Source organism: Gadus macrocephalus, chromosome 11 (assembly GCF_031168955.1).
Source record: "Gadus macrocephalus chromosome 11, ASM3116895v1".
Lineage (NCBI taxonomy): Eukaryota > Metazoa > Chordata > Actinopteri > Gadiformes > Gadidae > Gadus > Gadus macrocephalus.
Genome location: NC_082392.1, coordinates 21,358,851 through 21,430,939, shown reverse-complemented (window position 1 = coordinate 21,430,939; position 72,089 = coordinate 21,358,851). Strand labels below are relative to the sequence as shown.

The window sequence follows — 72,089 nt, the reverse complement described above, 5'->3', positions numbered from 1 at the left end:
AATTTGAATACAAAATGGCCATGTCATCCATGTCAGCATATCCAACATTTAGAGGTTTTTAGTTTGCATTGTTTAGAGTACTTACAATACAATGATATGTTTCATTATTATTTATTTCAGTATTTGTCCTTATTTAAATTATATGTTAGAATAGCCGGTACATCCAATCGTTTTCCATGACATTCATGTGTAAAATACCATTCTTCTCAAAAGCACTATTTAGTGCTATATACTTTGTGCATTCTTTCGCACAACACAACAAAATGTTAGAGCAGAATATTCTGGATTGTCTAATGGATGTAAAAGCCAACTAGATGATCCCTTTCATCAAATGTTTCCATTGGAATTATAATGAATAGATCAATTGTATTTTCAGGGCCTTATTCATTACTTATTCAGCGTTAATGAGGGAAATCACACAAGAAGGGTGGTTCAATAATTTAAAGATGGACAAGGCTCTAATTACTTGACCATAAGCTTATTGAAAACACATGTTGTCATAACGGCATGTTATGAAGAGGGTTAAAATTCTGTATACATTAACAATTGGATAACTTTGATAATTCCACTGTTAAAAGGAGATATGATATAAAAGGATTTAACTAAATATGTTCCCAGCAGCAGACACAGTTCGGTTACAGACACCACAATGAAGTCTGATACCTGTGTATGTCACCTGAGTAAACAGCCATCTGTCTACCTGTTTCAACCAGTGATCAGCAATTGCTTCTGTTCTAACAGATGCTCCCTCGTCTCTAAGAACTTAAAAATAGTCACAACTGCTGATACTTTGGACCACAGAAACCGGTCTTTCAAAAAGAATGGAGAACTTTTGGATGTACCAGATGGACAAGCAAAATGAGCAGCAGCTTACAAAAGAGCCAATTAATTTGGAACAGCACTGGCAAGATGAGGTTTGGACAATAATAATTTAATCAGTCAGTCTATATCATTATTTGAATTTGTGTCAACATCAAGAGGAATTATCCTTTGGGGTATTTGGCAATTTTGAAAGTTTTTTATGTGTTCAAATTATAATGTTGAGAGGAGAGAACATTATAATAGAAACAGATTGGAGTGCAGGGGTGAAGGATTCAAAGGAATTAATGGAAGATTGTGACTTTCGACTGGCTAAGAAAATGGAGTCTTAATGAGTACTATTTAAGAGCTGTATCGAGAGAGTCTTTTGCTGAAATGCCATAGCAATCTGTCGGGTATTCATGAGTGAAATGTTCTTGGAAATGTCTGTCCTGGTTGAATGTTTCCTGGGCTCTATCAGGTAATTTAGATTTTCAGACAGCTCCCTGCTTATTCCTGACCAATCAGGTGATCTCCTCCCTAATGGCTTTGAGGTATCGGTCTTGCCTGTCAATCACAAGTGCATAGAATGCAAAACTCCAAAGGCAAACGTAGGGAGAGAGTGACGCTCACATCACCTTTAAGTGAAATTAATGTATATATACATTTGTTTAAAGTCTTCAGTTTCAAGGGTTTGTCTGGTGATAATGATTACCATAACATTGGAAGCACCACTGCAGTGGAGAACACAGCGTATCGGTCACCTGGGACTCATTTTCCAGGGAAGCGTCGTGTATCATGTGGCATGCCTGGCAACATGAGCTCACTCGCTCACATTTCTATTACACCATGCGACTGCAGCTCCATGAATGTGATGTAACAGCATGTAGGAGTCAATCTTGTGATCCTCCATATCACTTTTTCTTCTCAACCTTTTGCATGAGTAAAAAATCTCTATTAGTAGACATAGATATGCAGATATACAGATATATCTATTGTCCTTTATTACTAGACTATTAAAAGAGATTTATGTATTGTCCTCTATAAGTGGACTATAAAATGAGATGTATCTATGGTCCTTTACTAGTAGACGATTAAATGAGATGTATATATTGTCCTCTAATAGTATACTTTAAAATATTTATATATTGTCCTATATTATTAGACTATAAAAAAATATGTATCTATTTTCGTCTATTAGTGGATTATTAAATATATGTTAATATTTTCTGATACTAGTAGACATAAAAAGGGACGTATCTTATATTTATTCAGTCTTTTCACTCACCATACAGCCTCCAGGATCTATCTCAGCCTCACCCTCCGAGGCTGAGTGCTCCAGTAAGCAACTCCTGCAGGACCCCGGCTTTGAGTCTCCTCCTAATGAGGTGTGTGTGTGTGTGTGTCCATGGTGCCTGTGCATGGACTGCCTTCATTGGATTTTTACAGAATTTACATAGACTATTGAGAGGATCATGTGCACTTACCAGTATTGCCCTTCTGCTCTTCTATTTAGACTAGGAGAAGCCTTGCATCATTTCCAAAATTTGTGGAAGGTGAGTGCTTTATCATCATTGGTTCTCAAACTGGCGCTATTTGCTGGTACGCAGAGGAATTTCCCCCCAAAAAAACTGGTGTCAAGTTTATATCATGCCATGTTATATAGGCCTGTGTAAGGAACAAACCACAGAGGGCTGTCCCCCTAAATAGTATGTCTTGTCTTTTTTGCAACTACCCAAACCATGCTTAATTTCAGTGTCATGATTTTTCCCTCCTCCGTGTCATAACACCGTGTAGTTCCAGGTCCGTGTGATCCAGACGACTTGATGAGCGGGGTTGTCTTTGCTGCAAACTACCTGGGATGCACGCAGCTACTCTCAGAGAAGACACCGTCCAAGAATATGCGGATGACGCAGGCCCAGGAAGCTGTCAGGCGTGTTAAGGTGAAAGTACCAATTCATATATATACATTTATATATATGATGATGATGGTAATTGTAGTATAAGTGAATTTCACATTTAGTATGGTTTAGTTTGAGGCGCGCCAAAACTGATTGGGGTGTCGATTGGTTTATTCCATCATCATGCCAAATTTCATCAAGTCATCTTGATTGAAAAACCTATCAATCCTCTGCATTCAATCAATTACACACTCTGCATTCAATCAATTAGTGTATGTTTGCGTGTCTGTGTTTGTGTGTCTGTGTTTGTGTGTGTGTGTGTGTGTGTGTGTGTGTGTGTGTGTGTGTGTGTGTGTGTGTGTGTGTGTGTGTGTGTGTGTGTGTGTGTGCGCGCGCGCGCGTGTGTGTGTGTGTGTGTGTGTGCGTGTGGCAGGCCCCTGAGAGTAGTTCTGAGGAAATGTCCGAGGTAGATCTCTTCATCTCTACGCAGAGGATCAAAGTGCTCAGTGCGGACACACAGGTACACTTTTTTAAATTTGTATCATGAGGTATTCAACGAGTATCTCTAGATACCTTTTGTTATTGTTGTGCAATGCGTGAGGTACCTTATGGGACTGGTTGCAATCCTAGTGATATTTGTAGGGGTCCTACGAAAACGCAGGAACCCTATTGTATTCGTAAGTATTATTATTATTTTTAGCCTCACTGTTTGGTTCCAAAAGTTATAAAAAAGGCTTGTAGATCTCGTAGAATTAGTAAGGGAATCAAAAGATGGGATAGAATAACACGAAGGTGGCACTATAACAAGGCCTGGAAGTTCAACAGTCTGCCATTACCATTAGGACGGTTCAATGTGCACATATGCATGAAACTTGTTATACATGCACCATTTGTCACAACCCATACGCTCAGACCATTTGGACTTAATGCAATGGCTACAACTTGACCAAACACCCACACCGAAAGTGGTAAAAGCTGCAAACTTGTCACACATGTACTGTGAGAGTATACGGTGTTAAATTCATAGCAATAAGGCCATAGCCGGGATATGCATCTTAAAGAAACATATGAATATCTCCAATGTAAACAGCTATAACATTGAGTCAAACACGTCGGCTCAGCTGTCGAATATAGATATTAAGATTAGGTTCCATAGTATACCTATGCCAAATTTTAAGTCTATATCTGAAAATTGGATGCATTTATTTTAACTTGCCTTTCTGAACTGCTGCCTTTCTCCAGGGCAGGCTGATCCTTAAAGCGGTACACACGTCATTTCGCAAACGTCTTGATTTTTGTGTCTTGTGTTTTGACAATGGGTTTTGACAAAGTATGCTTTAGAAACATGGTTGGTGATTGTTTCAGTTTTAAAGCAAACCAATGCCAAATTACCACACCGACCAAGCTCACCATACCCCCACGTACGGAAGACATCTATTTTTCAAAATTTACTCTAATCTGCCCTTGGTGGTCTACATTTCCATGTAGTGTAGTGGTATTGTTTCAGACTCATGACCATGGGTTGCTTGTTTAAATCCAATCTCAACCAACCATTCTGTGACATGGCATATCAAATAATGTTTACCATCATGAATTAATTAGGCCACCACCATACTCTTCATACAGTAGGACATGGTTGCTTTCAACTATCTTTATTATTATTTTATTTTAAATGCAGACAATATAATTTTTTCTGGACCGATAAGAATTTAAATAGTTAGTTGCATGAACTGAGCGGTTCAGTTTGCTAATGCCTATTGATTGACTGGTGACTGCATCGCACTCCATTCTACTATTTTAGATTATTGTAAATAATACAGTGTAAATTCCAATAATACAGTCAATTCCAAATAAGTGTGGATATCAATTCAAACATATACAGAACTAATCCAATTGTAGAATATACAGCAATCAACAACTGAAGCAAATTGTGTCAAATAAAATGAACTGCTCGCATATTCATTTATTTTAGTTGTGATAATTAAGGCAGGTGTTAAAAATGGTGTCATCAGGCCCTAAAATGTTGGAGGGTTGAAGTACATTTATGTAAGGATTAAACCATGACGGGGTATCCTGTTATTGGACAATAATGTATGATGGGCTGGGGAGTGGCCGTGGCATGGCCTAGTTGCTTACCACCATTTCACTGCTTCAACCACTGTCAATGATTACATATTAGTTACTTTCATCCATAATATTATTAGTTCTACCAACTTAATCAGCTGAAATTACAATATTCAAGCACTTTGAGCATATGGTTTATGCGTTGTCAGGGAAACATCTGGTTGACAAATGTGAAAATAAGATTTGTCAAAATATAAATCAGGAATTAGATCGTTTATTTGAAACATGGCAATTGTAAGCAAAAAAACTAAATATAAATACATACATGTAAACATTTTAAATGACAATGCAATTGTTGCTAATAATTATTCCTTAATAATTATTTCCTAATAATAATACAATATGGATACATAACTTATTTTTGTTATATTTTGGAAATATGATCCTACCATTTCAGTAAAAAGGCATAATAAACTACCAAAACAAGGTTTTCAATCTAGACTACTGTGTACTAGCCAACATGTGGTTCTTTGTCTGCCTGCCAGGAGGTCATGATTGACCACCCCCTACAATCCATTACCTACATCACTGACATCGGGGACATTGTGGTTTTAATGGCGCGCCGTCGTGTGTCCAGACCAGACAATGTGGAGACCTCAGCCAGTGACCAAAGCAACAGTTTCCAATACAAGTTGATCTGCCATGTGTTTGAATCTGAGGACGTGAGTTTAACTTCCTATTCCTTCAAAAAATAATGCATATTTTCTAATATCCTCATTAAAGGGGGCTGTCAAGCTTTACTATTCTTTACTATAAGTATTACATAATATCAATATATTAGTCGAGAGAAATGCTTCAAATGTGTGTTCATAGTGTGTTCAAGATTCATAGTCTGGAACAGAAACTATGCCGTAAAGAATACGTAGAATAGTTGGATGGAGAATGCAATTCCAGAATTTATGATGCAAATAGCCTGTTTTTTACGTGACGTACGTGATTTTCCAAACACAACATGATTCAAGAAGTTATGAGGCAGTTCATTCAAGTCAAGTAAATTTTATTTGTAGTAAGTCTCAAAGGCCATATCCAGAGGGCAAGAAAAAACCTTGAGAAGATTAGCTTAGTTTGCAATGGCTGCCATACTTGACATACAAAGTAGTATCACAAGCAAACATTCTAAGTACAATCCTTATTATCCATGGTGATGAGGTTCTGGCTGGGGAGTAAGCTGATGGCCGTTTGGTAGGGGGGAGGGGGGGGGGGGGGGGGGGGGGGAATGATGGTCATATGGTGCAGGGTGCAAAGGAAACATTTAGGGGACCTCTAATCTAGTACCTGTATTGGCAGCTAGAGTTTGCTAGTGCTGGCAGAGCTGTAAGGAGAGCTGACATACACTCCTAGGAGCCACATGAGAGATTGAAGAGGTTGGTTTTTTAGCAGAGTCAGCATCACTGATTACATTTATCCCTTGTATCAGAAAGTAGACTGTGCTGGCACCCCTTTAAGGTGATTCATGCTATTGTAGTGTCTGAAGGTGGACGAGACAGCCAAGTAACCGAATCCAGAAATCCAGCCCTGGATCAATGTTATGTCGACCAATTAGGACACAGTGTTATTCATTACAATCTCCTGCCGCGGTTAAGCTTCCGAGGGGATATATTTTCATTAGCACTTGGTAGGGATTGGTTGAAATACTTTTGATCTGTCTTGAGAGACTAATGTCATTATGCATAAAGTAGATTATGAGGATGATGCTAATTGCCACTTAATTATCAGGCCCAGTTCATAGCCCAGGCCATTGGACAGGCCTTTAGTGTGGCCTACCAGGAATTCTTGAGGGCTAATGGCATCAACCCAGAGGATCTGAGTCAGAAGGAATACAGTAAGCTGCTTAAGACCAAGGACATGTACAACGATGACCTCATTCACTTCTCCAAGTCTGAGAACTGCAAAGATGTAAGTGTCTGAACTTCCTGCCTGGTGTAGCTTTGTATACCCTGTGTACCTGTTTGTATGTGTTAACATTTATATATAACAGACAGCAATAATTATCGGACTATGAATATAGTTTTCCACTATGGATGCAATAACAGGATTGTGTGCTGAGAAAGTTTAATAAACTATAAAAAGTAATGACCAATACATCGTACAACAAAAACAGAGACCATGGTGATGAGGACAAAGATAACCCATTGCTATTGGCTAACTGATATATTCGCAGGCCAGAGTTGTTGAATTTTTCTTTTTTATTATCAGGACAATTTCTGTTTTTGCATGCAAAAATACCTACTTGCACCCTACACAATACAGGCCAGTACATGCCACTGCAGTCTTAGGAAAAGGAGGGGTGAGGGGCGGTATTCAGTTGGGGGCAATATGCATCCTCACCACTAATTAATTTGAATTCATTAATTATTTCACTTTTACAGTATTGCATGTAGGTAAAGGTATTCTGACCATTCTTACTCTCTGTTCTCCGCAGGTATGTATAGAGAAAGCTAAGGGGGAGATACTGGGCGTGGTCATTGTAGAGAGTGGCTGGGGCTCCATCCTGCCCACCGTCATCATTGCTAACCTGTTGCATGCTGGGCCAGCAGAGAAGTCTGGTGCCATCAACATTGGAGACCAGCTTATGTCTGTCAATTCAACCAGTCTAGTGGGACTGCCCCTAGCCACCTGCCAGAGCATCATTAAGGTAGATAGATAGTATCATTAAGGTATAGAGTAAAGCATCATTAAGGTATAGAATACAGCATCATTAAGGTATAGAATAGAGCATCATTAAGGTATAGAGTTCAGCATCATTAAGGTATATAGTTCAGCATCATTAAGGTATAGAATAGAGCATCATTAAGGTATAGAATAGAGCATCATTAAGGTATAGAATAGAGCATCATTAAGGTATAGAGTTCAGCATCATTAAGGTATAGAGTACAGCATCATTGAAGTATAGAGTACAGCATCATTAAGGTATAGAATAGAGCATCATTAAGGTATAGAGTACAGCATCATTAAGGTATTAAATAGAGCATCATTAAGGTATAGAGTACAGCATCTTTAAGGTATAGAATAGAGCATCATTTAGGTATAGAGTTCAGCATCATTTAGGTATAGAGTTCAGCATCATTAAGGTATAGAATAGAGCATCATTAAGGTATAGAGTACAGCATCATTACGGTATAGAGTACAGCATCATTACGGTATAGAACAGAGCATCATTAAGGTATAGAGTACAGCATCTTTAAGGTATAGAGTACAGCATCATTGAAGTATAGAGTACAGCATCATTAAGGTATAGAATAGAGCATCATTAAGGTATAGACTTCAGCATCATTAAAGTATAGAGTACAGCATCATTAAGGTACAGAATAGAGCATCATTAAGATATAGAGTACAGCCTCATTAAGATATAGAATAGAGCATCATTAAGGTATAGAGTACAGCATCATTAAGGTATAGAATACAGAAACCTGAAACAAGGTATACCTCCACCCCTTGTAGTTCTTGGCCTCCATCCCAGGCTTCCCCATGAGTTCTGCATTAACCATCTCTATCATCAAGTATGACTTCTGGATCAGAGATTAAATTAGAACAGTAATACATGAATATCTACATTGGTTCAATAGCTACATTTTAGGTTGAGGGAGGAGGTGGAGACTGAAGGGTTGATTTGACCCATAACGGCCAATACCAGGTGACGTGTTCATGCATTTAACTAGGGATGGATCGGTCGCGAACGATATAACCCTTATATTGATTGAGTCTAAAACGTTCTCAAAGATTCAGCCAATGAGAGTACTACAGCTGGTAGCAATCGCGTTGCCATGGCACATGGATAAACAAATGACAAGGCACCGCCACACAAGTTAACTAACGATCGCTGTAGGCTTCAATATCATGCACTTTATACGTTTTCTTTTTATTTTGTTCTACAACGCAACTGCATGCTTTAATAAAGTATTGTTTTTACCTACCATGGAAATGGTCGAACTGTGTCGTATAGGCCAATGCTACAGAAATTAGTTTTTTTTTTATTTCCGAGCGCACCGCATCTGTTTTATTCCCACCCGTTTCCACCGCGCGGTGCGGTTCGATTCGGTGCGGCTTGGCGCAGCTCAATTACGGCTGGCGTTTCGACCGCTGACAGTACCCTTATGGTAGGGCAGGCTGTGAAGAAGCCTTAATTTGCGGGCGCACCCAATACTTATACCCAACTGACTTAACGAACAAATCAAACAAACGAAAGAAACAAACGAATCATGATAGTGAACAGAACTGAAAGAACTGATTCCTGGAAATTAATCGTTCTGCCCATCCTTTTAAGGATGGGCATCCTTGAGGGCTTTTAAATCTATATTTTACATTGTATCCTACGTGTTAAATTCTCTGACTTGGACAACGGGTCAAAAACATTAATTTGGACAAGGATCAATCAATACTATTACTATGGAACCCGCTACATCACTTTTCATCAAAATAAGTTATTGGTTTTCCCTTGAGGGTTAATGTTTTTTAATAAAAATAAAACATCTCTTCATATTTGAACTATTTGACCAATTAGTTGTTTGCACTGCAGGGCTTAAAGAACGAGACCCGGGTGAAGATGAGCATCGTGAGCTGTCCCCCAGTGACCACCGTCCTCATCAGACGACCAGACCAGCGCTACCAGCTGGGATTTAGTGTCCAGAATGGCATTGTATGTAATATTGAAGCCAGTTCATTTAGCTTGTAATTCCACCTCATTTGATGTTGGTATAAGACTACCCCTAAGGTTGATTATACATTTTTGAAGGTTTGTATATCATTACATAGAGACTGGTATTATTGATAGTATGATTGGTATTATTATTTCACATTTCAGATGACGCCATAAAGAGGTAGTTCATCAGGTAGAGTGCGTACCATTAAAGTGTAATTCCGGCGAAAATTGAACCCAGGGTCTTTGTTTTGGCATGAAAACCAATCAAATAAGCCCTCCAGATACCTTTTTCATTGAAAATCAAGTATAAGAGTTTGCCCGGCGCAATGTTTGGCGTTCATGTTATTGGCTTGGGGCATTGAGTTACGCTTCCAAATCTGCATTTTTTAACCACTAATATTGTTAAAAATAGCACCAAACCTCTGCAGTAGCATGACTAGGGTCCCTACACATAAAATGAAGCACAAACAACTTAGTTGGCAATCCCAGAGTTTATTTAAAAATACATTTTAAGAAGCATTACCGGTAGGTTCGTGTTTACAGGAAGTCCACACAAGTCGATTGCCTAATGCGCCGGAGTTCAGTTCAAGGAGGAAAGTTATGGAATTTATAATTTATGTAATTTATATTTATAAATAATATATAGCAAGTGTTGACACGTAAATGAAAGGACTTGCATATTTAAGTTACAGTTACAAAATATTTGTTTGCTACAATCAAGCATGGCACGTTGTTGACAGAAGACGCACTGCACACGTGATTGACGCATAGAGTGACCGAATGCGCCGGAGTTCAGTTCAAGGAGGAAAGTAACCCTAGTCTTGATCGCCGCGACCCTGGTTGACTTCCTGCCCCTGGTCTCTTGCTGCATCTGTCATAACCGAACCAGACAGGAGAAGAATCAGAGGTATCAGTTAGCTGGTGTAACTCCTGAACACTGAACCTCTTGCTGCAGATCTGCAGTCTGATGCGGGGTGGCATCGCTGAGCGAGGGGGTGTGAGGGTCGGCCACCGCATCATTGATATAAACGGCCAGAGTGTGGTCACCACCTCCCAGAAGAAGATGATACACATTCTGTCCACCGCAGTGGGAGAGGTGACGAGTTTCACACGCATTAGTGTTGAGTCCATCTTTAATGCAAAAGGACTCACCTGGCAGCAGTTGGCAAAACACACACTTCTCATGCAAAAATGTATATAGATATGATTATATATATTATTACTAATATACTTTAATTAATCTTTCTGATTTATCTATTTATTTATTTCTGCCTTTTATTTATTGCAAATACACTTTAAATACACACTTATTTTAAATACACTATTATACTTTTAAACATTGGTTGTAGGGTTTCTAACTTGTTTTAGAACAGAAGAGAAACAGTTTATTCATTTAAAGCAGAATGGTCTGTATAATCAACAAAAACAAAATTGCATCTACATCACATGATCATGTTATCCATCACAACTAATGGGGATGGTTGCAATTTAAATGGATGAATATCAACTGCCCAGGACTTCAATCATCTTTTTATCATTTCTTTAGATCCACATGAAGACTATGCCTGCAGCTGTGTATCGCCTGCTGACTGCCCAGGAACAACCTTTCTACATTTGACTGTTAGGCACTACTTTAGGTTTTAGGCAGGTATATTGTTTGATTTTGCGTTTCACTCAACCCACCATCAGACCTCCTAAACACATCACAACAAACGTGAAAGTTGAGAAAGTCGCAGAAAACATCCTAAAATTATTCCATGGATGGACCTGTACTAGTTATTTTAGTTTAAGTGATAAGCTATGTAACGAGGCGAAGGCTGCAGCCTTGTTTGAGCTCTACCCATAATAATATTGCACATTTACATATTCAAATATATTTGTTGTTAGCCCAATCAGAAAGTGTGCTGTGGAATGATCGTGTTATTTGGTGTGTACATTGTAACATGCGTGTGTTCACTCTGGTTTCAACCTGGTCCTATGCAAGGCCTGAGCCTTGAGTGTAGAAATGTGCCTATTATGCTGAACAAATATTATTTTCCAAAGCTTACCACACCTGATTGTACCTTTAAGTCAGAGATAGGAAGACACATTGGAGGCCATTTTAAGTTTGAAGCAGAGATGGAAGATTGAATAATTTAAGGGAGGCAGATGTGTCGTAATATAAGGAAGGCCACAATTTAGGCAAACATTGCTGTATCCATATATAGTTATCCATGCATTAAATAACCCTTATGTTACATTTCTCTGCACGTTTTTGTTTTTGTTCAAATTATTGTAAGTTAGTAAATGTCTAAAGAATAAAAGCAACCCATCCATGACTCGATCGACCCATGAATTATGCTTTCCAATTCAATTTGGTCTGTGGCATCTAACGGCTGGGAAATACAAAGACGTCAAAACTAATATCTATAAAATTGGAAAACTATGTTTCATGTTTAGCGCACAAATCCTCAGGTTGAGTGGATAGTAGGCAGGCATTTTACATGTTTGTAGGCGCACTGAACAACCCTGATGTGGAGGTCCTTGGACATAAGACCGGGAACACATGCACATTAAAGGGGTCATATTTGTTTATTTTCTGGTTAATTAGGGGTCCGAGGAGCGAAGCTGCTTGGTCCCCTATTGTTTCTGTAACGTTTTTTTTTTTCTCAAATTCTGTAAAAGTCTTACTGCAGCCCATACCATAAGTCGAAAACTCTTGACATTTTCAGGTACGGTTACTAATAACCTCCACTACCTATAAACCCAAATTCGTGTTACTGCACCCAAAGGTGGCGCTATTGTAAAAAATGATGAATTAGGCTTGTTTCTCCTCACCAGATTGACCTGGACTCATAATTCTTTCAGAACATTATTCTCTAGAATCAGATGTATTTATAAAACCCTGCTAAGCTAAACATGCTAAAAAAATTCACAGGCTACAAAAATAATCAAAAAATTCACCAAAATCGCCACATAAAATCTTTAGACCAAGCCCAACAAAAATCATCGAACAGAATTTGTTTTATTTAGTTCCATTTGAGAAATATTGGCCAATAAATTTGGAGCAGTTAGCCCATTTTTCTTATGTGATCAATTTGTTATTGCGTAAAAAAGCATACGACTATTAGTAGTTGGATACCAATACCCCCCACTACCCCTAAACCCAAATTGTGGTACTGCACCCAAAGTTGGCGCTATTTAAAATAATTATGAACTAGACTTATTTCTCCTTACTAGATTGACCTGGACTCAAAATTCTTTCATCATATTAATTAAATCACCCTTATGTTACATTTCTCTGCACTCTGTTTCTCTGTTACATTTTCTAGGCCCAAAATATTTAACTGATATGCTTCCACTACATAAGCCTTCTAGACCACTAAGATCCTCTGAGACCAATCTGTTAATTATCCCCAGAGTAAACACGAAACATGGGAAAGCAGGATTTAGTTACTATGCAAAAAATACTGGAATAAACTCCCAGAGGATTTAAGACTTGCCCCAACTCTGAGCACCTTTAAAACAAGACTGAAGACTTTTATGTTTGCTTTAGCTTTCTGCTAAATCTTAAATACATTGCAATTTCTAAAAAGCTTTTTTAACTTTGCCTTTATTTTCTATTTTAATACTAAAATGCCTTTTTAACTTTCTATTTTACCCATTTCTTTGCATATGTTTTCCTTTACTTATCTATTATTTATTTTATTGTATGACAATGTTTATATGTGAAGCACTTGGAGTCTTTTGAGTTTGAATCCTGATTAGAGCTTTATGAACAAGGCGACACCCAATTAAGAAACACAACATTGAACAGCACCTGAAATTCATCAGGCAATCAACATTCCGGCTCATTTCGTTTCCAAGAATCTTAAAGGGGAACTTCTTCGTTCTTCTTCATTAACCATTTTTCCTTCATAATTAACTCTATCATATTTATATTTCTTCCGTTAGTGTTCTTGACTACAAATGTTTAATTTCCCCAGAATTTCAAAGATTTTTCAGGTATATGCATTGAAGAAAGCCCTTAATTCACTTGAGAAATGTGTGCTTTGAGTTTTCTGGATGTTGTGTGGTTATCAATAGACATTTTGACCATTTGAATGAGGCTGCAGTTCAGGTTTATAAGTGGAACATCTTTCCTTAAATATGAAAATTATATGTTATGTTTATATATCTTCCATTAGTTTGTTCTTGACTTTTAATTTTGCTCGGACCCCGTTAATCACCGCTTGCGGTTATATTTACTATATTGGTCTTCCTTGCTCTTTCCGCAAGGAATTGTGGGATGGCATTATCTCCTTTCTTTTCATAAAGGATGGTCTGTTGTAACCTATGCTAAAGGAGACAAGTAAGAAAGCAATGACGCACCTTTCCTTAGCATTAAGAAAATTCTAACAGGTTTTATCATGGCTGCCGCTCAAAAAAGACCAAAAAAAACATTTTGCAATGTAATGTAAACATAACCGGGACACTGTTACAGGTGGAATTCCCCTTCATATGTAGGGGGATTGGAATGGCTAGTTAGGCACTTCAGAAATCAAATAGCACATTTTGTATTTGCGCCAGATGGTTTATTACATAGTACCATCTGGGATGTTAGGAGTCCAGTCAGAGCTGCATTGATTGATACACTTTAATACAGTTCATCAATACCATAACCAGGAATCATATTGAGCTTAAAATGATATATAGGGACTCTTCAATCTTTAAAATACTACTACTACAAAATGCAGAAAAACAATGACGATAGAATAAATGTTGTAATTCAAACACAGTTTGTCTGTCAGGGAATCTAGATGGAAAAAGATGGCCTGCACAAAGGAGGCGTTACAAGACCTGAAGGTACCCCTGGCCAGCAAGGTCAGGTCAGAGAGCAGGGGGATTGTGGACAGAGTTTGGGGTCCTAGAGGAAGGGGGTTGTGGACAGAGTTAGGGGTCCGAGAGCAAGGGGGTTGTGGACAGAGTTAGGGGTCCGAGAGGAAGGGGGTTGTGGACAGAGTTAGGGGTCAGAGTGGAAGGGGTTGTGGACAGAGTTAGGGGTCCGAGAGGAAGGGGGTTGTGGACAGAGTTAGGGGTCCGAGAGGAAGCGGGTTGTGGAAAGAGTTAGGGGGCTCGGCTGAGGCATAGATCTGTGGCTTCGGACATCTGAAGCTCCCGAGCGAAAGAGGTATACTTGAAATGTGTTTAAACTGAGAAAATATGTAATTTACACTCTTTGTTTAAGACTACACAGGCAGACACTTCCTGTTACATTTCCTTCAAAAGTTAAATACATGCCTGCTAAAGAGAAACTCCAGGAAAAACGAATAAACTGATTATTGACTTATCTCTTTTGATAAATCCCTTTTATTAATTTGATAAATATCTCTACAGTGCGGTGAAGATACAATTTGTGTGGCAGGGGCTCAAGCTAAAAAGGGGCATTCCCCTGACCAACACACATACACACACACACACACACACACACACACACACACACACACACACACACACACACACACACACACACACACACACACACACACACACACACACACAGACGCTATTCTGAGAGGCAGATGACTAAACAATTTCATTCCATCATATCTGATCATGACTTTAATGGGAAATAGCATTTTCAAGATTTTTCAATATGTTTTATTATTCATTATAAATTTCAACCTTACTATAGGATAAGGAAAGGTAAATTAAGTTACATGAATTGAGAATATATTGGGAATAGATGAGATTAGATAGGTTAGATAGTGCACTGGATTAATATTTCTGTGATGAAAATATTTTGTTCAGCATCAAAATGCTGGGGTATATTGTGCGATCAATGTTCATATTGTAATTCTCCCCAGAGGCCTTCATTGGACAGCGATATATAGACCAAGAGTATATGAATAATAGGAAAGGGGAAAATAAAACCTGCAGCAAGCTCATGTTTCAGATGAAATTGTTTTCCTTAAACAATTAAAATATCATATTTCACCATTTACAATATCACAAATATCATAGAAACATGAAGCGCTGGAAAACTGAAAATAAATATGCGTTTAAAAAATGTACAGCACAAACTTGATAAGTTTGGTAGTAATATTTAGTGATAATTTTTTTATGGTATCCTGTACATTAAAGATCCCATGGCATTATAATTACACTTTCTGAGGTTTTCTAACATTAATATGAGTTCCCCTAGCCTGCCTTTGCACCCCCAGTAGCTAGAAATTTCGTTGGTCGTAAAACCAGCACCAGGCATTCTGCTCCGCCTTTGGGAAAACAAAGCTCAGACACGCCGTTTTGGAATTTTCCCCCATAACACGTCGGTTCTTTGACGTCTCTGGTATTTCCACAATGAGACTGTAGTTGGAGTTACTCAGTCATCGTTGATCCCCACTGCCCGCCGCCCGCTGCCGCAAGGCACCAGCACCACAAAGCACCACCGCCCGGCAGCCGGCAGCACGTGGTTCAGTCTACTTCAGATTGATGTGGAAGTGGAAGAACCAGAGACGTCGGAGAACCCGACGCAGTCGTTTGTGATTCATAACATCATCTGGAGACGCACAGAGCTTTTGGCCTTGATAATATTTATTATATGATATAGATATCTACGAATAATATGATATTACTTAGATATAGAGCTCAAGGACTGCCGCCGGAGCACCCGGAGTGTTCTAGAATATTTACAGAACACGACCAAAGGCTGTGTGCGCCTCGCCATTGCGATACATCCATTGTAAACAGAGCGCATGGTACCGTGCCGCAAGTTGCTCAGGGCCACACTCCCACCACTCCCACCCTCCTCCCCCGCCTCTCTCCACATCATTTGCATTAAAGCTACAGACACCGAAACGGCGCGTTTGGGGAAAGCTCAATGTGCGACTGGCTCGTAGTGGCTGTAATTCTGCACCACGGCTGAATTTTGGGAAAGTCTTCAAAAGGGGCCCACTAATATCTATATTAAAGTAGCATGCCACGGGACCTTTAAAATTGTTGTGTTTTGTATAATATTTATATAGTAATATACTAATAAGGATGTTTCTCTAAAATGTAATGGTTACATGTATCTCTGTGGCTCGGTTTATGCTAACACTAAAGTTCCGTGAAATGAAAATGATGGGGAGAATTTACAGCATTATAATTTTGCTTGACAGATTTAGTCAGCCAAAAATTGTCTTGGTCTTCCATGTCCATTTGGGGAAAGTGATGGATCTCCGGATGAGACAACTTCCGGGGTGAGGATGACAGTCGCTCAGGCTCAGAGGGGGACCTGGGGGAATACACAGAAAACTGAAACACCCCACTCTGCAACTTTTAAAAACTAAGGCTGCAAACGTGAGCAACCATGGTCACTAGTGTACAGACGGATATTTGACCAACTGAATCACTGCAGTCTACATGGTATCCTCCGATGGAAGGGTTTCCGAACCATCCCATTTAGGGGTAGTTCGGAAGCCGCCATTATCGAGACAACATTAAGAATAGCTTTATTATACGTTCAGTTTTCTTTCCAACAAGACAACTCCAACTCATCCAGAATGCTGCTGCTATAGTTTTTACAAAGACTGAGAAATCTGATCACAGTAAGATCACTGCACTGGCCTCCTCGTTGCCAGGGAACTAAGGTCAAAATATCCCTAATAGTTTCGGAAGCACTAAACTGTAAAGGACCAAAATACATCTCTGATTTGCTTGTGTGTTATGAGCCAACTGGACCATTCAGTTCATCTAGGACTGGCCTGCTCACTGTTCCCATGGTTTCAACAAAGCATGTTGAATGAGCTTCTATGCACCATAGATCTGGAACAAACTAACTGATTATCTGAGGTCTACGGTTACCTCAACACTTTATTCTTATCAAGGCTCAACACTTTCTGGCTACAGCTTTCAATAAAATGTGTCCATCTGTGCTGCAATTATTCTTAATATATATTTTAATTATTGTAATTTTTTGGGGATTTCTTCCTTTATAAAGCACTTTACACCTTGTTTACACCTTGTGTAAACTAAATCAACCTACCATGCCTATTCAGCTATATGGATATCTCTATCTATAGATATATAGATATCTATATATATAGATCTGTTGACTGGTCAAACGGGGGCAGCCCTCTAGTGTCATAGTGATGCCCTCAGTGCACACCGACTCCCTCCCTGTGACGGACTCTGTTCACCCCCTCTAGTGTCATAGTCAGGCCCTCAGTGCACACGACTCCCTGTAACAGACTCTGTTCACCCCCTCTAGTGTCATAGTCAGGCCCTCAGTGCACTCCGACTCCCTGTAACAGACTCTGTTCACCCCTCTGTCAGGGAGGAGCAGGATGTCTTTCTCAGGGCCGTCATGCACTACTCTTACATCACTGAAAGGCAGCGTTGCCGGTCGTACCTCGAACCATCCCACACCGGGAACTAATCTAGAGTCCTTCCCTCAGAGTATCTCCTGCCATGCGGAAGGATACCAGGTGGACTGGAGTGACATAACGGAAAAACAAAACAAAACATTCAATCACTCACTGGTCAATTTTTGCAAGAGCTGTCCTACAGCAGTTGGCCTACCATATAGGCTGTTGTGGGTTCAACTCCAGCTTAGGGGTCTTCAGAGGCACAGAGTAAATGTCTTTGGGATTCTGAGCCATCTCCTGTGGCAGATAGGAAAAGTAACAAGCAGTTTTGTTTAGCAGTAATAAATCAGTTACCTGGCATACCTGATGACAACTCCTTTAAGATGTAATATCTGTTTGCTCGAGAAACATGCCGAATGCTTGAAATTGTTAATCAATACAACAATCACAACTAATTGATCATGTAGACAGTAAATAGCCTACTTCCACCCTAAGTTAACAGTTAACAGTTTCTATACACAATAGCTGTAGTGATATTACCATTATGATCGACAAGTGGTGGTTGGTCATCAATTTCCTTCTGCCAAACTAAAAGGTGTAGCCATTTTAATAATACTAACACCCTCTATATTCTCTAAACTGTACATCTACTGCTCCCTCCCTCACAAACTGTTTTGGCACCACAGTGGTTGAACCAGCTCCCTGCCGATATCAGGACCGCAGAGTCGCTCACCATGCAGCTTTCGCAAAAGACTTAAGACTCACCTGTTCAGAATTCACCTAGACTCGGCATAGCCACCCCCTCCCACCCCTCTTACTTATTGTATGTTGTACATCCTGGCACTTAATGTACACACTTATTGTATGTCGTACTTAGTTGAAGTACTTAGTTGTGTAGCATCTTATCCTAGCTATCTTTGTTGAATACGGGGAATGGGTTAAATGGGTTAACCCAGCGATTGTTAATGCTTTGCACTTGGTTCTATGCACATTCTTACTGGACATACAGCGATATATTGTTTCACCTTCTTCTGACAAATGTACTTATTGTAAGTCGTTTTGGATAAATCGTCTGCTAATGGCCGTAAATGTAAATGTAACTGACTCTGGCTTTACGGGCCTCCTGTAGCTCGTGTATCCTCTGGGTGCGGGCGAGGAGATCCATCCTCTCAAAAGCCTGGATCTTCCCCAGGAAGGTCTGCGTCACGGGCTCCTCCATGAGGCACCGCGTCTCGTCACCCTGCCCCTCCTCCTGCTGCTGAAGGTCCGTGTCGGTGCCTGTGTTCTCAATAGTGATGGAGGGGTGTCTTGGGACATCCTGCTGAATGGAAGAGCGTCTGGCCACGGCCGAGGGTGCTACGCCCACGACAGACTTTCCTAGTGAGTTGAACGGAGAAGACTTCAGGTAGGAGAAGGGAGCCAGGGGGGCAGAGGAGTGAAAGTCAGGGGTGCTGCTTCCGTTGCTGGAGATATACTTGTACGGGGAACTGTCGGAAGGATGGATATTTTGAAGTATGCAATGATGAGGGTGGCTAGGAAGTAATGCAAGTTCAGCCTCTTCTCCTAGAGCCAACTTCACCTGAAAACGGATAGAAAGGGAGTTAGTCTTATTTGAATACTCAGTCTTTATTATTTTATCTATTTATTAGGGATAATTGCCACTTCAAAATAATAGCTTTCTTTATCAATGTCACAAATATTAACCTAACCTCCGTGAAAAATTGTTATTGTCAAATGTATACAAATGTTGAATGTTTATTTACATTTGTAACAAATAATCTAAAGCACCCTAGAGAGGCATGATCAGTTGAAACATGGCTGTGTGGGACAGAAAATTATTGCATGTGTGAGCAAAATGTGTATATATCTCTGTGATTTCTGTATCTATTTACCTGTGTGGTATTTGGTTGTGCGACAGGTGTGTGGCTGGGAATTTCCAGAATGGCTAGTTTACTTGGAGAACTTTCGAAGTCTGGACTGCAACCGTAGAAGACCTGCGCAAAAGTATTTACTTACATCGATTCATATTTCAGCTCCTTCAGAATAGTTGCAGGTCTTCTGAATATATATATCCACAATCGTGGCAGAAACTATGCATACAACAACTGCTGTTTAACACCATAAGAGGAAAAGCTCAGTACAGATCTGAGAAGGGGCATGATAGAAGTCAGAAAATTGTTATACCCAAAGTGATCACGTTACAGCAATCAACTGTGCTTTTGGCAAAAAATTGCATTCATTTACTACTTTATAGATTTCTTTTAATAATCTTACAGTGAACCCAATGTATGACATGAGCTGTCATACTCATTTGAGTAGCATACAAATTCCCATATTTGCGTTGCAATTATAAATTACAAATCAACATGAATCATTACAATTCTATTTGTAATAATTATAGTCAGCTGCCATTTCACCTTATCCTAAAGAAAGTCTCAAGTACATCCAACATGGCATTGAATGTGTTTTAAAACACATTCGCTTCTATCCTTTCCACGTTTTCCATCATAAATCTATGGTCAGACAGATCGTGTGCCAGAATGCTCCAGGGCGCTTTCATTACAGCAGACTAGTCTGACCTAGTGCGTTTTGTTTTGTGTTTACTATTCAACACTGCAACGGCATCTTCTTTGTTTTATCCAGAACTTAACCCGTATAAATGAGGACAAAATTCCCCCCACAAATCACTTTTTGGACGTTGCTGACTGACCTCCTTGGCTAGCACGTGGCTAATGGGTGAGATGTAGGTGAGTGGTGGCTGGTGGCTCAACAGATCTGCATCAGGCTGGCTGGGGACACAGGACCCCCGGTCAGCGCTGATGTCGGCCACTTGCTGGCCATCAACACTCAGGTAGTCTGCGGTCATGCCGGACAGGTAGGACACAAGCTCCGCATCGGGGCAGTCCAGTTCAGTCTCTATCCGCTCCAACTAAAAGAAGACACATGATGGATCTTGGGTTGACATAATGGACGCACAGACAGATAGACAGAGTCGATTCAGCAGAAGCACAGAGGAGAGCAGAAAAGAAGATTAAGCTAAAAAATATAGCACGACTCACAAATATAATCTATATCAGGACGTCGTTAGCGGGGTCATAAAGATACCAATAAAAGGAAAGTGATTACATAAAGTAGATTGGAACAAAAAATTGTTTAAGGTGTGCAAACCTGCAAACGTGTTATCGTCAAGATATCTTTTTTGTAGTTATTAGATTTGTTTTGTGTTAATAACATAATATTTATCCACATGTTGATATTTATATATTTTAGATGTATTTTGGATTGGTAGCAGGATACATTAAATAGTCAAAAATATTTCGGCAATGTTAGTGGCTGGCCCGGGTTGTGACATTCTCCAATAATAATTATGTGTTTAAGAATAATGACCGCCAGCAAATGAAGTCCTGAAGAACTTCAAGTCAAATAGCATTGCAGCATGCCGCGGCTGTGGTGAATTATAAAAAAATCACACATTGTCAATAGTAGCTTATGCAGTTTAAAAGTCGATTTTGTTTTTACCTTGGTAAAGTTAGAAAGATATTCAAGATTCAAAAGATAATCATGCTCTGGATTACAGCGATCTGACGCGGCGAACTAAAGATAGTTTGAGTATATCTAGTGCTCTGTGTCTCTGTTTGCCTTCAGGCAAAGCCATCCGGCATCATCAGTTTAAAGTATTCAGTAGTTAAAGGCTATGGCATGAACAATATCACACATTTAAAACAAATAAATTGTTGTAATGTAATATATGTAATATTCACTATATTTCAGATATTTCTGGATCCTTGAGGATACAAAGTAAAAAACATAATAAATGAATTGATTCATGAGCCAGTCAACTGTGTTTAATGAATCCATATATATTATAATATTAATCAATATGATATGCAATTAAACCCTGAATGTACCTTCCCTTCGGACACCCAGACACCCTGCATCTGCTGCTGTCTGATGGCGTCCTTCAGGGTGCTGTACCAGGCATCGTTGGTTGAGTTCAGATGGATGGTTCCTGAATGGAGAGGCCAGACCGTCATAGACATTATGCTTTGCCATTCAAATTCAACACAAGAAACAGGAAACAATAGCTAAAATACACGTGTTTGACTTCCTGAAATATGTGTCCTCATGTCCTTCTACAGATCCTTTGTTTTGCATCTGACTGCATAACCAGTTGAACTCCATGAGCCGTTCAGTCTGTCAGTAGTCACTGACCATAGACCATATTTGAGGTTGAACTGAAGCTTCATGGTGTAAGCTGTGCTTCAGTAGTTCACACCCATGGCACTTGATGAAGCATCATGCACCATGAGCAGCCATGCCTACTTGTTGCACATTTATCTCCAGAACTTCAAGATGTTCCTGATATGATCACCAGTCTACAGTGTGGAAGAAGTGAAGAGATGCACAGCAAAATGCTCTCCTTCTACTAAGGTACTCCTCCCAGTGACTAAAAGCCTGTGCCTGTTAATGAACTGGGTAGTGAACTTTAGGCTTCAAAACTTTTTTATATGAATTATTTTGTTACTGTCTATGGAGCAATCTAGTGTTGGTATTGTAGCCCTGTCCCATTTCCATCCCTGCATCGTCAGACTCCATGTTGGGCCCATTTGATATTAGTATCATATCATTAGTCAAGAATTTGTCCAAAGCCCCTGCCCTCAAACATATATGTGTGCCGCACACCGTGTGTTAAGGCTCACACATTAAGCAGTCAATCAGTGATGTCCAGTGTGTGTGGAGGCTGTAACTCCCACCAGATAAAAAGTGATGTCCAGTGTGTGCGGAGGCTGTAACACCCACCAGTGAAAAAGTGATGTCCAGTGTGTGTGGAGGCTGTAACACCCACCAGTGAAAAAGTGATGTCCAGTGTGTGTGGAGGCTGTAACTCCCACCAGATAAAAAGTGATGTCCAGTGTGTGTGGAGGCTGTAACACCCACCAGTGAAAAAGTGATGTCCAGTGAGTGTGGAGGCTGTAACACCCACCAGTGAATCAGTGATGTCCAGTGAGTGTGTAGACTGTAGCAACAGGGAATCAGTGATGTCCAGTGTATGTGTCGGCTGTAACACCAGTGAATCAGTGGTCTTCAGTGTGTTTGTCGGCTGTAACACCCACCAGTGAACAGGTTGGAGCAGGTTTTCCTCAGTTTGAGTGCCTGCAAGTACAGCTTGCGGGCGCTGCGGCTGGAGTGGGGCATCACCCTCTGCCTCATCAGCTTGACGCCCTGCTTGCTGTCGGGGTTGAGGAAGATGACGATGGGGTACCACTGGGTGTAGTTCAGGGTGTTTACCGCCTTCGGGGTCACATCTAACAGTGCGTGCTTGTTCTTAAAGTGGTGATTGAAAGAGAGTCAACATGTTACAGTAGAGTCACGGTAATACAAACGTTATAGCACCGATGGGCAATTCCTTAAAATGAACACATTGCAAGCTTCAGCAGTCTGTTTAAGGGTGTAGTGCACCTGTGTGTTTAAAGTTGTAGTGCACCTGTCTGTGTTTAAGGGTGTAGTGCACCTGTCTGTGTTTAAAGTTGTAGTGCACCTGTCTGTGTTTAAAGTTGTAGTGCACCTGTCTGTGTTTAAGGGTGCAGGTCACCTGTCTGTGTTTAAGGGTGTAGTGCACCTGTCTGTGTTTAAGGGTGTAGTGCACCTGTCTGTGTTTAAGGGTGTAGTGCACCTGTCTGTGTTTAAGGGTGCAGGTCACCTGTCTGTGTTTAAGGGTGTAGTGCACCTGTCTGTGTTTAAGGGTGTAGTGCACCTGTCTGTGTTTAAGGGTGTAGTGCACCTGTCTGTGTTTAAGGGTGCAGGTCACCTGTCTGTGTTTAAGGGTGTAGTGCACCTGTCTGTGTTTAAGGGTGTAGTGCACCTGTCTGTGTTTAAGGGTGTAGTGCACCTGTCTGTGTTTAAGGGTGTAGTGCACCTGTCTGTGTTTAAGGGTGTAGTGCACCTGTCTGTGTTTAAGGGTGTAGTGCACCTGTCTGTGTTTAAGGGTGTAGTGCACCTGTCTGTGTTTAAGGGTGTAGTGCACCTGTCTGTGTTTAAGGGTGTAGTGCACCTGTCTGTGTTTAAGGGTGCAGGTCACCTGTCTGTGTTTAAGGGTGTAGTGCACCTGTCTGTGTTTAAGGGTGCAGGTCACCTGTCTGTGTTTAAGGGTGTAGTGCACCTGTCTGTGTTTAAGGGTGTAGTGCACCTGTCTGTGTTTAAGGGTGTAGTGCACCTGTCTGTGTTTAAGGGTGTAGTGCACCTGTCTGTGTTTAAGGGTGTAGTGCACCTGTCTGTGTTTAAGGGTGTAGTGCACCTGTCTGTGTTTAAGGGTGTAGTGCACCTGTCTGTGTTTAAGGGTGTAGTGCACCTGTCTGTGTTTAAGGGTGTAGTGCACCTGTCTGTGTTTAAGGGTGCAGGTCACCTGTCTGTGTTTAAGGGTGTAGTGCACCTGTCTGTGTTTAAGGGTGCAGGTCACCTGTCCGTGTTTAAGGGTGTAGTGCACCTGTCTGTGTTTAAGGGTGTAGTGCACCTGTCCGTGTTTAAGGGTGTAGGTCACCTGTTCGATGATCTGCCGGATGGTGTTGAGTCGCACCACCCCTGAGGACCTGACGGGACCCGCATCTTTAGGCTCTGTTTCTAGGGTTTGGGACAAAGAAGCAACAGAAATACAACATCACCTACACATAGAAAAATTAAATTGTTCGGTAGCATCTTATCCTAGCTATCTTTGTTGTATACGGGGAATGGGTTAATAGCGAATGTTAGTGCTTTGCACTTGCTTCTATTAACAGTAGAACAGTAGCAGGAGTAAAATATGTCTTATTATTATTACTTATTATTTGAGCTTAATTATTTTTCTTTTCTTTCTTTATTCTTCTGAGATATACTTGATCATAAATACACCCAAAGGCACTCGTAATAGGACCTGGATGATAATGAAGTTCATGTTGGCAGGCACACAATAAAAGAAACATACTGGCAATAACAAACTGATCAGGCATTTCCTTGGCCAGCCTCTCAGTAGCTGCGTCAGCAACGGGTCCGAATATCACCACAGGACGCCTGAAACCAGCTGAGGAAACGCACAGAACAAGTATTCACTGAAACACAATCCAAAAATCGTTAAGATATTCAAGTTTCATTTGTAATGTTATCGCATAGATTTCTACTTCTTCACTTACACTCTGAAAGACTACGGTCTGATACGCTGTCATCATTCACCCACCTTCTCGGAGAACCACCTTCTCATAGGTGGGGTACGGGGTGTTTAGGGTACTCTGTTCCACCTGGCTCCTCCTCAGTAGGTCATTCTTCCTACCGTCCTGCTGGCCCCGTAAGCGCCAGAACTCTGCGCGGTCGGCCCCAGCGATGTCTCTGGGAGGGCTCAGGACGGTTGCCATCTGCTCTGCCCTTCAACGAAGAGAGAACAACATATCACACAAACCATTCAATGTTTCAGGACCGACTAAACAAATCAGTGCAGTTGTAACCGGTGGAAGTTATAATTCATCAGGAATCCTTTCATGCCTTTCATTTATTATTTTTCTTTTATGCACGTCTTGATATATATCCATGTATTTGTTTTGAGAGCTATTTTTTTATTAGGTTAGGTTATGTAAGCCCCATAGTGACCCACGAGGTCACTTCATGTTTATTTCGCACTATCCTCTTCAGTCTGTGATTTGCCATGCTGGAGAGAGGAGTGCATGTGGAAACGGGCATCTTGTCGCTGTTCTTAATGTGTTTCACACAGAGATTAAAGACCCCCTCAGCTGGCAAGGCATCAGTTGTCTCCCGACTCATTATATGACTAACACAACGCAGAATTAGCAGAGTCAAGATAAGGCCGTCTACATAGTCCCAGAAAGTGCAAAAGCGGGGAATTCTGAGTGCATTTTACGGAATCAAATAATATAAGTAGAAAACACGTTTCCTATCAAATTTAAGGTCAACATTTAATTGGGATTTGGTGGACTTTCTAAACACCCGCTAACAGAATGTGAGGCTTATCACGACTATAGCATAATAATCACAACCGTGCAATGATCACCTGATTTTGTTGGGAATGACGCCCTTCTCCAGAAGCTGCTTCTCCTTGCCGATACGTATCGCCAGCCAGTTCCCCAGCTTACCGTCGTAGAGCGTGTCGACCACCTTCAGGATCTCCCCGCTGCCAAAGGCCAGGCTCTGAGGGCCCTCCCGCTCATACTCAAAGTGAGTACGGATGAAGAAGGAATCGCTGCGCCCCGATACCAGCACAATGTTGAAGACTACACCAAAAAGTGAATGCACAAATTTCAATACAAAGATGCAAACATTGATCGCCAAACTGTTTTATAATCACATATATATTATTGTATAGCTGCAAAAGCTAAATATTATGTTCAGGATCAGGCTTATATCTGTGCACAAAGCAAAGGGTTTTCCTGAGAAACTCAAAGCATTGTTGTACAATATATGTATGTACCATCACTAAGAGGGAATGTCTCACCATCATGTCTCCTTTGTGCCAGGATGGTGATGTCCTGCCCTTTGGGGATCTTCAACAAAAACAGAACTGCCTCTTCTCTGAAGATGTTTCGGAAATCGATATTGTTCACCTTGAAAACAACAGTTACTTAGTACAACTAGTCAGTTTTAAACTCAACAATATTAAACTTATCCTTTTTTATGATCTCTTTGTTCACTAATGACCCAATACATTGAATTGTTTTGGGAATTTAGATGGTGTAAAAGGGCAGGTTGTGCTGGGATGTTGGGATGTACTTTTTTTTGTATGACAAGTAAAGATCCTGGAGGCTATCCAGACAGTATAGTACATTTAATTGAACATGTCACATTCAACTAAATGTACTTATTTTTACATATTTGTATTTTTTGTAATCTTATTTAGTTTATCTTGTATTGTTGCTGCTATGTGGCAGTTGAGGAAGCAACACTAACATTTTTACTCTTGCCTAATAATAAGATAAAATAAAATAAACTCTGAATCTGAATCTGAATCACACCTGACCTACCTCTTTAAGGAATCATGCAATCCCTTGAGCGGTTCCCTCCGAAACAGTGATGTGTGCAGGCAGATATATTTAGTGTGTATGCTTGCTTACCTTTACGATCTGGTCCCCGGGACGCAGGCCTTTCTCCTCCGCAGGACTGCCCTCCTGAACACCTGCAATGAAGATGCCCACAGCGTTGCCCCCTGCCAGTCGGAGGCCCAGGCTGTCCCCCTTCTGGAAGCACGCCATCACTGTGTTAGGCCTGTAGGAACAGCGCTCCGTTAGACAGTGAGGACAGAGGCCTGAGGCGCTGTGTTCTTCTGAGACTATATACATGTGAAGAAAACGTTTCACTAAAACAATAAGAACAGGGAGAAATGACATCCCCTAATTACCATTTTTCATAAAAAAAGGAATATAAACACACACACATATATATATATATTTATACATCGGGGGGCCTAAATCTAGCGATCTGATTGGTTCCTAACTGTTGTATAATGAGCGTATACATATATATATATATATATATATATATATATATATATATATATATATATATATATATATATATATATCAAAATAAATAAACTGAATATTTGTAATAATAAATGTTTGTAATGTTTGCTGTTTGAGGATACCCATGTTGCCTTCTAACCGATCTCTATGAATTAAATTGATGTAAATTAAATGTCAAATGATCTGATGGGTTTTGGGCATGACATGCTAGCCCAAAACCCTAGGCATGCCAATAGGTCGGAACATCTAGTTTTTGTACACAGGAATGAAGTATAACATATATGAAATGTATGCATTATATATATTCATTTTCAGATAGTGTTGGTTATCATTTTTGCATTTGGTCTGACTTATGCTGCATACCTGCTAAAGCAATGCTTCAAGATATCGTCATACAGAGAGCGTCATAGAGAGAGGGTCATACAGAGAGCGTCATAGAGAGAGGGTCATAAAGAGAGTGTCATAGAGAGAGGGTCATACAGAGAGCGTCATAGAGAGAGGGTCATACAGAGAGCGTCATAGAGAGGGTCATAAAGAGAGTGTCATAGAGAGAGGGTCATACAGAGAGCGTCATACAGAGAGCCTCATACAGAGAGGGTCATACAGAGAGGGTCATTCAGAGTATCATACAGAGCATCATACAGAGATACAGTGTTCGAATTATGGGGGAGCTGGGGGGGCTGAGCTCCCCCGACAGAAACCTAGGTACCCCTGAAAGAAAATTTTGGAAGGGTCAGTCTCATTCTGAGTGTTTAAATTGTGCTTTTACGAGGAAATTCTCAGGGGTTGAGTTTTTTCTTCATTTTAGAGACCCCCCCTAAAGCCAAGTAGTAATTCGGACACTGCAGAGATAGAGAGAATATCTTATAAAGACCATAGCACAATTAGGGGCCTACCCATAAATTTCCTCCTCTTCTGGGCTGGGTCGGAGAAGAATTTGAGGAGTTATTTTGACAGTAGCTGCAAGACAAACATTCTGTGTTGGAGTACCCACAGCCAAATGCAAGTCGACTAACATTTGTCCTTTCAATGATCTCCCACTGTCTCTTATACTTCAACCTTGCATTTGAAAGGCCTTGGTGTGTACAGTGAGGAGGTGGTTGAATACCTCCAGCTTCCTCAGCGGGCCGCACGTCTACTTTGTGCTTTGATGACAGCCGGAGATCCTCAGGTTTTTTAATACGCCGCCCTGTCGCCTTGGTAACCGGGATGAGATTTTCCCTGTCACACAGAAATGAGACAATGATAAAGACATTACGTTTTGGAGACTCGAACAGCCCCGTTCTTTGGCTGAGAGCCAATAGACCTTCAACCCCCCCCCAATATATATATATCACTGTTGGTACAGTAAGGATGAAACAAGTGCCAAGCATTAACAATCGCTAGGTTAACCCATTCCCCGTATACAACAAAGTATTTTTTTTTTGCTGCAATAATGACTTTGGGGTTATTAATCTCTATCAGCCACCTGAACGCCATGCCAGGATAACCTGAGAAAAGACAAAGTGAGGCAAAGTATTTGTATGTTCAATGTTGATTGATAAAAGGAGTTGATGAATTTGCTCTCCTTCAATATTATTATTGCATCATATATACCAGCCCCTTCTGGACTTAAGCTTGAGGACTTTAACATCCCTGAATGACTGGACCTGGTCAGGGTCTCTTTGCTGAAAGGTGGCAAATAATTCAGGTGTCTCTGATATCCTTTGCTTAATCCCCGGGACCTCAGGACTAAGACTATGGACCTATGTCCTACACATACTGCTTATCTTCCTCCTCAGCTGTGGATTATCATTGGGTAGGGGCCCCTGCCTCACTTAGTGGTGGTCGACTAGACTCCACTACTAGACAAAACTACTCATAAGGACAATCATCACAAGCAGGGTCCAACATTAACTTTTACAATGTGTTATTTTTACCTGCCAGAGTTTAATATAACCAGATTTATTCTCCCCTGTATAGTCCAACCGATCTGCGAGAGGCTGGTGAGGTTAAACTTGTTGGACCCTGATCCTACGCTGGTCTCCCGCCCGCCCCCGGTACCTGGAGTTGTATCGGTCATTGGATGAATGAGAAGACTGATCCGAGTGGTGGGACCTCCTGTCGTCTATGGAAGAGTAGTCCTGGTACGACTCCATCTCGGAAACATCTGGCGGTTAAACAGACACATATGGATGAATGACAATTCAGTAAATAGCAAGGTGCTATATCGTCTTACAACCAAACGGCTGACCTCCCGAACTCTGCACACCTCTGCGTGGACATTGTAGTACAGTGATTTAAATATAGATTTGGTCTTGTTAGAAGTTAGAGCATGAAGGCTCAACGGGCATTACATTCATTCTTATGAACTAGATCAGATTTTTAAACAGCGTGCAAGCACTATACTGTTCTAACTGTTCTATATAGGAGGGGAGGTGTTTACTGATGAAGATAGTGATGCGATAATGAAAGACAATATACATACATTTCGAAACCCAGACAAGAAAATTCCTACACACTGCAGTTGTCTTGCTCTTCTCCATACATTAACAAATGTATAAAACCATGTTTTCTTGGGTTCTGAATTGATTGTGAGAACTATCTAGTCACACCCAAACACATGCTGTAGTCTACAAAGTGCCATAACAATATTAACAAAGGATAAACAAACCACAAAACTATGACATAACAGTAACAACAGTAATATAGTACTTCCGATACCACTGTGTAGTTTGTGCTGTGTGGGTAGCGGAGTCCTGCACAGCCACTCAACCTCGTTATCTGAGTTTGAGTCAACCAGTAGGGGGATGTGGACCAACTCACCCTCATGGTCTGAGTTTGAGTCAAACAGTAGGGGGATGTGGACCAACTCACCCTCATGGTCTGAGTTTGAGTCAAACAGTATGGGGATGTGGACCAACTCACCCTCATGGTCTGAGTTTGAGTCAAACAGTGGGGGGATGTGGACCAACTCACCCTCATGGTCTGAGTTTGAGTCAAACAGTATGGGGATGTGGACCAACTCACCCTCATGGTCTGAGTTTGAGTCAAACAGTGGGGGGATGTGGACCAACTCACCCTCATGGTCCGAGTCCACCAGTAGGGGGATGTGGACCAACTCACCCTCATGGTCTGAGTCTGAGTCCACCAGTAGGGGGATGTGGACCAACTCACCCTCATGGTCTGAGTCTGAGTCCACCAGTAGGGGGATGCGGACCAGCAGCTGCCGCTGGTCCCGCTGGACAGAGAGCTGCAGCTTCCCCCTGGACTTCTCTATAAGCCGCCCCGCCTCGTTCAGGGACAGGTTCTCTGTGACCGTCCCGTTGATCTGCAGACATAAAACGTACCAGACGAGATGCCCTCAAAATATGTAGGAAGGTTTATTTATCTCCTGAGGTTGGTCCCATTTGCCTCCTGAAGCCAGAGCCAATACTGGCACCAACCCTCATCTTTATGTTAGCTTACAAACTGATTGATCTTGATTAGCAAACTGTGTGTCAACATCCATCTACCCATCGTGAGTGTAGTCATCGACTCCACTATTGACAACCTGTGGAGGATGCCATGCCTGATATATACGACACACCCAAATCCCACAAGCTTACACCCACAATACATACTCGAGCTCCCGCCCCCTAAGAAAGAAGCATGGTTGGAAGACTGGGGTGGGTGGGGGGCTGTCAGCTGCCGCCTCTCACCGTGATGAGAGACGGAAGTACTGATTGGCCAGGTTTAGGTAGGCTAGGCAAACCACAGGGGAGGTGTTCACATCGATGAGGAAGATCAATGCAATATGCAGCCATGGAGTCAGTACCACGGAGGGTCACACGTAGCCCCCAGGGACTGCGCTTACATCTGTACAAACTTCGATAATTAGGGAGAGGATATACAGATTGAGTCGAGACCCTCAGTAGAAGATAATCTCCAAAAAAAATTCAATCTCAATGTGTAAACCTTGACAGGTCTTCATTTACACCTGGGTACTCAACAAGATTTCCTCTTTCATAGGGGGAAATTCTGTGTGTCTCGAAAGTCAGAAAATACTTCACTTTCAGGATCCATACAAAGCTTCCAAAGCAATATATTTTGTATTAATTGAAAAGCAAAAGGTTTGACTGATCCAAGTTAGAGATTGGTCGATGAACAAAATGTCCCCTCTATCATATCGTCACCCTCTGAAAATAATGGCCTAAGTCATATTTTCAAGTTGTTCAGAAAACAGAAAAAACTGAACCATATATAGAGTATATGATATTTATGAATCACTTTAAACAAAAAGGTTATGACAATAGATGACATATGTAGATATTGATATACAAATAATGATGTCAGTCAATTGTGTAACATGAGAGGATAAAATGACTTAGGCCAATTTGTGAACATGCCTTTGCGTTTTACGCAATTTTTAACCTTAATTCATTTTGGGATAAGTAAGGCAAAACAGTGCATTTCTTTTTTTCCCCAACTACTGAATACAACTAAATACCATGAGGAACTGTTATGATCTGTCGGTTTCCTTGTCTTGTTTTGGTGTGTTACCTCCTGTGTGATTACTGCTCCCTCCCCTAATGTGTCTCAGCTGTTACTCGTTGCGTGCCCTGTGTGTGTTTGTTATTTAAGCCCTTGTCTTTCCTTTGTTCCTTGTCGGATCATTTAGTTTGTGGTGAGTTCTGTCCTGTATGTTACCTGTGTTCCCGGTGTTCCCTGTGTTACCCGCGTCACCCTTGTTCCTTGCCTTTTTGAGTTAATAAATTATCCTTTTACTCGAACTGTCTGCGTTTGGGTCCTACCTGCCTGCCTGCCACCCGTTAACCGTGACAGGAACGGTATTACACAAACATTTGAATATTCTGGTGGAGCACACATAGGGCCCTATCTTGCATCCGGCGCAAGTGACGTAGTCACTGGCGCATGTGTCGTTGCTATTTTACAACTGGCGCAGAGCGTTCTTTTCCGACCACCGCCACTCGCCGGTAAATTATGCCGCTTTTCCACCGCACATGTAGCTCGACTCGACACGACTCGACACGGTAGCAGCACGGGTGCTTTTCCACCGCAAATAGTACCTCCTGGACGTGGGCGGGGTCGGCTGCGCGAAAGGGCCGTGACGTATTTGTGTACGCGACGCAAACAACACATACGCAACCCACACATGGACAGAACCCACATAACAACAATGGAGGACATCGATCACATTACTATTATTAGCTGGCATGTTGAAGAAGTTGGAGAAGTGGAACATGTTGGCTGCGGCGCTGCTATGGATGTTACCAGCATGGTTGCCATGTCGCTCTCGTGACTTCGTCACACTCTCTGGCCAATCAGTCGCCGGCCGTCTGCAGACGTCACCTTTTAGCATCGGCTCAGCTCGCTTGGAACCTAGAGCGAGTAGGTACTAGAAAAAGCAGCCACTTCAGGTACCAGATACCATGGTACCGCGGTGGAAACGCAAAAAATGCGAGCTGAGTCGAGTCGTGTCGAGTCGTGTCGAGCTGGTACCATGCAGTGGAAAAGCGGCATAAAATGCCGCTTTTCCATAATGCCGGATTGATCATGCGCCCCAAGGGGCGGAAGGAGGAGGCGTGTTCTGGCGCAAACGGTATTTTGCCGTTTCTGAATACCATTGCGCTACTGACCAGGAAATACCTGGTTTAAAGTCAGTGGCGCGTTGTTCAGATGCTATTTTAAGGGCGAATGCATACATGCGCATGCGATGCATACGGATTGCTTGTGCACCTCGCGCATACACTTTGCTTCTCCCATCTACCTAGCCGCACATTCTTGGTAAATTATTTGGGAAAGAACAGCTGATGCAGCGGTAATAAGTTGTACTTTTAAATCAATGCATCTGCAAACACCGTACAGCAAAACACATATTTTCTTGACAGAGACATCGTGTAGGCCTACATGCCCATAACTTTTAGGATTGATGAGTATTTGATTGTGAAAAACATTGTTTTACCGCGAGTGAGTGTTAAAAAGAATGAATGAATGCGGGCGCCCGTGTGTGCTCTGTTTAAACACACGCAAACTAAACACGTAACGCATAATACAATCAATGGCAATGTCTATTACCGCGGGGACACATGCATATTAGGATAGCATACAATACTGATAAGAAACAATGTTTATAATGTATTGCGTATATCATTAAATAGAACCACAGTTACCGCATATCATATGTTATATCATATACGTTTTCTTTGCCGAAATTTATTTGAGGACTCAGTTGTGGAAGAAAAACCCTTATTCCATGTGTGAATTAGGCCATATTATTTGGCAATAAAGTGAGCCATTTGCAGTTTGAAATTCATGTGCATCTGTCTCATCGGAGACTGCAGACGCGCTGTCAAAATATCAACTCGTCCGATTCAAATGCGCTCATGGCTCTTAAAGGGGATGGGAGCTGGCACACTCATTGGTTTGTTGGACGTTACGCCCAAACCACACCTACGGGTGCCGCGTTTCCACTGCAGGGTGCGGAACGGATCGGATCGCAAAGGTGCGGTAGGGAGGGGGCGGTATAGCCCAGCTCAGTTCCGAGGTCGCGTTTCCACTGCCGACAGTACCCTTGGTGGTAGGCCGGATGTCGATCGCCGCGGCAGCTACGTAAACATCGTAAACAACGTCTTCCTCCCCAAGAATGCAGACGAACGTCTCCACCTCCTTGTTCGCCCAAGCAAGCTTTTTACGCGACATGTTAATTGTAAAGAATAATACCTCGAGGCTACTGTTTGTTTGTTTTTATCCCCGCGTCACCCGGAAGTGACGATTCTTTCGACCAATCAACGGAGGGGGGGTGTAGCTAGAATTTCACGGGACCCTTTCAGGCGTCTGGTCTCGTTTTGGGTACAGCAACGGAGGAGTCCCGAGAATGGGGCCGGAACGGGTACGGCAAAGTCCGGGTCACGCCCACTTTTGGCGGTGGAAACGCGACCCGACCCGCACCTTTGCGATCCGATCCGTTCCGCACCCTGCAGTGGAAACGCGCCAGGCTGCTTCAGACCAACCCTTTTGACACTTGCGCCGCGACGCAAGTGTCATTTATCCGCCTGTAAAATAGCGATAGCGCCGTAGAACCGCCCACAAAGCTACTTGCGCTTTGCGCTTCCCACTTGCGTTTCAGACCGTTAAAATAGGGCCCATAGACTCATGAGACAGAGGGAAGTTTGGCTGTGAATGGCACTTTAATTCAGTAAAGCAAACTCAAATGTCACTATTGTAATAGGTTAACTCTCAGCTAAACCAAACAAATGGCCGATAAACTTTCCTCTGTGATAATATGAAATGATTTTTCAACGTGCACGATAAAGCACAACTTAACATCTTAACAGAACGCTGAGGAGGCATGTGCATCTCCTCACTTCTCCCTCCAGCTTATCTGAGCTGGGTTTTTATTGCAAAACAATCTATCAAATGAACCTTTGATCTCAGTTATTTTGACTGATTCCTATTGATGAGGCAAGTTGTTGAAGAAGGGATGACACTCGATCGGCATGACATGTTTCATGGACTTAAGGTCCTGGAACTTTCTCTCCTTGATTGGCAGAGCACATGGAAACACTCTTATCCATGCCATCGGCTCTTTTGGCACCTGTATCCTCTGTGGCAGTGCTTCCCATGCAGTGTTCTCTGAAAAGGATAGCTTGAAATGCACCTTGCCATCGCTGCTAAACTGAAGAGCCCGCAGATCATGCACAGTCGGATCTCCAGCTTTCTTGCCTGGTCTGATGCTCAAGAAGTAAGAATTCATTCAGACTCAGGAATTCATCATGCTTGAGCACCTTCACATGGTAGGGTGATGGTCGGATTCTTGCCGTCTGGAGTATGATTACATAGTCTCTGTGGATGAAGATATCCACGACCATTTTGCGTTCAATGGTACAATGCATGCTGTCACACTCCATTTGTGTGTGCCCTGCAACAAGGTACTTCTGTGTTACTAGTACCCCGTGTTTCCTGACAAGCTCAGAGTATGCATTTGCCACAGTTGCATTTCTGTTCTGATAACCACAGCCATCACTCCACACTATTATCTCCTTTATTTCTGTATGGTCTTTGATCACACCTTCAAAATGGCGAATGGTATAGCAGTAGCCTTCCTTTGATTCCAAGTTGAAGAGGGTAAAATTATGGATCTGTAGTTTCGTTTTTTAATACATGCTGCTGGCTTGGGTTCTTGGAGACAGCAGCACGGCTTGCAAATCCATTGTCCAAACTGACTTCTCATTGTTTGCAGAATCCTTGTCCCGGGATTTCTCTTGCCTTGCTTCATCTTTCTTGGCGACATGTGCATCATACTCAACCTTATTGATGTTCCCATGATGGAATGAAACACAAACATCACACTGATCTTTTCGCGGTATGAATACGGAATAGTTTTCTTCATGGAACACATCTGTGAAATGTCGTATCCCAACCGCCCTCACTTCAGCAGTTGCAGCCGTTTGTACATATTCTCTATGTAGTTGGGAGAGGGTTTGGCCAGGGTGAAGGAACTTCTTGTTTTTGTAGGTTGAAGTGCTTCTGCAGTAGTGTGAATCAACAGTGGGCAGGTCCTTCAACCAGTCCTTAAGGAAATCTGTGACACAAGTTTCCTGCTTTGCATTCTTACCACTCTTGGGTCCAGATTTAGACGGTGGGGCTGCTGCTTGTTATGCATGGTTGATGGTGTCTTTGTTCAGCCAGTGTGGAATGGTTCTTTCAGGGACACCAATTGTAGAGCAAAAGAGTGACTTGCACACCATACAACTGCTTCCATCCTGAAGTTTCAGTTGGTAGGAAAATGATACACTGCGTCGGGATCCTCCAGCAACTTTCCTTTGCTTCATGACAGCCTTTGTGACCAAAGCGTTGATGTATAACTGACGTTCTTCCCAGGTGTTCATTGACCAAACTTTCTGAAATATCCACTGCCGCTGCTCTTCTGTAATGGATTGACAGCCTCGAGTTGGGATTCGTTGACAGAACTTCGAGTTACAGGGAGAACCCATAGCCTTTGCACTTCGTTCTTTGCCACCTTTGAGGTTGTATGGCATTCCTTTGAGACGTTTCTCCTTCGATTCATTTTGCTTCCATGTTCCTGGACGGAGGCGTTTATTTATTTTCCTTTGGACAGTATTGCCAAGACTGTCTTCATTTTCAGGGGCAGAGGACTCATCAACGGATGGTTTATAGTCTGGATCGGCGATATCATCATCAGCAGATGAGTCTTCAAGATGTGGACGTGTCTGCTCGACTTCTTCAGCATCATCAATGGGAGTGTTGAAAGTATTGTCTGCTCCATCTGAAAAGGAGTCTTGGCATGGTGCATTTTCCCCCATCTCAACGACGGTCTCGTTTTCATATTCATTGGATGGGGCCTGATGAGTGTCAGAAGAGTCAAGTTCATCTCCTACCAAAGAGGGAAAACAACACTCAAAAAGACTAATTAACCATGCAACATTCAAATTCTAGCCTTTATTATAATAAACCTTATCACTTCCCAGTATGGAACGAGTCCTGCACCATGGCAATAACGTCACTAGCTTGGTAGACTTTCTTTCTTTTGGAAGTGGCCGCCATTTTGAAACGCTTATAAAATTGCCTAAGTCACTCCGTCTAGCCTAGGGACTTAGGCTAAATAAAATGGCCTAATTCACACTCTTGACATAGGCCATTACACTAAAGGGGGCGGATCACATGATCTGTTCAACTGAGGATGCTGAGAATTTACCAGAGGTGGCCAGCATCACAAGGAGCTGATTTAGGCAAGAAAATCTTTTTGGCAAAAAAGTGACTTAGGCCGATATTGCATTATAAAGTCTCTAGGTCATAATACATTAAAATTAAACCGTTCTGGTTTTCACCCAAAAGCAGTTTGAGATTCAGTATGCGGCTTCCACATCCAGCCAGGATGGCTGATTTCAGATTCAATGAGTTTCATTTTCTAGGGGAATTTGGAAATGGTCATTGAACCACAACCTGCTTTTAAAGATCCCATATCAGGATTTTTTAGGGTTATAATTTCATTTGGGGGTACTACTAGAATAGGGTTAAATGGCTGTATGTGAGAAATACCCCTTATTATTCTCACACTGTTAATTTCTGCAAAATCTAATTCAGCATCTTTCAAAAACATGCTGTTTTGCATCATATTCATGTCGCTTTAAGTCCCGCCTCCAGAGTAGCCCAGTCTGCTGTGATTGGTCAGCACACCCACTCTGTTTCTGATTGGTTGAACGCTTTGCGTGTGACTGTAAATTCAGATTTTTCTAGTTTAGCAGATGTAAAACATGGTAGATATGTCATCTAACAGTCCACATCAAAGGGAAAAGTCGAAAACATGACACACCCCTTTAAATGATTAGTCATTAGTGGCAATACTACCACCATTTCAGATGCAATATGTTGCACAAATATACCCGAATGATTCCATTGCTGGGACCAATATCAGTGCGGTATCAGAGAGAAGTATGAGCACCTTGAGGATGATGTCTCCTTCTTGCAGGGTGCCATCCTGGGCAGCAAGGCCTGTAGCCGTCATCTGCTTGATGAAGATCTGGCTGCCCAGACGCAGGCCGTACTCTACACAGCAGGACACACACATGACATCACCCAACGTCACCATGGGCTAGGATGAGAATATGTCCGTGTAGAATGGCTTTATTATGCTGTAAATAGCATAAACACATGTGTGTGTAGAGATTTACATGACATTTACATTAGTTATCTCAGACGGGAGATATGGGAATTGACAATACAGAATGGACTCAAGCCTATTTCAAAAGCCTATTGCTGACATACAATATCTATCACCTAAGCATGGTTGACATTATAAATGTTTTCAAATTAATTTTTTTATTGTGTATTACACTAGTCTAGTCCCTCACGATGCTTCGTTAAAAATTCGTATGGATACAAAGATCGGGTCACAGCCTAATTCCAATGCAGAGGCTAAAATAGTACATGATATCACACAATAAATCATACACTAAATTATTGGTCTTGCTAAGGGTTCGCATGTATATTTAAATCCACTAACAGGAATAAAGTTAAATCTGTTTTGTTTTTTCTGATGGGCTAGCATACAGTTTATGTTGATTACTTTTCAGTATGCTCCAATTGTTTAGAACACTACACTTTCCTTCTGCTTGGCTCAACAGAATCCCCTTGCAGCAACTGCCTCAGCCTTCATCCACAAACATCTTTGTGATCCCATTTGCATACAAAGCTGTGAGCCAAGCTGCTGCATTTTCAGTCTTGGGTGCTGAGTTTAGAGAATGGCTGCTAGGTGTTGAAAATAAACTGAGATTTTCTAGTCTTCGATAAAGATGTAAATACCCATCCTAGGTTACGCCTAAATATAGAAATTGTATATCTTGTTTTGTACCCTTGTCATTGTTTCAGGTGACATTACTGTCCTGTGACAGTGTTAATACAAGGGGTGTAATGTTAGAGGTTTGACAGGGTTAATGCTAGGGGTGTGATGGTTCAGGCGTGACAGGGTTAGTGCTAGGGGTGTGATGGTTCAGATGTGACGTGGTTAATACTAGGGGTGTGATGGTTCAGGTGTGACAGGGTTAATACCAGGGGTGCAATGGTAGTGGTTTAACAGGGTTAATACTAGGGGTGTAATGGTTCAGGTGGGACAGGGTTAATACTAGGGGTGTGATGGTTCAGGTGTGAAAGGGTTAATACTAGGGATTTAATGGTTCAGGTGTGACAGGGTTAATATTAGGGGTGTGATGGTTGAGGTATGAGAGGGTTAATGCTAGGGGTGTAATGGTAAAGCTTTGACAGAACCATTGTTTTTATATGTCTTATGGTCAATCAATTGCTCCATTCCTTGTCCATGCCTTATGTCTTTCTGCCCTAACACGAAAGAGTATATTTGGTACTGTATTTGTAATATTGTATTGGTTGAAAAATGTTGAAAATGCTGTAGAGAGAGTTAGTTAGAGTAAGAGTAAGTAGTTTATCTTGATGTTGTCTTGGTTAAGTCCCTGCTGGCTTCACTCCACTTGGCCAGAGTTACATTTAGATGGTGTCATCATGAATAATAATAAATTATAATAAAGTCCCACCGATATAAACTATCACTCTTTCGTATACTTCAATCTCTCCAAAACCGCTTGCGCGTTTGCACAACGAACCGCGTGCGTCATCCAGACGGAACGTTTTGTTGACGAGAACCATCGCATCTCTAGTAAATACGAAAAGCTATGTAGTACTTAATAACATGTAACAATACGTCATTTTGATATATGCGTTGAATGTAATATATGTAAAGTGGGTAACACAGTGTGGGTAAGGGTTCCAAAGTAGGGTAGGGCTGTTCCATAACTTTAACTTAATACATATCAAGAACAAGGTTATGTAATAAGACAGGTTGTTGTTACAGTGTTTATCACATGGGTAACTCCACCGTGACACGTGTCAGAGTGTGAAAACAGAACAACGCTGGCCTTGAGCCTGTGGACACCAGCGGTTGTTCTCCTACCTTCACAGGGTGTGTTCTTCACCAGCACGACACTCACAGGCTTCTCCAGCGGCTCCAGCGGCGCGGCCACCCTGGGGTTCTCCCGGGAAGGGGAGCTCTTGGCCAGAGACAGATACTTCTCCCCCACTTCTCCGGCCTCGCACTCATATTTACCACTCAGGTGGAGGGTTTTCCCCGCGCCCGCCGCCTCCCCGGCCGCCTCCCCCCACGGACGGCATCGGTGGCAGTGTGCGTGGGGTCCCGGACTGTGGCTACAGCCGGCGCTCTGGGAGGGGTTCTCTCCCCCGGGGGAGCCCTCTCTCTCCCGGCTCCTACTAAGGCTCTTGTCGCGGTGCTCCTCGTTCTTCCCACATCCCCTGCTGTCGACGTGATGGCGGAGGAGGGTGTCATGGTGCCGGCCGCTGTCCTCGTCTGCCTTGTTGTAGTCATCGCCGCCGGTGGAGCAGGGCTGGAGCTGGGAGTCGGCCGTCACTGTGCGTGGTCTTTTCACTATCTAGAATGAAGGCAGTGTGTTGTGTATCAAGCATGTTGTTGGTCATCTTTTTCTCCATGTTCACTACAGTACTTTATTGTGGTTATTGGCTGACTGATTGTGTTTTGGGATTTAGGTTTTGATTTCATTAGTAGGCTGGATGTTGCTCATTAGTCACAAAAAATGTTCTGTGTTAAGGTTCAGACCAAAAAGACTAGAATGGGGAAAAAATACATATTTTTGAATGTTTCTAATAGTGAAATCACTTTAAACTTGACTGTTGATATCAAAACAACCAGACAACTTCTCAAACAGTTCTATAGTCAAATGACCCATCAGGATTTCCATTTAAGGGTTATGTTATGTTTTTAACTACTGGCACCAGTTTATAAACCTAGATTGTTCACACCAACACTGAAATGCTCCGACACCGCAGTGTTAAGTCTCGCATCGTCATTCTGGTGTGAGATGGCCTGTATACTCACTATCCTGGCCTCCTTGGAACAGTTCCGCAGTGACTGGACAGCAAATGAATGAGGCACGTTATCCATGGGGATGGAGTTCACCTGAATCACTCTGTCATTTTCACTAGGTCATTAGTGCGCCCACATACACGCACGCACGCACACACACACACACACACACACACACACACACACATACACACAAACACACATACACGCACACACACACACACACACACACACACACACACACACACACACACACACACACACACACACACACTCAAACAAACACACAATTGGACATTTCAGCAGGGCTTGATGTTAAACGAGGTACAACATAATCTGCCAGAATACACAATATATTTTGTATTTAATATACGACCACAGTAAAAGTTAAAGATTCATATGTTCTATATGAGTGGTTCCCATGTGCTAAGCCTAATCTATCTTTAAAAAAAAGCTAATAAAATGAACTACCAAACAATGATTATTAATCTGATGCGAGGACATGAATCAACACCATGTATGTCTCTAAAGCCGTGAATTAATCAATACCATGTATGTCCCTAATGCAAATATCAGATGACGCAGTCCTGCATCGTGAGGAGCTAATCATCAGAGTTATGTAAGGATCCGTCTATAAACCTACAACAGCAGTCCGTCAGCGGGGCTGCCCTGCAACACGTCACAGATGATGATTGAGGTGTCTTGGTTCTCCATGTTGGGGTTGTCCTGGCCCCCAGACACAGCCAGGCCAAATCCCATCTGGGGGTCCTAGAATAGAGTAGTCACATAGAGAACAAGAGGGTGGGCCACTGTTCCCATGCTGATGTAACAGCTTCCACTAGCATGGTCCATGCCTAGACAGGGGAGAGAGACCCTGTAGTTTGAGGAATGGCCGCAAATGAGGTAATGTCTAAGGTAATGTTGCCTCGTCTCATTACAAAGGCACTGAAAAACGGAAAAACACATTTGTAGTGTAGCGTATTTGAGACTGCAGATTTTGAATCCTGTCCTCTGGAAATAAGGTAGTTAGTCATCTCGGGCCCAGCAGTCATTCTACAGGAAGTGTCATTCTACAGCTGCCAGTCTACGCAGTGTTGGTTTGAAAACTTTACAAAAACTTTATTACAGTTTACTACTGCTGTCCGAGTTTGTATTCAGTATTACACACTACAATTACACACTTACTGTTCCCCACATCCAGCAACTTGATTGGTAAAAAAAATATGAATCGAAGGAAAAAGCTTTGTTGTTTTTTTGTTTTTTGTTACAGAGATTTGAGCTCATCTGCATTCAGACTTTGACGGACAGCTATGGCATTTCCAACATTAAAACGATAGCTCTATAATGGTATCTATAGCACATTTAATGGCATGAATAACCGTTTGTGTAGCCAGCATTGCCATTGAGCTATGCCTATGAACTCACCTTCTGTAGTGTAACTGTGTGTTGTTCCCAAATCTCCTTCCCAGGCACCTGTCGAAAAGGAGGGTCGGAATAAAATCAATTTCAGGGATATTGACTTATGTGTTAATACCCTGTGAGATTCCAAGCTGCTACAGAAGCATGCATCCTGATCCCTGAGTATGAGTATGTCGAAGGTGCAATTGTAAACAGATTTATGGAGCAAGACGATGACAGCCAGGCTGGGCTCGGCCATCTGGACACTCTGACATGTGCCAGAAAGCCTGTTAGGATTTTCTACTACTGGGCCGACCTGACTGCTGTGATTACTTGTTAACCGTAGAAAAAGATAAAGTAAAGAAAAAGAACAGTGGCTGATCCGGCCATCCAACAAAGTGGGCCATTTCGTTGGTGAGATGGGCCGGTCCACTTGAAAAGGAAGGGAGGTTCCCCATTGGCAAATTATATGATATCAGAGATTGTGTGGTGCTGCCAGGTGAATTACTTTACTGAGAGCAGCAACCATAGGCTATTGATAAAAAATTAGAGAGATTCTGGTCGAGATTGCAATTAAGAAAAAGGATGGGTGAAGCTCTTTAATGGACTGAGAAAGGAAAAGAGGAGTTGAAGGTATTCAGTGTGGAGTAGTGTCACCCCGTGTTGTTTCAGTTTTTATTTAAATATATATATTCTTTTATTTTTTTATCATTGGGCTTGTCTTTCTGTTTATGTTGTTGTCTTATATGTATCTTTGCAACATGCTTGGAAAATAAAGAGTAATATTTTTGGAAAGGAAAATGGGGAAAGTCGAAGGTCTGGATAAAAATCGCAATTCACGATTATAAAGGCCTATATATATAATACCAGGGCTTTATCCCTGCCCAAAGCGTGCAATGTCATCATTTAATATGGAAATTCAGTTCCTGGAATAATTCTGAACAAAGGAGTTATTTTGAGAATTTTATTTATAAGGTTGCAAAAAAAATGTAAACACATTAACCTCTTCATTAGTAGGGCTACTTCTGAAAATTAACGTACAGAAATTTTAACGTAACCCTACATTGAGTGAATCTCCACAACTGCTAGGGCTATAATATGTTATATTGGTACCAATAGAAAGATAACAACTCTGAGATTGTTGTTCAAGTGAAATAATAAATGTGGATACTATTGCTTAGAGAAAATAAAGCTAGAACAAATGCCAAAATCAAACACACTCATAAACATAAGTGGACGGTTTCATTTTGTCTGAAATAAAAATCATGTTCTAGAGTGAATACCACCTGTTGCAATATCAGTTGGTAGCCCTATAGTACTTTAGGGCCATAGCACAACACCTTATCAGTAACTTGGTCAATAGTATTAGTAAAGGAAATCTCCAAATAAAAACATAAATCCAATAAAAACCAATGCAAAATTGACAACATAATCTTGATGAGACAAAAACAGGGGGATATATTGGGAACCCATTGCACAATTTTGACTTATGACCCCTCTATTGAAATAACCCCATGCCAAACGATCGCAATTGCACCATACGGCCATCGCATGCGATAAAGAACATGTCTTCGGATTGAACACAGGAAATACAGACTAGCTCTAATCTAACCTTAAATGTAACAACCTTTAGCCTAATACCCCAAATGAACAATCTCTTATTTAAGACAACTTAACCAAACTTAAGCATCTCTAACCTAATACCTAAACCAAGCCCCCTATACCCTCGTATGGCCAGCCAGTTATAGAGCGATTCTGGCCAGCGCGGCCGTAGAAGAAACTGCAGTCGGGTTCCTATTCCCGCATGGAGAAGTGTGTTGGTGAATGGTTTGGGTTTCATTGCACATCATTAGACAATTCAACAACCCAGAATATGTATCGGGCAGACAGACATACATTTAAGACTATGATAATGACAACATGATTGTATGTGCTATGGTTACATTTGTATGTTATTTGACACTAGTAGTCGGAATCAGGGCAGCAGGAAGCAAACAAGCTGAGGTGGCACATTTTATGTTATTGCTCATATTACTGTATAAGTTCACCTTCAAATCAGTGGTATTTTGGCATTATGCAAAGACTGCTCGATCAGTGGTTGATTATTTTAAAACATCTATTTGCACATCTTCCAGCATCTTGCACAAGTATGGTTAAAGGTCCCATGGCATGCTACATTATGGATGCTTTAATATAGATATTAGTGGGCCCCTAACACAGTATTTGAAGACGTTCCCGAAATTCTGCTGTGGTGCAGAATTACAGCCACTACGAGCCAGTCGCACATTGAGCTTTCCCCATACTCGCCGTTTCGGTGTCTGTAGCTTTAATGCAAATGAGGAGGAGAGAGGCGGGTCAAGGAGGATTTGAGGGTGTGGCCAAGAGCAGCTGGGGGCCACGGTACCATGCGCTCTGTTTACAGTGGATGTATCGCAATGAACATATTTACAGAACACAGCCTTTGGCCGTGTTCTGTAAATATTCTAGAACACTCCGGGTGCTCTGGCGGGAGTCCTGGAGCTCTATATCTAAATAATATCATATTATACATAGATATCTATATCATATTATCACTGACAAAATCTGTGTCCGCCTCCAGACGATATTATGAATCTCAAACGATTGCGTCCGGTTCTCCGACGTCTCTGGTTCTTCCACTTCCACATCAATCTGAAGTAGACTGAACCACGACATGGAAGCAGCAGGGCTCCTGCGGGAGACAATTGCGGGCAACAATCCCTTTCTCCTCCTTGTTGCGGTTCATGTACTTCAGGGAGTCAAAGCCAAAGTTCCTTTCCCCCCAATTCCTTCTCAACCATGGCTGAGATAACCCCCACTACGAGTCTCGTTGTTGAAATAGCAGAGACGTGAGAGAACCCAACGTGTTATGCGCCATAACACCAACAGCAGAACGGTTATCCAAATAACAAAGAAGTGTACAACACTTGCATTACAGTTCTGGAACTCTATGTCTAAATAATATCATATTATAAATAGATATCTACAGTATATCATATATACATTTTATCACGGCCAAAAGCTGTGTACGCCTCAAGCCGACTGCGTCGGGTTCTCCGACGTCTCTGGTTCTTCCACATTCACATCAATCTGAAGTAGACTGAACCACGACATGGAGGAGAAAGGGATTGTTGCCCGCGATTGTCTCCAGCCGGAGCCCCGCTGCCGAGGCACCACCATCTCGGAAGCGGGCAGCGGGGCTTCTGCGGGAGACAATCGCGGGCAACAATCCCTTTCTCCTCCATGTCGCGGTTCATGTACTTCAGGGATTCAAAGCCAAAGTTCCTTTCCCCCAATTCCTTCTCCACCATGGCTGATATAACACCCACTACGAGTCTCGTTGTGGAAATAGAGACCCCGTATGATGACAGACGGGGAAATGTGAAATTTTCATGCCATGGGATCTTTAAAGTTTGATTATGAGCAACAAGGATAAAACCCAGGAAAATAATTTGGCTTTGTAAATGTAATACAGTGACTTTATTTTTTTATCTGTGAAAATAGAGGGAATATAGAGAGAAATTGTGTGTAAATTGGCTGAAAATATTCCAGACATCCTTTCATTGTAATTTCACATGCTTTAAATTAAACAGTACTTGAAACCTGTTTAAATAAATCATAGGAATACACAAACCGCTTCAATTACATTATGTATTATTGACGAGCAGTCCTGGCTCATTAAGAAATACATTCAAAACAAGTCTATAACCAACCTTGTGTGTCAGACAGAAAAGGACACAAGTATTCAACGATCTTCTTACATGATGATCAATCGCAGGATCATGTGATCAACACATAGATCCTGTCCACACGATATCCTGCTGGTCGAGAGTCTAATGACGTATCAAGGAGGTGTCCTGCTCAAGGACACCTTGATACTCAGCTAGGAGGAGACCGAGATCGAACCAAGACCCTTCTGGTTACCAGTCAACCCACTCATCCTCCTGAGCTACTGTTGCTGTCAGACTACTGACATATCAGTACCAGATAACCTCTCAATATGCATTGAATAGGATTGCCAACTCTTCTGTATAAGCCAGGTTGTTCCCTTTATTGGGTTCAATTGGTGTGTCCCATTTGGGAGCTCCCTCGTTCCGTATATTGACTGCTAATCCACTCCGGTCATAAGACGGCGCACTTACAGATTCTAGTTCTGACACCACAGCAGTAGATAATGAGCTGATCAATCCACATGTGAGACTGTCCAATCCCAGGCTGCCTCATGCACATCAGTCGTAGGTAAAGTACTAATGTACCAATTCCTGCTGAAGTAAATCTGTCATTTCTGGTGTTGTTCGGTTGGTTTGGCTTGTGCAAATATGTGATGATTCACATGCAAAATTTCACCATGCACAAGACAACACATTCAGGTGTACATTTTGCACAGGACAAAACGTGCTGTGCCAATATGACGCCACCTTACGTCCTGTAATTGGTTAACCCTAAGCCCTCTGAAGGACAGGGAAGACCTCTCTCATATTACGGAAGAATCTTGAGAAGGAACCCAGAAAGAGGGATAGATTCATCCATCTAGGGATGGATAGCAGAGAGCAATGGGTGCCATCATGGACAGACATAATGCTAGCATAACAAGGAAAGAGTTTTAGGTAAAATATTTAACTGGTAGGTGGAGTATCAAGGTTGTCCCATATACAGTATGCATAAATAACAAGATAGATAACATAACTACAAGAGGGAGACAGGGTGGAGCTGGGGGGTGGTGATTTATTTGCGGCCTTGAAGCTAAGCAGCGAGCAGCTGTCAGAGGAACAGTGATGATGAGTGTGTCGTCTGTCAACACAGCTCTAAGAAAGCATAGCTTAGATTCGCCAGTTGATGACTGGTGAGTGTGGGGCTGGGTCGTTTATGCACAATGTCGTTGCTTGATCCGAAGTTAGTAAAGATCCCAAGATAAAAAGTTATTTGACTACCACGACGACTGCATTTTCTGTTTTGTGTGTGTGCGTGTGTGTGTGTGTGTGTGTGTGTGTGGGGGGGGTAGATATATATTTGTATATATATATATATATACATATTTTTATTTGTATTGAAACATTTTTCTATATTTGTATTTATTAACGCAATGTTTACATTCCTCTATTCTTTGTAGGTCTGTTTATGGGAAAAACTAACAATTTCAGTAACAATTTTTTCTATTAACACTGTATTATGTAAAACACCAATAAAAAGAGTTGTCGTTTTTTTATACAAAAATAAAATAAAAATAAAAAGTACTTCCGAATCCTAAATCACTGAGCCATCAGCTGACTGTTGTGGATTATAAGAAGCCTTCCTCTGCCATGACAGCTGTCATGAAATGCTGAGCCATCCCCCCAGTGGCCGCCTGAACCAACACGAAGCTCAACATATGCTTGCAGAGCTGGTAGACATCACAACCGTGGATATAGTCGTGTGATGTGAATTTACACTACATTGCAAATACATGGTTTTCATGCAAGCTGTATGATCATGCTAACGGAGCATTATATATATGCCATTTGGCATATCACTTATAGACAAATATTCCCCTTCAATTTCAGTATTCTAACCTAGCCACTGAGATTATGTTTTCTGAAGTGGCATTAAAACTCAGATAGGGTCACTATAATAAAAACAACATCAACTTGGTGGGAGGTGCGAGGTATCAAGGTGTGAGCAATGTGTATTTGAAGAGTAACAGAGGGATTACTGCATTGCGTCTATCTAGACAGAGAAAAAAGAGCTATAGCAATAGAAAGAGCAGCCTGATGAATATTAAGACATAAACTCTGCTGTCCATGTCTTTGTGTACCCAGGTGTCTCTCTCAATATACCATCAATGAATCTTCTTGTTGCATTCCAATTTAACTACCATTTCCTCAGGTTGGAGTCGATGCAAAAATAATCGATCTATTGTAATTTCAATTCACCCTCCTGTTTCTCCCTTGCAATTATTGCCAGCTTTGGCTTTAACCTCGCGTCCAAGAAATCCCAGAGGCATTGTGGGTAGAGAAATACCATAATGTCATCACATTTAACATGTGGCAGATATTCCGCTGTCCTAATGCCACAGATTCAGTTTTCACTAAAGTAAACCTATACATCACAGCAGAACTCCACTGAGTTCTGTAGTAGTGCATTTCTGTGTGCATAGTAACGTTGCAGTATGAAATGTAACACGCTGTCACCATATCCATCGGGCCTGGCTAATTAGCACTGCCACATGAGCTGCAGAGGAACGTACACACACACACACACACACACACACACACACACACACACACACACACACGCACACATGCACACACACACACACACACACACACACACACACACACACACACACACACACACACACACACACACACACACACACACACACACATGCACACAAACACACACACACACACACTCTCACACACACACACACACACACACACACGCACCAAAGGCACTAGTGTTGGCTCGGGACAAAAATAGAGAAACGGGGAGGGAAAGGATGAACGTCAAACTTGATATAAAAGATATGCTAAAATAATGGTGGTGAGTTATGTGGAAAAATTATGAGGAGCAGCAGAAAAGAGAGACAGTTAAAAAGAGAGATATAAAAATGAATGGACGGAATCCTGTGGGTATCAATATTGATCAATGTTTAGGACAAGAGAACAGCACACTTTTCACCACAACGTTACAGGAATAAGTCTAGTTTCACCTACAAGCTACATATGCGTTTTCTATTAAGGGGAGGTTCAATGGCCCATCCATTTAGCAACATGCCAGGTTAGATTCCGACTTGTGGTCATATTCTGCATGTGCAGTAATTTCCTCTCTTCTTCATCCCCTTTCCTGTATCTCTTCATTCTCCTTTTCGTGAACGCATTCTTTCTATACATGTTAATCTGTGTGAATCCAGGCACCAAGGTGTGAAAGATCGATCTCACACCTTAGCATCTTTAAATATCTGTGGCAAATACTTAACAAAAGCTGTCTGTAGAAGGTGTGTACTTTAAGTGTAGGAGGTTGACACGGAAAAATCTGCCAATGACCAAATATGATTCCAAAGTGGCCTTCACTTGAATGTTTAAAAATGGCCTCAAGTTCCCATAGCGTTGGCGCAACCCTAGGTGTTGAAACTATACTAGGCTCTACCATTGTCATTGGTTGTTAAAGCTCCACTATGTCACTTGGCCAATAGCAAAGTTACGTACTGTGGCAATCAGCGTTGGGCTGATGGGTTTACATGTTGACATAGTCAACATGTCAGAGTTTTAAAAACTTAAATTCTTTGAATCAAGTATCAACTCTGTTTTCAAGCCTGTTAATAGTCTAACCAGATTCACACATTTCTGCGTACCTGGCTGACATCTTTCAGTGGATGTAGACACACCACCTGAAGCTCCATCTTGACAAGACTGAGCTGCTCTTCTTTCTAGAGAAAGCATCCCCCATCCTTGACCACTCCATTAATTGTCGCGATTGCTCTATGATTTGCTCCCCAGGCATTGGTTCTTAGACAGGTGAGGGGCGTGGCGAGCGGAGCTGGGCACCGCAACGTGGCACACCTGGACCTCATCAACTAATCACACGCCTTCTTAAGCCTGGCGGGGACTTCTCGTCGGCGCCAGATTATTCCGTCTCATTCGGTATTTTGGCTGACGTGTGTACATTGACCTTCGATTCCCTAACCTGATTCTGTGATTCCTAAACGTCGTGTTATCCTTTCGCCAGTTCCTCGCCAGTGGACCACCCCCGGACCGCAACACTCTCCGGTGCCTCCGCCAGCTACGCCTACCCGCTCCTGTCTTCGCCTTGCCCGCTGGTTATCTTTTGAGTTCTCCTTTACTGACAATAAACCGTGGATTGTCCGTACTGTCTCTGTCTCTGCATCCTGGGTCCTAACCAACCTTTTCACCAACCGTAACAATTAACATTGACAACTGTGATTCTGATAGCGAGGAACCTGGGTGTGACACTGGTTGACTAGCTGTTCTTCGCTGCAAACATCGCTGCGACAACAACATCAGGAGGCGTTCCTCACTCAGTAGGACCCGCAAGTTTTGGTTAAGGCTCTGGTCATCCTGTATCTGGACCAATTCAACTCCCTTCTGGTTGGTCTGCATGCATGTGCCAATCGTCCTCTGCAGCTCATCCAGAGATCAGCAGCCCGGCCGGTCTTTAAACAACCGAAGTTCAACTTTTGTTCAACCCAACTGACATCAGGACAGCTGCAACCCTACAAATCACACCTACACCCTACACATACTGAAAACTCATCTGTTTGCTTACATGATGAATTGCATGTATTTCATGATCACATGATTCTTTCACCTTTTGGGTTGCATGGTCATGGTTGAATGCGCACATGGCAAGATGCTTTGGACAAATGCGCCTGCTAAATAAGAAAATTGATGCTTGATTTCATGGGTCTTGGAGTCATGGATGGATGGTGTTTATTCTATAGTCATGTGGTTTCTTGCAACTACAACTTTTCCATCAACTGATTAAACCATTTGAAACGTCCTTTTTGGTGTATTATTTTAATACCTCCATTCATATTTTTGAAGAGCGTCTTAATGAAATTCCACAGCCTTTTCGCTGTTTGCACCAGACAGTACAACCTTTAGGTCAGAACCCCAAATTGTATCACAATCCCAATTCCAAATCACATCAAACACACCTATTTTGTTCCCGAGAAATAGTTTAAGTATAATATTTAAGAACCCAAAGTTGCTGTAAGCTCAAATACATTTTGGAAACTATAGTACACACACAAAGCTACAGTGAAGATTCAGAGAGGAAGGAAGACTACTGGCCCTTTAAGATAATCTCTCTGCACCTTATTAGACGCAGAAACCTTTCCACGATACACCAAACCTTCAGGAGATTCAAATCTCAAAGCTACTACATCATATTCTTAGATTAAATGATACCATTGCATTCAATCATTTAACCATTCACCTCTTGATTAAATCCCCCCCCCCCCCCCCCCCCCACACACACACACACACGAAGAACCCCCCTCCCCCACACACACAAACTAATCAATATAGTAACATGTACATACACAAATAATGTTGGTCTTTCTCAGAGGTAGACATCTTAATGAACGGCTATATGAATAATCATCACTTCAGCTCTCTATTCTGACAGCAGAGATGAGAAGAGAAAACAAGCTAAATAAGTCGTTGTTAAATGACAATACACTGGCCCCATTGGTTTACTTCGTTTTACATTTCCAGGCAAGGACATCAAATATTGTAAATCTGGTCAGACAAGTGTGGGGACATTATCTGCACTATGTTTACGTAACAATGTACAAACACGCTATGTGTATTTTTAAGGTTCTAACAGATACGTGTTTTTTGTTGCAGAAGTACATTCGATTTCTGATATTAAATAAATTCCTTTACAAAACTGCTGTTATATTCTGGAGACCCTTAAATTTGCATTTGCATTTAATTTCAATGCTAATGTTCACATCTACTACTACTACCACTGCACCTTTTGGTATTCAGAGTCACATTTGTTCAATTTAATTAGTAGAAAATTCATCCGGACCCTACCAGATCATTCAGGATCTCACAAGTGGACATAAAAGGCAACAATTGATTTTCGCAAAAGAAACACAACTATCATCTATCATTATCTCACTAAGGCACAAACAATACAAAGTCATTATATTTAATGTCAAATAAACAAATCGTCAAAGTGAAGACCATGCTTTTCCAACCAACTTTCACATAAACATACACGTTGTCTATGTTTGTGTACGTGTTTGTTGTGTGTGTTTGTGTTTTTGTGTGTATAAGAAGCCCTTGACCTTCCCCTCCACACCATCACTGTGTTGCAGATTAGCAAGGACACCGCCCATCCCTGCTATGTACATTGCAGTCCTTGTCCACACACACACAAGCACTACCCTACGCACACACACCCACACACACCCACACACACACACACACACACACACACACACACACACACACACACACACACACACACACACACACACACACACACACACACACACACACACACACACACCATACACATACACCACACACATCGTGCATGAGTATGAGTAATTCAATTTCATCTTCTCCGGCCTACTCAGCAAGTATTCAAACCATAAAGGGACATAGCCAGAGTGGTTCTGTGCATAATGCTAAGCAAAGTGTAACTACAGTGTCCAGCCACATCCTGAGAGCTGTGCTGTAGAGAGAGAGAGAGAGAGAGAGAGAGAGAGAGAGAGAGAGAGAGAGAGAGAGAGAGAGAGAGAGAGAGAGAGAGAGAGAGAGAGAAAACATGGTGCATTTACCTTGCCTTCGGTCCAGCAGAAGCAGACGTTGCTGGAGGTGCTCAGGATGTCCGACAGGAAGGAGGAGATCCCCAGACGCATGGCTGCAGATGACAGATAGGGCAGCTGAACAGAACGCAAGTGTGTCGCGCAGGTAGGAGAATGGAGAGCCGCATGGAGATCCCACAGACAGCTGTTTAAAGCAGGAATGTACAGCACGGACTGAGAAGGATGGTACCAGGGAGTGAGCGAAGGGAAGCCAGGGAGAGAAGGCGTAACAGAGAGAGAGATAGAGAGAGAAAGAGCGAGGAGAGAGAGACGGAGAGAGAGAGAGACAGAGAGGAGAGAGAAAGAGAGAGAGAGACAGATAGACGAAGAGAGGGGAGGAAAAGAGAGAGAGGAGAGAGATAGAGACAGAGAGAGAGACGAAGAGAGGAGGGAAAGAGAGAGAGAGAGAGAGAGAGAGAGAGAGAGAGAGAGAGAGAGAGAGAGAGAGAGAGAGCAAGGGGGTGGGGTGGAGGGCAGAGGCAGCTAATGCTGTGATTGCGAGTACTGCATGCAGGACTCCTGGTCCGTGCAAGAGTCTGTGTGCATATGTGTGTTTGTGTATGTGTGTATGGGTGTGTTTGCGTGTGTGTGTGTGTGTGTGTGTGTTTATATTAATACTGATGTGTGTGTGTCTATGTGTGTGTGTGTGTGTGTGTGTGTTTGTATGAATCCTGATGTGTGTGTGTGTGTGTGTGTGTGTTTGTATCCTGATGCGTGTGTTTGTGTGTATTTGGTAACAAGCTTGCACGCTGTCTGCCCCCAACCCAAAATAATGATGGACATTCCCCACATTATGGAGGATGTTGATGAGACAGACTGTTGTATACGAGTGCCTGCGGTAGGTACTCATTGGAATATGACTCCGATGACTTCACAAGCTATGCCCTTGCCAACAGATACCTTCTAAAAATACATTTAAGTGATATGTGTACGTAGCAAATATAGGAAATCACTGTGGTATCAAATGATTGTCAATGACTGATAATCCTATGGTGTCTTGCTTTTCACAACACTGTGTCCCATGTGCTCAACACATTCATGCATTACAATCTTGCTCTAATGTACAATCTACGGCTATCAAGGACAGTTCATTGTCCTGGTGAGTTCCATGATTCTAGACAGCATCCTTAATACGTGTCGGGCAGGTGGAGCTCGGCGCCATCCTTAGCCTGACACCCGGGTGAGGTTCCAGGGTGAGGTTCCAGGGTGAGGTACTATAGGGTGAGGTTCCAGGGTGAGGTACCAGGGTGAGGTACTAGGGTGATGTTCCAGGGTGAGGTCCCAGGGTGAGGTCCCAGGGAGAGGTTCCAGGGTGAGGTTCAAGGGTGAGGTTCCAGGGTGGGGTTCCAGGGTGAGAGTCCACAACAGTCAGCTGATGGCTCAGCGAGTTAGGATTCTGAAGTATTTGTATTTTATTTTTATTTATAAAACGACAACTCTTTTTATTGGTGTTTGACATAATACAGTGTTTATACAAAAAGTATTTAACGAAATTGTTTGTTTTTCCCATAAACAGACCTGGAAAGAATAGAGGAATGTAATTCCTCTATTCTTAATGTAACCTAATTACATTAATTAATGTAATTAGGTTACATTATTTAACCAACTATTAAAAATAGTTAATGTAGTAATAACATGATTCAATGGCAGTTAATTAACAGTTAACTAATGGATAATAATCAAATTAAGTGTTACCTGATGAGTCAGGACCGAAAGAGATTAAGGTCAGGATGGGTCACCAGCGACACCCGGAGAAATCTGCCAGAAAAATAATAAATATTTAAAGACACAGTTTTATGCCATGGTACATTTAAAACAAGATTTATTCAATATATGTACTAATTAAGGTGATAAATCATACATTACTTAACGTTTTTACAACGTTGTGCATAATTCAAGAATTAAAATGAAATCACTTCAAATAGTTGTGATGGACGGTCTACGATGCCCTCAAACCAGAGTTTGGTTTGAGAGCATCGGCGTCGAGTACTTTTGTAAAATAAATACTATACAATATTTGACCAAACAAATCGAAATATGTGCACGTTCGTAACATCGACTACAGTAATAAACAGGAATAAGAACAAAGGAGAAATGAAAGAATAGAGGTTTAGAGCGAGAGGAGGGAAATAACATAATCTACCTACATCAAATTGTTTCATGATTATAATCATTTTATCATTCTTAAAATGGGTTAAAAGGGGATTTTATCCTAACCCTAATCGAAGAATAAACAAAACTGAGAAAAGTGTTCACTGGCGCTACCCTTGTTGCTTAGCTTGTGCATGTTTGGACGGGTATGGATGCACACGTGTGGATGGGCGCCCGTGGATGCGCAATGGACGGCAGAGCAGCTGACGGCATCTCCAGTCTGATCAGTCTCAATAGACAGTCATCGTCATGTATGTCAGTACTGAATACTCAGTAGTGCTCTAGGTTGAACCACTATTTTAACTGTCATTATGTCCTTGTAAATGGTTTTCCCTTATCGTGGCTCAGTGCATTTCGGGAGTATGTGATTAGTATTACAGAGATGGATACCAAACAGCTTTTCTTAAACAAAAAAACAAGCGATACAGTGGAGAGGAGATTTCGGCGTAATAATCAGGGCCGGTCTAAGCCTTTCGGGGGCCCTAAGCAGAATTAGTTTCAAGCCTTTTGGGGCCCCTCCTCCCTCCAACGCGGAGTCATCTGTGCTTGATGATTATTGACACAAACTGCACTTAATGCAAAGATGCATAAGACCGCCCCTCCTCAAATTTGTGCAAAAGTGGGTCTTAATGGGAGAGGGGGCCGGGTCTGGGGGTCCTCCCCAGAAAAAACAGAATTTGTTAGATGTGTTTCCTGTATTCTGGTGCATCTTCGGGATGGCCAGCTGGAGATGGACAATACCTTCATGTGTTCAGATTCATAGCCTATAACCTGACTTGCAGGGCCTGCACAAGCGAACAGATATAGCACTGGGTTTAGTTGCCCCCAAACCATAAGACTACTTTGAAGGCCTAGCCTATATTTTGGTCCATACTTTATTCGATACATTCAGGGTTCCACACAGATATTGTGGAATAGGCAGAATTTCACGATTTAGAGGGCTTTTAGATATATCACATCACATATCATGTGATATTTACCTGAGGGGCCTCATTCAGACATCAATCCATATCCATTTTGTATGATTTACCCGGGGATTCCACCGGACGCGTTACGGCAGCGTTACGGCTGCGGCACGGAACTGCTGCGACTCTGCCCTGCTTGCATTTCCACCGGGCGCGTTACGGCAGCGCAACGTGCGTTGCGAGCCAGCCGTATTCACGCGAGATCACGAGATCACGCGATAATCCTAAACCTAATGTACTCAACTTCCACTCCCAAAACGACTGCAATTAAATGCCACGCTTTGTCCTTCCGGCCATTGCCCTTATAAAAAGGATGATTTGGTACATAAATGACGTTGTGATAGGCTACATGAGCTGAGTATTGTGTTTTATTTTGAAAATTGACCGGATGCTCTATGGCTTTTACTTTTTCACTTCCTGCCCTGCTCGATCTGCTCTGTTGAAATTGACGCGATTCACCGGCGGTTCAGCAACGGCTTGCGGCAGAAAATAGAAATGCTACGGAATGATAGCGCTGCGGCACGGCGAGCCGCTCCTGGGACGCTGCTGAGAAGTTCCGCAGCCGCGCCCGGTGGAAATGGTCTCATTGATTAGAGTGGAACATATCTGCTGCGGTGACCGCGGCCAAGATGTGCCGCAGCCGTAACGTTGCCGTAACGCGTCCGAGGAATCAGGCCTTAAGAAAGCCCTATTAAGACATATCCCATCAACCTGGTCTCACAGGAATCCGTGAAATGACTACGGTCGGACGCTTAACTCGAAATCCGTGGACACATCACGGAAACACGCCGATTTCCGTGATGTGGCCACGGAATTCGCTCCAATGCAAGTTAATGACGCTGATGTTCCGTGGCTCACACACGGATCCCCGTTTCAACGAGCGAGTCGACCACGGGGGCTTAACTCAAAACCCGGGGTGGTCTCACTGAAACGCTTAAATTGTCCTTGTTGTGTCCACGGAAGTTGCTCCAATGCAAGTAAATGACAATGATATTCCGTGGCACACACACAGATTCCCGTTTCAATCTGTGTGTGTGCTCCCGTTTCAATCTGTGTGTGTGCCACATTTGACCACAGCGGGGGCTTAACTCAAAATCCGCGGTGGTCTGACGGAATCACTTCAATTTTCCGTGATGTGGCCACGGAAATTGCTCCAATACAAGTAAATGACGCTGTTATTCCATGGCTCACACACGGATATCGGCGTGTTTCCGTGATGTGGCCACGGATTTTGAGTTAAGCGTCCGACCGTAGTCATTTCACGGATTCCTGTGAGACCATGTTGATCCCATCCTGTATTTGATCTGGGGCCCCAATGAGAGGGTAATCCACCCCTGTATTAAAATAGTTTTTATTTACCCCAAACAAGTTACCCCAGAGTGTACTGAAATGATAAATCTATAAAAAATTTAAAAAACTCAACAAACAATTGGGGGCCCCCTGGTGGCCAGGGGGCCCCAAGCAGCCGTTTAGGTTGCTTATGCCTCGGGCCGGCCATGGTAATAATGATACAAGATGAGGCCAGCTCTGCACATCAGCACACAGCATGGTGGTTAGGTTCTAACATCCATAAAATCAGTTACCTGAAGAAACATAAAGACACTGGTTGAAATTACAATTCTAATTCTAGAAAGATTGAACTCAGTGACTACATAAAAAAAATTAAAATCTGTGTGCGTGCATATCCTCATTGTAAGGAATACCAACATCCGTTATATTGCTAATAATCTCATTATCTGCCATGGATCAATGTTGTGCCAGCAGAAAATAATCTATAGTCTACATCTTAAGCTCTTCCTTTAATGGCGTGGTGTACGTTCGTTACATCTACAGTAATAAACACAACCCTTTAGAGGAGCTACAAAGGAAACCAGTTATAGAAAAAAAAAAAAAGGAAAGAGGAGGGAAATAGCATAATCTATAGCTGCAACCAATTGTTTGATGATTGCAATCATTTCATCAATCTTAAAATGGGTTAAAAGGGCCTTTTATGCAACCAAAATGTTTCCCCTATGAACTCCCTACTTACTTTTAAGATCAGACCCAAATGTCATTGATGAATATCGTCAGGGTTCATGACAGAACAAAACTGCAATTTCCATTTCCTTTGGGTTTTAATTTATCTCTCGATTCCATTTAAATACATGTAGGAATAATTCCATCATTTAAATAGACAGTGTGGTTCACAATCACAAATCACTCGTTGTTACTGCAGCCGTTTGCTCCCAGCTCATTGAGGGTCCGTCCTCTGCCTTGGTGCTGAGTTTTTCCATGGTAGTAATCCAGGATCAGTCGTGTGATCCAGGGATTAAAATTAGCGACATCCCGTCGTCCCGGGAACGTAATTAATTGTCATCGGGAGGATCAATATTCTCTCTTGGGTCGACCTCGGGACGAAGAGAATTTTGTGGCCACTGACTTCATTTTTCTGTTTAAGTTTTCAACACTTTCTGCGAACCCGTATGGGTTCGCGGTCGGTGGAAAAGACTTATGTGAAAAGGTAAATGGAAAAATTACTGAGCTTTGTTAAATTGGCTGGTGTGCTCGCGTTTGTGTTGAGACGCAGAGACTGCTTGCAACAATGGTGATGGCCATTTTACACTGCCAAGCCGGTTTGGTCGCAGCTTGGCACGTCCGGCGATTTCACCGTCTTATCTCAAGTTTCCTGTGTAAAACATATCTACCCGCTGCCTAATATCAATATCCACCGAGAGCAATGTTTTTTTTCAACAATTGATACCCGCACCTGCCCAATCATCGGGTGACCAGACGTCCCGATTTTGAGTTGCGTGTTCCGCGTCCCGACAAAAGCCTGTTGGCACGCTAAAATGTCCAACCACTATGAAATGTCCCCTGTCCCCTACATCGCCAACGTGGTCTTATTATAGCCCGATCATTAACTAAAAGCTACATAGAAAGAATAAAGCATGCAGCATATTTCAACAATGTGTGTGAGGGCATACGCAGCAGGGATGATCACACAGTGGAATGCTTATGGAAAACCAGAGGACGAGCGCTGGGTGGAGATGTTCGCGCATTTCAGACAACAAATATATGTTAAATTTGTCTGTTTCCGGTTGTCTAGTCAATATGTTAACCTTCTTAATGATTCTTCTGATTTTGACATTGGTGTGACAATCTCTCTCTCCAACAGAAACTTGGGTCCATTCAGCTAGTTGGAATTCATCAGCTCCATCACCTTGAGGCCCCTGGAAGCCTGATCTACTGGATTTTGATTAGTGTCAATATAGTAACCATTTGCTGTGTTTGTTGTTTCTCTGATTTGTCGTACCCTATTGACAGAAAAAAATGAAATCTTCGGGCTTCATTGTTAGGACGACCTGTGAATCTGTCCAGAAGTACTCTTGGTCGATCTGGAAGTCGAACTCTTCCTTCAGCATACTGCTGACTGCTGAGGACACCACTGCGGCTGTCAATTCCAGCCTAGGTATGGTTACAACACTAGTGGGTGCGACTCTTGCGTTCCCTATGACCAAGGAGCAACACACAACACACCATAGCTGCTCGCATTTGAGAAGTGATGCAGCTCAATTCTCTGTACCTTCCCTAGGTTTTCAGGAAAAAGTGGGATTTGGAGTTTCTGCAGTGTCTTGTCACTGTCTAGGTCTTTCAGCCAACTCCCCATCTTGGCTTGAATTCTTCAGGCAGTGGTTCGTCTAATCCAATCCCTTTTTGACACATTACCTGTAGCACTTTCTTTCCCAGCAGGAGGTAAGGAGCCAGAAATCCTACTTGGTCGAAAACAGAGGCTACATTCGAGAGGATGCCTCGCCGTGTAGCTGGTCTCTCATCCAGGGTGACTTCAATGGAGAGGGCGTGATTGTTCACCCTCGACTTTACTCCCATTACGGCCTGGACTGTGAGTTCATCACATCTGAGATCCACATCCTGAAGTCCACTAGCTTGTTCACTGTCAGGAATTGGCTCTAAAACCCTTCCGGAGTTAGAAATGAATTTGTGGAGATGTAATTTCCCCTTTACACACACATCTTGTGCCTCTTACTAGTTGAATGGCTGTGTCCGCAGATTCTACACTGATCAGACAACCACGTAGAAGTTCCTTTTGATGAAGTTAGTTGCCATGGGGTATTCCTTTTTGTTTTGGCTTGCAAGATACTTCATTCCATAATTTGCAAAGTCTGGCCTGCAGGGGGAGTATGGGCAGGTTGGGAGCGCACCGGATTGGCTGGGGGGGTTGGACCTGAGTGTGAGCAGGCGTCAGCACTCAGGCCAATCAGGGATTGTTTGTATTCATGTGCCTGCTTTGTGGTTAGTAGGGGCAGACCGGGGAGCAGAGAGAGAGAGGTCCAACACGTTCCCCACCAGAGATCGCAGGTCGTGGATCGCAGAACGCGAGGACTCTCCTGGACGTTAATTTCAATTTTAGTTTCAAGTCTCTGTTTTGTTTTGTTACGCTTACAAATAAAGACGCTCCCAGGGAAAACGAGGCTGTTTGGAAAGGAACCGGAGCTTGCGAGGGAGGTGGAGCGCTATCAGTTAGATCTGGTGGGGCTTACCTCCACACACAGTCTCAGCTCTGGTACCGTACTCCTGGATAGGGGTTGGACTCTATTCTTCTCCGGAGTTGCCGAGGGTGTGAGGCGCCGGGTGGGTGGAGGGATACTCATAAATCCCCGGCTGAGCGCCGCGGTGTTGGAGTTTACCCCGGTAGACGAGAGGGTCGCCTCCCTGCGCCTAAGGGTTGTAGGGGGGAAAACTCTGACTGTTGTTTGTGCGTATGCACCAAACAGCAGTTCAGAGTACTCAGCCTTCTTGGAGACCCTGAATGGAGTCCTGTATGGGCCTCCAGTAGGGGACTCCGTAGTTCTGCTGGGAGACTTCAACGCCCATGTGGGCAACGATGGAGACACCTGGAGAGGCGTGGTGGGGAGGAACGGCCTCCCTGATCTAAACCCGAGCGGTCGTTTGTTATTGGACTTCTGTGCTAGTCATGGATTATCCATGACGAACACCATGTTCGAACATAAGGGTGCTCATAAGTGTACCTGGTACCAGAGTACCCTAGGCCGAAGATCGATGATCGATTTCGTGATCGTGTCATCTGATCTGAGGCCGCATGTTTTGGACACTCGGGTTAAGTGAGGGGCGGAACTGTCAACCGACCACCATCTGGTGGTGAGTTGGATCAGGGAATGGGGGAAATTTCCAGATAGACCTGGTAAGCCCAAACGAGTAGTGCGGGTGAATTGGGAACGTCTGGAGGAGGTCCCCGTCATAGGTATCTTCAACTCACACCTCCGGCGGAGTTTTCTGGCATTCCTGTGGAGGTTGGGAGCATTGAGCCGGAGTGGGTGTGTTCAAAGCCTCCATTGCTGAAGCTGCGGTGGCTAGCTGTGGCCTCAGGGTCTTAGGCTCCTAAAGGGGCGGTAACCCTCGGACACCGTGGTGGACACCGGTGGTCAGGGAAGCCGTCCGATTGAAGAAGGAGGCCATCCGGGATATGATATCCTGGAGGACTCCTGACTCGGTTGCAGGGTAGCGACAGGCTCGAAGGGCTGCAGCTGCTGCCTTGTCGGAGGCTAAGCAACGGGTGTGGGAAAAGTGGAGAGGCCATGGAGGACTTTCGGTCGGCACCAAAGTGTTTCTGGAAGACTATTCGGCATCTCAGGAGGGGGAAACAGGGAACCATCCAAGCTGTGTACAGTAAGGATGGGACTCTGTTGACCTCAACTGAGGAGGTCGTCGGATGTTGGAAGGAACACTTTGAGGAACTCCTGAATCCGTGGTTCCCTTGTTCAAAAAGGGGGACCAGAGAGTGTGTGCCAATTACCGGGGTATCACACTTCTCAGCCTCCCTGGTAAAGTCTACTCCAAGGTGCTGGAAAGGAGGGTTCGGCCGATCGTTGAACCTCAGATTGAAGAGGAACAATGCGGTTTTCGCCCCGGACGTGGAACTACGGACCAGCTCTTCACTCTCGCAAGGACCCTGGAGGGGGCCTGGGAGTATGCCCATCCGGTCTACATGTGTTTTGTGGATCTGGAGAAGGCGTATGACCGGGTCCCCCGGGAGAAACTGTGGGAGGTGCTGCGGGAGTATGGGGTAAGGAGGTCTCTCCTCAGGGCCATCCAATCTCTACTCCAAAAGCGAGAGCTGTGTTCGCGTCCTCGGCAGCCAGTCAGTTTCGTTCTCAGTGGGTGCTGGTCTCCGCCAGGGCTGTGCCATGTCACCAATCCTGTTTGTGATATACATGGACATGATATCGAGGCATAGTCTTGGTGGGAGGGGTTGCAGTTCGGTGGTCTGAGGATCTCGTCACTGCTTTTTGCAGATGATGTGGTCCTCATTGGATCATCGGCCTGTGACCTTCAGCACTCACTGGATCGGCTGGCGGCCGAGTGTGAAGCGGCTGGGATGAGGATCAGCACCGCTAAATCTGAGGCCATGACTCTTAGCAGGAAACCGGTGGATTGCTTACTCCGGGTAGGAAATGAGTCCTTAGCCCAAGTGAAGGAGTTCAAGTACCTTATGGTCTTGTTCACGAGTGAGGGTACTATGGAGCGTGAGATTGGCCGGAGAATCGGAGCAGCGGGGGCGGTATTGCGTTCGCTTTACCGCACCGTTGTTACGAAAAGAGAGCTGAGCCGCAAGGCAAAGCTCTCGATCTACCGGTCGATCTTCGTTCCTATCCTCACCTATGGTCATGAGGGTTGGGTGATGACCGAAAGGACGAGATCTCGGGTACAAGCGGCCGAGATGAGTTTTCTCAGAAGGGTGGCTGGCGTCTCCCTTAGGGATAGGGTGAGAAGCTCAGCCATCCGTGAGGAACTCGGATTAGAGCCGCTGCTCCTTTACTTAGAAAGGAGTCAGCTGAGGTGGTTCGGGCATCTGGCAACTGGGGAGGAGACCTCGGGGAAGACCCAGGACTAGTCTGGGAACCCTTGCTTGAACTGCTCCCCCCGCGACCCGACCTCGGATAAGCGGACGAAGATCAGAGATGAGATGAGATGGGCGCAAGCCCAGGGGCGTCCTGGACCTCATTAAAGAAAACTGGGAGGAGGGGTCCAGTGACAGCAAGAATGAAATCCAGTACATCATGGACTTCACCCACTAGGGGTATTGTCACGTGAGCACTTGCCCCGAGACCGGGAGAGTCAGAGACGCCTGTACGACAGAGGGACTAGATTACGTGATCTCACTCCGGGGGATAAGGTCCTTGTACTATTGCCCACCTCTAGCACCAAATTACTCGCGAAGTGGCAAGGGCCCTTTGTGGTCACACGGCGGGTTGGGGACGTGGATTACGAGGTAGCGCGTTCGGACAGGGGAGAAAACAAGCAGGTCTACCACATCAACCTCCTAAAGAGGTGGAATGATGCGGTCCCTGTCGCGTTTGCGTCAACGTTACCGGAGAGGGAAGAGCATGGGCCGGACGTCCCTAGCCCAGCCCCACCCCCCCGGTCGGTCAGGGCAAGGGTCTCGCAGGGAGTCAGGCGCGGGACGTTGCCGTTCTGCAACTCCGGTTCGCCGATGTCTTTTCGCCCATGCCCGGTCGCACCCCGCTAATTACTCACGAGACGCAGCCCGTTTTAACGGTGCAGACACGCCCCTACAGGCTGCCCGTCCACAAACAAGATGTGGTGCGGCGCGAATTGGCAACAATGTTGGAGTTGGGCGTGGTCAAGGAGTCTCACAGTGACTGGTGCAGTCCCGTCGTGCTTTTGGGGAAGCCGGACGGGTCTGTCCGGTTCTGTGTAGACTATCGTAGGGTGAATGCGGTGTCGAAGTTCGACGCCTACCCAATGCCTCGGATCGACGAGCTCATGGACCGGCTTGGCATGGCCACCTATTATACGACTCTGGACTGCACGAAGGGCTACTGGCAGATTCCGCTGTCTCCAGCAGCCCGGGAAAAAACAGCCTTCTCCACTCCACTCGGTCTGTACCAGTTGCTTCCGTTCTGGTTGTTCGGGGGCGCCGGCCACGTTTCAGCGGATGATGGACCGGGTGTTACGGCCCCAGGCCGCGTATGCTGCTGCCTACATTGATGACATCGTCATCTATAGCGGAACGTGGGAGCAGCATATGCGGCAGGTGGCGGCCGTTCTTCAGTCGCTGAGACGGGCGGGGCTCACGGCCAACCCGAGGAAGTGCGTGATCGGGCGGAGGGAGATCCAATATCTGGGGTACCACCTGGGGGGGGGGAAGTTCCGGCCACAGGTCGCGAAGACCGCAGGGGTCACCACCTCCCCTTGGCCCAGGACCAAGAAAGAGGTGAGGCGGTTCTTTGGGCTGGCGGGGTATTACCGGCAGTTTGTAACACACTTCTCCGACCAGGCCAGCCCCTTGACCGACCTCACCCGTAAGAGGGCCCCAGATACAGTCCAGTGGTCGGAGCCATGTCAGGTGTCGTTTGAGGCTATTAAAACAGCCCTCTGTGGAAAGTTGGTCCTGTGCGCTCCTAACTTTGATATCCCTTTCTCCCTGCAGACGGACGCGTCGGATAGGGGGTTGGGCGCGGTCCTGACCCAGCAGGTGTAGGGGGTCGACCGCCCGGTGCTGTACCTGAGCCGGAAATTATCAGACCGGGAGGGTCGGTACAGCACGGTGGAGAAGGAGTGTCTCGCCATCCGGTGGGCGGTCGCCGCCCTCCGCTACTACCTGCTGGGGTGCGCGTTCGCCCTCTACTCCGACCACGCCCCCCTCCAGTGGCTCCACCGCATGAAGGACGTCAACGCGAGGATCACCCGGTGGTACCTCGCGTTGCAACCCTTTAATTTTCGGGTCGTGCACAGGCCTGGGGCGCAGATGGGTTGGACCTGAGTGCGAGCAGGTGTCAGCACTCAGGCCAATCAGGGATTGTTTGTATTTATGTGCCTGCTTTGTGGTTAGTAGGAGGTCCAACACGTTCCCCACCACAGATCGCAGGTGGTGGATCGCAGAACGCGAGGACTCTCCTGGACGTTAATTTCAATTTTAGTTTCAAGTCTCTGTTTTGTTTTGTTACGCTTCCAAATAAAGACGCTCCCAGTGAGGGAAGACGAACTGTGGCCTCCGTGCGCTCTCTGATCCTGTTACAATGCTCTTATCCCCTGGCTTTGTATCCTCGAAATCTGATTCAAGGGCTCTGATTCAAGGGCTCGGCCTCTATTGACACCAGACTGCGGCTGGTGTCAATAGAGGCAGTACCTTGACAGATACACGTGGCACAGACCTGTCACTTCTGTTGACTTTGCTATGCGCAACGGGCTGCCAACAATGCTAGAACCCAGATCTCTCTTGATGGCGTATGGCTCATCATCGCCACCTGCGAGGACTTGCCTTTGCGCCAACGCTCTGGCGCAATCGTAGCCTATTAGGAGTCCAACTGCATAATCCATCAGTCCTGGGATTTCCTTTTGGCAGTTTCAGGGACAGGAATGTGGGAGCGTTCGAGGGGGATGAAATCTCTGGTATAGGCAGGTGGCAAGTTAATAAAGCTTAATGAAGAGTATCCTCTAACTGTAAGACCACTAGCTCTCTCACTCTGAACAATGGAATCTTTTCCCATTATATTGGTAAGCCTTAACTGATTCTAACTCTGCCCCCGTCTTTACACATACCTCTTGGTCCAGAAAAATGTTGCTACTCTGTGTATTTAATAGGGCATACACTAATGTCTCTGTTTCAGGATGACTAGTTGAAGAAATCCATACGGGCACAATCATGGATGTTCTCCCACCATCGCCTTCGTCCACGAGGCAAGAGAGGATGGATGAGTTTTCCTCTGGTTGCCTTGCCTGAGAAGATGTGTGCGCAGTAGAAGCCGGACGGTCTTCATGAGGTGGCGTTGGATGAGATTTTTTGCAAATGCTGCAATTAACTTCAGTCTCACATTCTTTTGAATTGTGTCCTCTTCTAAGACAGCCAAAAGACTGGTTAATGTCAAATACGGACTTTCTCTGGTCCTCTGCAGGTTTATTGACAAACTTCTGGCACTTGTGGATGAAGTGGCTTTCTCCACAGCAAATGCATATGACTTGGTTTGAGGATGAAGCTGAGCTCTTTGCTTTCTTCAATCCCATTGAAGGATTTGCACTGTTATCGACAGGACTGTATGATTTCATCACTGTATTTGATCTGTCCGATGCTTCCACATTTTCGGTGAATGCAGTAGACCTTGGCTGCTTTATATCTCTAAAGGGCCTTTCTTCAGTAGGCTCCAGGGCCTGAAAGGATGACACAGGATTGCATGCTATTTCTGATTGTTCTGACAGAAAATCAATGAACTCTATGAAACTGGGGTATTCTTCAGACTGTCGCAACTGCTTTGAGGCATAGCGATTCCAGCATTAGGTTATCCAATCAGGGAGTTTCTGGGAGAATCGTTTTTTGATTCTCTTCACAGTCATTTAACAACTGTAGCCCTTTAACGTAAGGCATGGCATTGTTGCAAGCTGTCAGAAAATCACTAAATTGTCTCAACTTCGCTGACTCTCTTGAGCCAATCTTTGGCCAACTGCTAAATTTTTCTCTGAATGCACGCTGAATTACAAAGGGGTGGCCATATCTAGTATTTAAAGCTTTCCATGCTTGGTCGTAGGCTTCATCATCCTTAAGCGTCCTTCCAATACTGATAGAGCTTCACCACTGATGTATTTCTGCAGAAAGAAAAATGTGACTGCTGGATTTCTGCATCGTTATTTTATTAATGACTTGAAGCTTGTACCCCACTCCAAAAACTTAACTTAGTCTCCTGAGAAGATTGACGGCTCAGGTGCAGGGAGTCTGGTGAGAACCATTGTGTCATGTAAAGCCTTTGCTAATGATTTCATTAGCTCATTAGCAAGGCTATTATTGTTCATCTGGGCTCCTGTAGGTGGCGCGTAGGTGGTTTCTGACTATTTTGTATTTTATAGCAAAACAATGGCCGCGTCAACACCAACAACAGCCCCCGAGGAGGTGATCGAAATTTACACTCCTGACTAGGGCTGGCCCGAATTATTCTAATATTCTAATACTCGTTCGGAAAATGAGTATTCAAAGCTTAAATCAGTATTCTTTTTTTTCACGTACATGACGTTACCAGAGCGAGGGAGGCAAACTATAAGTGACACAAAGCAGAGAAGCAAGAGAGGTGGAGGAAGAATAGATATCTTGTTTCCCTTTACCTTATAACATAACATTAGCGGGATCTCGGGAGGAAAAGTAATGCTCAGCGAAATGCTAACCTTAGCTTAGTTGTTTGTTTACGTTCGCTGTACAGAATCAGAATCAGAAAAGGTTTATTGCCAAATACATTTACACATATTAGGAATTTGTCTTGGTATTCGTTGCGCAAGATCTTAACAAACAATAGACAGTAAACAATAAACAATAATGCAAGTATTGAAAAATATGTACTGAAAAAAATAAGAGTAAATAAAAAATAAAAATAAATTAAAGATACTCTATATGCATATACATATGCACCGTAATAAGATAAGAATATATGTACAATTGTGCGTGATGATGCAAGTAGTGCAAAACTTGTTGTCATCATAGGCAGATGACTGTGGGTGTTGATGGGGGATGTTTACAGCATCGTCCAAAAGCTATTAAATCTTCAACAAAATATGCAGATACTATCAAAATTGGTTCCAGGGAGTAGGGATTATTAATGTTGTTTTTGATGGTGTGTTTTTCTGGAACGAGTATTCAAATATTCGCTCGGAAAAACCAACGAGTATTCGAAGCCTGAAAAATGGGATTCGGGCCAGCCCTACTCCTCACCATTTCAAAAGCAAAGTGTGGCACTAATTTCGGTTCGAAAAAAATACAGGGGAAAATAACCGGTAAGGATAAAGTAATATGTTGAATATGTAGGACCAAACTCTCATGCCACGGGACAACCAGCAACTTGAGAGCCCACCTGTCTACACTACATCCCGGCAAGCTGCAGTCAACGTCAATTTGACATTGACTGATACACTGCCCTCTGGTGGACAAAACATATACAACTTAAGTTTTATACCATATAGGTCATACTGAAGGCATTAAATGGTCAAAATGTTATTGATAAATATTCGAATATATTCTAATATTAATATTAATAAACAAACAAACTTCGAATATGATTTCTGGGCAAAAGTCAAAGCCCTACTGCATGCTGCTTTGTCTTCGTCCCAAGCCTCACCTGAGTCGGCATCAGAGTAGGCCTTAAGCTTAGCAGCCATTACTTGAAGATCTCTCTGATCTTCCAGTTTGTTATATTCTTTCTTTTGGGTAGCAATTGCCTTTTCCATCTGCATTTCAGCTTTCTTTGCGGCCACCTGTGCAGCAAACTCTACTCTTTGGATTGTAATGCTATGCTGTCGTGATGAACAGTTTGACTGACAGCTTCTGACAGAAGATTTGGTGTTTGTGGTCCCAAATATTGTATTCTTTGTTTAGTAGCGTACGGAGTCTTGCATTTTCTGCCTTAGCATCATTCTCGTCTAGTTCCAAGACTTCACTCATGCGCACTTTCAGTAGCCCCATCAAATCTGACGTTACTGCTGTGCAAGAGTCCATCCTTCTCCTAATCTCAGTAGAGGGTGCTGACTGAGAGCGTATTTCCTCATACACACCTCTCACTTTAGTCTCAAGCTCCTCAACATCCTCGATCATGACACTAAGATCTTTGTCAGAGCACTCTTCTTGAAGTGTAGTGCATGCAGCTCTAACTTGTTCTTTCCAGTTTTCATGCAGTCTACTGAATACATTCTCCTTCTGAGAAGTCTCTTGTTGCTTTATCTCCTGCATCTTTGGGGTTAACTTTCTCTCCCGTGAAGATTTCTTCTTCTGTAGCTGAAGTAGCGCCGGTACGCTCCATCTCTGTTATTTTTCATATCTCAATTTGGGCATTACTGTCAACTATGAGTAACTCTAATCTTTCTATTTCACCATCGTCAGTCTGTGACTGTAATCGTTCACGTAGTCTATACAATTCTTCAGGAAGATAGTGAGTTTGCTCTCTAACTTCATTGCCTAGGGATTCTTCTCCATGAACTGACATTGTACATGTTCTGAAGCCGTTTGCAGAGCCTCTCTCTCTCTCGTCCGAAGACAGCGCTGGGATTACACAGGAACTAATATCAAGGCCGTATGGGGAATTATTTGCAAAGCCGTACCTTACACTGGTAAATGCTGCCCTTTGAGGGGAGAAATCGTGCAACTGACCTCAATGGCGCTAGAATCGACGCTGCCGTTTTCTCCGTGAATCGGCCAGCAAGTCTCTTTTTCTCCGTTGTCTCCGGTTAAGGCCCATTCACACCCTACGGTTAATTCTAGGGGTGTAACGGTACAAGTATTTGTACCGAACTGTCACAGTACAGGCACTTCGGAGCGGTTACAGAGGTGTACCGCGGTACGTAAATGTGCCGTACATAGCGGGCAACGATCGTTGAATAGTCAGATTCACGTAGAATATCAAATAATGACTGTGACTATCGTTATTTATTACACAGCTCTTCTCAATGCTGTTGAACGCTCTGTTGACTTGCATGGGCCTTCACAACTTCCGGTGGTGATTAGCGTCCTCGGTTGCTAAGCGACGTCAACGTCTTTGGCCAATAGTATCTGTCTGCGTCCTGCAAGACGGAGGCGTAACTTGTAGTAGGAGGCGTAACTTGTACTAGGAGGCGTAACTTGTTCTTTTCTAAATCGCGGTCCACGCGAGATCTTTCTATTTTCGCAGTAAACAAAAAGCGTTGTAAATCACGGTTCACACGAGATCTTCATTAAAGTCGGGTCTTCCGATATTCATGACGGTAAGTAAATTTAAGGCCTAATATTTGAGGTCCGAGTTGCGGTCATTTATGTACCTGCGCACCACTGCTACATACAGATCACTTCCGCGATTTAGAAAAGTACTAGACACGCCTCCGACTACAAGTTACGCCTCTGACTACATGTTACGCCTCCTAGTGCAAGTTACGCCTCCTCCGACTACAAGTTACACCTCCTACTACAAGTTACGCCTCCGTCTTGCAGGACGCAGACAGACCCAACTCTCTTTGGCAGACTATTTCTCTGCTGATCAACACTACGAATGCTGGTAACAAATAAATTGTAAAAAGATACACCGTGTGAAGTTCTATTTTTGACGTATCTAGTTCACCGTCATGCAGGCTGTGTTCAGTAAAATAAACAAATAATTAATCGATAAAAATAAATAGCGATCCGTTTTCGGTGCATGTAGGGCTATCTGCCTAAGCCCACGTTGAAATAATTTTGATGTTGAATGTTGATGGCGCAGTTGTTGAAATAAACAGATTCATACATGATTCATACAAATCATAAAAGCCTCTCCCTATGTCATTGTGTGTGCGTATATTGTGGCAACCCCTATCCAACCGGGGGGGGTTGAACCACGCCAGCTCCGCGGACAGACCTAGTCCGAGGGAGGTTTGTGCCATTCGGCGCGGTGGCGCAGGAGCGCGCATCAAGCGCGCCCGGGCAATCACGGATATTGGATTCACCTGGGGGAGGGAGACGGGAGAGGCCTCTTAAGGACTGAGCACGCACCAGACGGGAAAGACAGCCGAGTCGGAGAGACGCAGTAGGGGGAGAACGCACCAACCCGTACTAATGACAATACGCTTCCCCCCAGGACTGAGCGCCGTCCACGCAGCCGGACCAGAGCCAGAGACAGACCCTTTTTACCACATAAGAGGAAGAACTTTCGTTGTCTTTTGTTTTACCTTTTTTAAGTGAGGTGAACGAATAAAAACCGTTGACCCGCAACCCGGCTTGGAGCGTCTCCTTTTAAATATCCAGCCGCCGACGATCGGGGTTGCCACAATATCCAAGGTGCATGCGTGCGTGGGGGGTTCTTCATTGAGTGATTTTCGAATATTATTCGAATACTTCTCAGCGAATATCGAATAGTATTTTTGCCAGAGATGCACATCCCTAGCACACACATTTGAAAAGGCACCATCCAGGTGTTACTATCACTGTTGCTGTGGGAAAAGAAACGATCTGTGCAAACCCAGCTCACGACACTATTTCAACAACCCCTGTCTGGGAATTCAGAAATGCAAATGCCATAATTGAGTTTATTGGTGTTTTCATTGCTGCTGATCTATGGCCATTCTCCGTTGTTGACAAACTTTTAAATTTTCCGCTTAACTATGAACCGTACCTTACCATACCATACCGTGACTTAAAAACGGAGGTACGTACCGAACCGTGACTTTTGTGTACCGTTACACCCCTAATACATACGGATAGGAACTCTTTCGTCTGGTCCCGGAGGTCGTTTCATCCGTCAGTGGGTCCGTCGCCTCTGAGCTTACGAATCCGGAGGTATGGAGCAATACCAACGGAAATCGAGGCAGCAGTATAGATTCAGAAGTCCAACCATTCGTGAAAATAGATTGAGTAGTATAATATCCGACATTCATATATATTGTATTCAATGTTTTATACTTATATTATACTATATACCTGACCTTTTTATTTTATTGTTCACCTGCTTTAGCAATGAGTTGTAACTGGTCATTTAAAAATGGCGCAAAATGTTGAGTAGAGAATCTGCGGGTTGGTGAGGGGTGTCACATATGCCACCGCAGCGTAGGCCTACACTTTTTGCACCTTTTTTTTTCCCGATTTCGGATGACACAAAGCAAAATCATCTCCTCTAGGATGCCATGTTTGCAATTGTCGATGCCGGAAATTTATGACACGAGAGTCACTGCCCTTTAGAGTATGTATTGCAACATCCCTAACAACGCTGAAACCGGACGGAGGTATAAAGGCCGATACATACCTCCGGATACGGACAGTTTCGTCCGGTCCCGGAGGTGTTTCGTCCGTAAATGGGTCCGTCGCCTCTGAGCTTACGAATCCGGAGTGCTCCGGGAGAACCGGAGCAATACCACCGGAAATCGAGGCGGCAGTATATGGTCAAAAGTCAGACCAATCGCGAATATAAACCAAACAAAGAAGAGAGAACGGGACATTTAAAAAAATGGCTCAAAACTTAGAGGAGAGGATCTGCGAGTTGGTGAGGGGGTATCCCCACCTGTTTGATTGTAGCCTACAACTCATTGCCAAAGCAGGGGAACAATAACAATAAAATAAAAATTTCAGGTATAGGCCTATAGTATAATATAAGTACAAAACGTCAGATATTATACTACTCTATCTATTTTCGCAAATTGTCTGACTTTTGACTCTATACTGCCGCCTCGAATTCCGGTGGTATTGCTCCGGTTCTCCCGGAGCACTCCGGATTCGTAAGCTCAGAGGCGACGGACCCATTTACGGACGAAACACCTCCGGGACCGGACGAAACTGTCCGTATCCGGAGGTATGTATCGGCCTTAAAGGGTAGTACCGGGGACAACGTTTGGTACGGACAGACGGATTTCGTCCGGATCAGGAGGTATGAATCGGCCTTTACACGCTGCTCCGCGATCATGCTTCCCTCCTCTCTTCATTACCATTACTTTGAACTGTCGTCCATGCTGGCGGTACATTTTCACTGTTACTGCAGCGGTCCAATGGAATAATGGCCAAGCTTCATACTGATGTCTTTGTCTTTATTACTCTCCTCGTACACTGTTTGACACCGT

At 43.4% G+C, this 72,089-nt stretch overlaps 2 protein-coding genes across 4 annotated transcripts; one reads left to right on the top strand and one right to left on the bottom strand.

Moving 5' to 3' along the window:
• Positions 1 to 678: 678 nt before the first annotated feature.
• On the top strand, positions 679 to 11,780 carry LOC132468089 (amyloid-beta A4 precursor protein-binding family A member 1-like). Its single transcript, XM_060065735.1, has 11 exons — positions 679 to 914; positions 2,094 to 2,186; positions 2,315 to 2,354; positions 2,596 to 2,741; positions 3,133 to 3,219; positions 5,309 to 5,485; positions 6,540 to 6,719; positions 7,246 to 7,458; positions 9,340 to 9,459; positions 10,418 to 10,558; positions 11,009 to 11,780. The coding sequence occupies exons 1-11, from the start codon at positions 822 to 824 to the stop codon at positions 11,078 to 11,080; spliced, it is 1,362 nt and encodes a 453-aa protein (XP_059921718.1). The 5' UTR covers positions 679 to 821; the 3' UTR covers positions 11,081 to 11,780.
• Positions 11,781 to 13,993: 2,213 nt separating this feature from the next.
• Positions 13,994 to 52,804, bottom strand: LOC132468087 (tight junction protein ZO-2-like). Of its 3 annotated transcripts, none has more exons than XM_060065732.1 (23): positions 52,387 to 52,803; positions 42,099 to 42,146; positions 41,317 to 41,441; positions 40,686 to 40,788; positions 39,729 to 40,221; positions 37,710 to 37,813; positions 30,422 to 30,575; positions 29,309 to 29,414; positions 28,374 to 28,486; positions 28,162 to 28,225; positions 26,858 to 27,008; positions 26,242 to 26,350; positions 25,801 to 26,020; positions 24,976 to 25,160; positions 24,727 to 24,822; positions 24,307 to 24,386; positions 22,883 to 23,093; positions 21,677 to 21,777; positions 20,479 to 20,697; positions 19,661 to 19,762; positions 18,874 to 19,347; positions 17,983 to 18,065; positions 13,994 to 16,696 (listed from the first exon to the last, which is right to left on the bottom strand). In XM_060065732.1, exons 1-23 carry the CDS (start codon positions 52,465 to 52,467, stop codon positions 16,519 to 16,521), a joined length of 3,600 nt encoding a protein of 1,199 aa, XP_059921715.1. In that variant the 5' UTR covers positions 52,468 to 52,803; the 3' UTR covers positions 13,994 to 16,518. The 3 variants fall into 3 exon arrangements, with proteins under 3 accessions (XP_059921715.1, XP_059921716.1, XP_059921717.1); XM_060065733.1 differs by having other exon boundaries at positions 16,555 to 16,696; positions 17,941 to 18,065; positions 52,387 to 52,802; XM_060065734.1 differs by lacking the exons at positions 13,994 to 16,696; positions 17,983 to 18,065; positions 18,874 to 19,347; positions 19,661 to 19,762 and having other exon boundaries at positions 20,554 to 20,720; positions 52,387 to 52,804.
• Positions 52,805 to 72,089: the final 19,285 nt, after the last annotated feature.

What these genes read in the sequence shown, in the direction of transcription:
- LOC132468087 (XM_060065732.1), bottom strand. Translation starts at nt 52,467, where the DNA reads ATGCGTCTGGGGATCTCCTCCTTCCTGTCGGACATCCTGAGCACCTCC. An exon ending in TCTGCTGGACCGAAGGCAAG is followed by an intron (nt 42,147 to 52,386) that starts GTAAATGCACCA and finishes CCTTTTCGACAG; the next exon opens with GTGCCTGGGAAGGAGATTTG. An exon ending in CCGGGGACCAGATCGTAAAG is followed by an intron (nt 26,351 to 26,857) that starts GTAAGCAAGCAT and finishes GTTGTTTTCAAG; the next exon opens with GTGAACAATATCGATTTCCG.
- LOC132468089 (XM_060065735.1), top strand. Translation starts at nt 822, where the DNA reads ATGGAGAACTTTTGGATGTACCAGATGGACAAGCAAAATGAGCAGCAG. An exon ending in CCTGCCAGAGCATCATTAAG is followed by an intron (nt 7,459 to 9,339) that starts GTAGATAGATAG and finishes TTTGCACTGCAG; the next exon opens with GGCTTAAAGAACGAGACCCG. An exon ending in TTAGTGTCCAGAATGGCATT is followed by an intron (nt 9,460 to 10,417) that starts GTATGTAATATT and finishes CTCTTGCTGCAG; the next exon opens with ATCTGCAGTCTGATGCGGGG.